This window comes from Mercenaria mercenaria, chromosome 8 (assembly GCF_021730395.1).
Source record: "Mercenaria mercenaria strain notata chromosome 8, MADL_Memer_1, whole genome shotgun sequence".
Taxonomy (NCBI): Eukaryota; Metazoa; Mollusca; class Bivalvia; order Venerida; family Veneridae; genus Mercenaria; species Mercenaria mercenaria.
This window is the reverse complement of record NC_069368.1, coordinates 75998539-76062192: the sequence shown is the minus strand read 5'-3', so window position 1 is coordinate 76062192 and position 63654 is coordinate 75998539. Positions and strand designations below refer to the sequence as shown.

Genomic DNA, 63654 nt, shown 5'->3' with positions numbered 1-63654 from the left:
TTAATAATTAAAACAACAAGCACATGCGTTTGTGTATCGCACGAATGGGAACGTAAATTATTATAAAATGAAATATTTCATTTCATTCATACAATCTACAAATGAATAAATGCATTGTATCGTCGTGATACAGTGAACTTGCGAAATCTACAGTTTATCTGGTTCCAATCAGTTAATAATACAAAAACGTCTTTTGGCTATGAGGCATAATGTAACAGATTTGAGTATATAAAAATGTTGAACCAGTTCTAATTAGTAGTGTAGGTTGGTCGTATATATATAACAGGAAGACAGTCTAAATAGTTCGCGGATATGATTTGTAATATGCACACACGTCTATCCTGCTAGACACTCTGACGTAATTGGTCCGATGTACTGTGGCAATAATGTGTTCATATAAATAGTCTCCGTCTGTAATAATATCTATTTCGAACTTTCTGATGGAGCTAGGTTTTAGAATTCAACTATTTCTTTATAATCCCCTATCTTTATCAAGTCATACTCTCCTCGTGTTACAATTATCGTTCACAGAGTGAGAAAATGTACAGCTTTTATTTCCAAACCCAAAGCTGTAGTACAGGTCGGGCGTGTTAATGAAGCAGAATTGAATCCAACCTCACTGAATCGATATGTGGATTTGTTAAGCAATGTACACTTGTGTCATTATTGCAAATGTTTGCTGTATTTGGTCTAGTCTTTTGTGTTGGTGATTTGTTGGTATTTGTTCTTTTTTCTGTCTGTGATAATGCATACTAGGAACTTGTATCCTGGCGGCTCTGACGTATATCAAAGTCCACTTTGCATACAGACAGAGAATATATAGTTGATCGAGTCCCAATTAGTTAAAGTAATAAATAATATCACTGCTGACAAATGAGACATGATAACATAGATTTTAGTTCATATGCAAATATTTAACAAGTACCAATGTTTAGTACAGTACGAGTGTGTATAAAAGGCAGCACTGAAACAAACTTTTCTGTTTCTTTCTTAACCTTATCAGTGCTCCTGGATTCTGGTAATTTTCAATACAAACCTATTTTCCGCAAGGTACTGTCAATTCCATACATGAATCAGAGGTGAAGGACGAATGATTTCAAACAGAATGTTATCAAATAGTCACGGAGAATTTACGCCTCGCTCACATATCGACATCACGACCCGAAGTTCCATAAATCATTTGCACTCTTCCCATTGAGCTAATCGGGAGGGTTCAAACTTTATTTAGTTAGTGAATTTGTTGTGGAGTATGCGCACTTGTCCGTACTGAATATAAGTTTGTCATTATTAACATTTCTCATAATTTTACTCAAACTGTTACTTCAGCGATAATTTTTTTCGGAATTTTGCCCTTTATATGTCTGTAGTCCCCCAGAACTTTATGCCACAACATGCGTCAGATTGCACCATTTTTGTCTTTGTCTCCACAATTTATCGGGGAGCCTTACAGCGGATTAAATTTTCTAAATATTGACCTTTTAAATGTCCGAAATCCCCTTGAATTATATGTCACAAAATGCGTCAGAATTCACCATTTTTATCTAAGTCTCCAAAAGTTCGCCAACCCCCAACGGATGTTTTTTTTACATGTGATAACTGCATTCCTCGAATGTTTTCAGACAAAATGACTTGGACTGTCATTGGAGACTTTTTTTGTGATAATTATCACCTCTCAAATATCGACAATACACTGAGTTTTGATTTAGTCTTAACAGACTGAAGTACATATGTATTGCTCAAGCATTATGGCTAATCAGCTGATATCAAGAGTGCAAGACTCTCACAAAATACGCCCGTCATCGAACCTGGCCTAATTTAAGAGTGCTTTGAGCTATTTGTGTGGTTATCGTACTTGGCCGAGATATTATGCGCATAAACATTGTGAGCAAGTTTGGTGAACATTGGGTGAAAACTCGTTGACCTTGAGTGCGGACAAGGCTAAATTTAAAGTTTTTTTAGTTATTCTAGGATCATAATCTAAGATTGCCTTGGGCAATTTGGCTGGTTATCGAACTTGGCCGAAATTTAATGCCAACAAACATAGACAACAGGTTTGGTAAGATCCAATGAAAAATGTTTGACTAAGAGAGCAAACGTGCATTGGACTCCGCCCGCCCGCCGCCACGGGTGTTTACTCAATACGCCCCGCTCTTTCAGAGACGGGCGTATAAAAATGAAAGAGTTATCTTTAAAGCAGCCCATCTTCGCACGTCAGCGTGTCATTGGTATTGTAAACAAGGCAGTCTGAAGCTTTCAACGACAGCTATATCCTCCGCTACTGTTATTGATAGTGAAAGGAGTAGCGGTACTAGGTGGAAGCATTGACGTTGTTCAGTATATTCAATAGTCCCGTACAACGACATCAATGAATTTGTTCCCAGCGATATGCTGAGATCACAAAAATAAGCTTAATATATTTTCGGTTGCTCTGCATTTTAATATGATAAATTTACAACAATGCTGCCTAAGTACTTGAAGTTGATTTTGTAGAAATAAAGAAATCAGACAAATAAAAAAGTGCCAGACTGTCACAAAATACGTTCTTCATAGAACTTGGTCTAATTCATGGGCAATAATAAAAGAGTGCCTTGGACTTTTTTGCTGGTTATCAAACTTGGCCGAGATATCATCCCCACAGACATTGTCAGCAAGTTTGTTGAAGATCGCATAAAAACTGCTTGACTTAGAAAGCAGACAAATCTAGATTTTGCAGTTTTTCGAGTAATTCAAGGACCGTAATCCAAGAGTGTCTTGGACGATTTGAGGGGTTATCGAACCTGACCGAGATATTATGCCCACAAACATGTCAGTAGGTTTTGTGAAGGTCAGATAAAAACTGTTCAACTTAAAGAGCGGACAACTCTAAAATCGTAGATTTTGAGTAATTCAAGGGTCATAATCCAAGAGTGCCTGGGCCAATTTAACTCGTTATCGAACTTAGCCGAGATATAATGCCAAAAAACATTGTCAGCAAGTTTGGCGAAGATCAAAACTGTTTGACTTAGATTGCGGATAAGCTTAAATTCGTAGGTTTTCGAGTAATTAAAGGGCGATAATCCAAAAGTGCCTTGGGCGATTTGGCTGTTCATCAAACTTAGCCGATATATTATGCCTGCAAACATTGTTAGCAAGTTTGGTGAAGATAGGATGAAAACTGTTTGACTAAAAGTGGGGACATGCTTTGAACGCCGACCGCCCTCCGTCACGAGTGTTCATATAATACGCCCCGCACTTTCAGAGACTGGTGTATAATAATAGCTCTTTTTTTTCAATCTTTTTACGCAATCATCTCCCTTACCTATAGGTAGAGATTTCTGAAGTTGAAGAGAAGCAACTCCTGCGTGCAGTTTGACTTTTCTAGACTGCCTCAATGAAAATAAGAAAGGTCATATTTTGAATGTTATTATTTTGTACTAGTAACAGGGAGAGTTTCGTATATTGGGTTTAAAGCTAAAAGTTACTTCACCCTTTTTACACCAACATCTATTTCAGCTGGATTTTTACTTGAAAAAATGCGTATAATTCCCAGTAAACACTGAACTTTCAGGGCTAACTCCTTAATGAACTAGAACTATCACTAAAGGTAATTAATAGCCCCACACAAAAAGTTAAGCTATTTTTGATGTCTAAGTGTTTTACTGTTCCGGGTCATTGTAACCTTGACCTTTGACCTTCTGACCTTAAAGTTGAACTTGACCTGTATTTTATGATGTTACACCTGTGTACCAAAATTTATGATTCTAGGCCCAAGCATTCTAAAGTTATCATCCGTTAACTGTGTAACTGTCCCTGGTCATTGTGACCTTGACATTTAACCAACTGACTTTAAAGTCGAAATTACCCTATATTTTGTAATGTTACACCTGTGTATCAAACATGATTTAAATATGTTAAGCCTTTCATGAGTTATTGTCCGGAAACCATGAAAACCAATAGAACGACAGACTGACCAACAAGCTTACTCATATATACAACCCCCAACCCAAACTTCATTTTGTGGTGGCATAATGATGCCATAATTGTATAACACATGTCCCCTGAAAATGCTTGGCAGAGTTAAAAATAAAGTCCACAACAGTGCTATAACTACAGAAACAAGAGGGACAGCAGTTGTTTACACGGTGTTCTGATATAGATATAAAGTTTCAAAGTCCGAAAGATAGGCCTTAACTCCAGAAAAATAATTGGACAGTATGCACATACACTTTAGGAGTCGACTACACATTAATGTTTGAGAGACAGACAGTTCAATCACTATATGTATCCCAGTTTGTTGACATCCTGAATTAAAATGGATTTTACCCTAAGTGACCTTGACTTTTACCCTGTGACCCAGAATTATTAAAGGTCATCTTCTCAAGGAGACCGGGTAAATCAGTTTTGCTGATAATGGTCTATAAAGGATTTGATGCTAAGTGACCTTGACCTTTCACATAGTGATCTGATATTGATGAAGGTTATCTACTAAAGGAGACCAATGAACCTATGAAATCTATAGTAGTATGTAGGCCAAACAGATCTTAAGCTATTGGTTTAAAATGGATTTGACCCTAAATGACCTTGATCTTATGACCTGGAAATGATTACGAGACTAAACATCCAATAAAATGAAGGCTCACGGTCGATAAGTTATCTCGAGGTAATAATCAGAAATGAATTTAACCAATCAGGACGTTGTGACCTTGACTTTTGACCAATAGTCCCAAAAAATCAATAGAGGTCGTCTATTGTGTGAGATATGACAGCTCTGAGAATAGTATATATTAAGATATTTAGCAAAATCGGGTTTCCTGTATAAGGCAAATGTGACCTTGACCTTTGGCCCAGTGAACTAAAAATCAATAGGGATCATCTGCCAGTGTATGAAATATGAAACTCGTAGGCCCAATCATACTAGAGATATCATCCATAAACATATTTCCTATATAAGGCCCCTGTAACATTGGCCTCTTGCCAAGTTATCTGAAAACAAAAGGGGTCATCTGCCGGTGATAACCAACCTTCATATTAAATTTGAACATCATAGGCCTAAGTTTTCGTCTGGAAAGTGTTTAACTGTTCTGGGTTACTGTGACCTTGACCTTTGGTCTACTACTATCAAAATCATTAGGGATCATCTGCTGGTCATGGTCAATCTCCCTGTTATGTTTTGTGATACTAGCCCCAAACATTCTCAAGTTATTGTCTAGAAACCGTTTAAGTATTCCTTGTCACCGTGACCTTGCCCTTTGACATACTGATCTCAAAATCTACAGGGGTCATATGCTTAGCTGGTGGCTTTCAGGTAGTAAGTGTGGTCTTTCTTTATCAATTTTATAATCATGTTCTTGTTTTATTTAACAAATAATCAAGGCCTTCGGGTGGTTTATCGTACAGTTCACCATGGTTCAGAGTTCAGATGCGTAAGGATTGAACCAAGAGGGCGTTAGCTCGAGTGGTTAAATGCTGAAGCATCTGAACGATGAACCGTTGTAAATTAGATGATAAATTACAAGAAGGCATTGATTTTCATTCTGACATGCTCATTGATATATCTTAATAAATATCATGCTGGACTTCATTTACCTGAGGAGTAATATATGTTATGTCATTCGGCAATTCATAACGCTCTCTTACCGGTCCGGGCGTCAACCGTTGTTTATCACACAATATACAGAGGTTGATTTCCTTCTTTGTTAAACTGGAAATCAAATCGAGCCATGTTAGGCAATAGCTCATATGAAGCAGAGGTGGGAATAAACATGTACAATAATTACAAAAAGAATGTAAGTCTTTAACTGGGCATCCAGATTGACAGTCTTTGTGACAAGTGATTCTTACTTTAACTATATTATTATAGAGAAATAGACTTGAAAACATCTCTTAAGGAAAATAAACTGTTCACCAAAGAGATATGGAATCGATAAGAAACAGACCATGTTAACCTTTGACTTTTAAGTGTGACCTTTACGGATGGCAGCGTTACAGCCCGGACAAGAATTTATACAGACGCACAGACGGACAGTGTGATTTTAATATGCCTGTCCAAAATGCTTAATGAATGACCAACAGTGCAGATCATGATCAAACTGCACGGATGTGCAGGCTGATGATGATCTACACTTGTTTCAAAGGCAAAATCAATCGTGTCCAGCATGATATGGGTTAATAGAGAATATAAATGATACCAACTTCATTTACTAACCCATACTGCATTAAAAACTAACCTTTTTCAGATATGTTTATAGATTCTAAAAATCTTTAATACAAATCTCATTTTTTTAATATCTGGAGAACACCAAAACCCACAACACTTTTTCAAGATTTCATCAATTCACTTTACCTCTGGAAAGAACTTCTATCAGGAGTCTGCTGAAAATTGAGAAAATATTTAAGTAATATTTGTAGACTAGTTCTGTTATATGCATATGATGAAAAAACTACTATATATTAGTATACATTTTGAAGAAATTTTAACATTATAAAAATATGCTTTAAAAGTCAAAAACAAATTTTAAGAATGTTACCTTGTACACAGGCACAAGAATAAGAAATGATTCGGCACAACATTCAAAGAGAATTCTGTTTTTATGCCTTGAAATGGAATATAGTGTCTGTTTAAATATATAGCACTATCCGGCTTATATTTTTAAACTTGCATATATCTATGAAGGACAATCAAGCAAGCTAATCATATTTTCTAATCGTGAAAAGAACGAACGGGCGTGAAGTGACTCAACTGGAATCAAAGAATTGAAGATGAAAGTCAACGACGTTGACGAAAACGGAGCTGCCTTTCTGCTCGTGAAAAAAAGAAAACTATGGGGAAGAAACTGGACAAAGTTTTACACGGTGTCACATTTACTTCTCGGATAGATGTACCAGTAGCTTGGCTGCTACTGCTTGTTTCATAGTGATGAGCAATGAAAGGCATGGCTATTGTTGATTCTTTTCAGACTCGACGATGAATAAACTGTTCCATAATGATCCAACATTATGGGAACTAACTCACGCCTTTGAGCATGCATGATTTCTGGAATGAAATGTTTTGCGTATTATGAAAATATAAAATACGTGATATGAAGCTTAAGCGTGACATAGAGTTCAAGAATGGGTCAACCCATGTGTGAATAAGAGAAATTAATGCGAAAATAAGAGACTTGGATCATGATAAATGGACGTACATCGACTCATGTTTTGATGGACACGTCATCAAATTGTTGCATCGAAATAGGATAGGAAAAGTGAATATTATGCGTTGCCGATGTGTTTGATTTTATTTTAAAAAATGAAAATAGTTATAACATACATATAGAATTATATGCGTAGCCTTGTTTATTTTGCGCTGACATCCGTCTTGAACACACGTGAAATATGTGGTACAAAATTCCTGTCTTGCGTAACTCTAGCAGCGATACACTGGAAACAACAGCCCGATCTTCACTTGAACGTTATGTTGCATATACATGCACAGAAGGACACGACCTGAATCTTTTGAAAGTCGAGTTTAATATGGTAATTGTTTCATTAGAGAGCAAGTGTCGTAAGGCTACTGTTACGGATATACGAAAAATCTTAGAAAATGACACAGCTGGTTAAGTGTTGCATCATGATAACAAAGTTATATTGCTGATGCTCAAGGTATTGGAAAAATTCTAAGCATACAATGTGCTGACCTTCTTGAGACTTAAAGGAGAAAATGGATCGTAACTGGTAAATATAAGCGTCAAATGTTGAAAATGTTACCATTCATCAAAGACTTTCGAGAATGTTGCTTTCTACTTCCCGATGAAGTGAAACAACCTATTGCAATTCAAGACGAACACCAAAGCGATGATGATTTTTATGAGGTTTTCAATATGCCCATCAATTATCTGAGACACGAGCAAGAGATAGACTTGAAGAGAAGCTTGAGGAAAGAAGCACATTAAATACTATCTGCCTCGACTATTGGATCCTTTGTCATGTTCAGGGTTGGAGATAAAAGTGATCACTTCAAGTACACAGTAATCTTAAGATTACCTACAACAAAGTTCAATGTGTTTATTTACCATGCTTTGAACTGTATATTTTCAATGGTTATGATATCTACACTTTTTTAACAAAATGTTACACCTTAAGCGGATTATCATCAGAGTAACAATAAACAAGACATTGTATCCTGACAAATCATCTGATATCGACAAGCTATTACTACCAGTTCTTCTAAAGGATTACCTGGAGGACTATTTCAGCCCAATCTAGGTTATGATTTGTCTGATCAGTCAATCAATAAAGAATTAAACTAAAATCAATTTTTATGCATGTGTTTATTTGACATGTCTAGGACCGACATTCTTTGATACGAACTTTCACTAATACACTACATATTGGGCACGTTCGTTATGTGTCCACATCTTACGTTTGGACTACAAGACGTCCAAACACTACATTTGATGTGATACACAACTATGTAGAACAACGGATACAGGTTTGAAGTTCGAACTCTACCGCCCCATCGACAACACACGGTCTTGCACCATTGTCTAATTTATAAATAATGTTAGGAGGCATCCAAAATGATATCGGCTCTTTGTGTGTCTGGTCCTTGAGTATGCACTAGGAGAAGTTGTTCGAGATCAATTTTGTCTAAATGGATAGGCGGTCTTATTTTCCTTAAATATATGTGATGATGATCTGTCACAATTTCATACGGCTAAACACTAACTGGTTTATCTCTCTAAACTAGCATATATCTGTAAAAGAAAAGTCAAGCAAGCAAATCATCTTCTCTTATTGAAAAGAGCCCTTCTTAGTGACCAGAATTAGAAAGGGCGATCCTCTTCTCTTATGTAAAAGGAACGAACAGGCATAAAGTGTCTCAATTGAACAAGATCAGACGTTCTTTTCAAATAAATCAAATTGAACAAGATAGATCGGACGTTCATTCAAAGCACATGTAGTGTCTCATATATCTCAGTCAAGGAAGCACATCATCTTAGCATGAAGTGTCTCAATTGTTCAAGATTGCACGATCGTTCAAATCACATTTATTGACTCATATATCTCAGTCAATCAAGCACATCATCTTAGAATGAACAGGCATGAAGTGTCTCAATTGTACAAGATCGCACGGTCGTTTAAATCACATTTAGTGACGGATATATCTCAGTCAAGTAAATCTCTCTCATGCAATCTACATATGATATCGTCCTCACTGATAAACTGACCAATGGCCTGCTATATGTCTTCTCCACATCTTAAACCTAGGTCAGACAAACTGTTCTACAATCCTCCTAACCGAGAATTGTCTCCACATCGTCTACATAATCGATATTGAGTAGACAGGATAGGAAATTCAGGCAGTTGCTGTTGCATGTTTATATATCTGGACAGAACAGTTTAAGTACTATATACTGAGTCTCTAATTGTAAAAGGAACGAACTGGCATGGACTGTCTCAAATGAACAAGATAGGACGTTCTTTCAAATCACGTGTAGTATCTTATACTCAAGGAAGGCTTTAATCTTCTATAATAATAAAAAGTTCAAACAGGCATGAAATGTCTCAATGACACCATTGCACAAGATCAAGCTTCCATTCAACCTTCATCAAGTGTCTAATATATCTCAGTCAAGCAAGCACTTCATTTTAGCAGGAAGTTTGTCAATTGTACAAGATCGGATTTTCGTTCAAAGCTCATTTAATGACTCATATATCTCAGTCAAGCAATCACATCATCTTAGAACGAACAGGCATGAAGTGTCTCAATTGAACAAGATTTGACGTTCGATCAAATCACATGTAGCGTCTCATATAGATTTAAACGACAAGGCAAGCAAACCGCCTTTTCCAGCAATGGCACTTCGTGTCATACTTTGCCCGAAAAGACTGGAAGAAAATGGAAAATGAGCTTTTAGTTTTTCATTAGAGATAATTTTTAAATCTAAAAAGGGAGCAAGGAATGTACTGCTGTTGTGTGTAATCTGTTAATCTGCTCAAAGAAACACAGAATTGCGCCTTGTGGACACAACTTTTGTAAAGACTGTGTCGATAAGATTAAAACAAAGGGCACGATGTAGTGTGAAAATGAGACTTACTGACTACAGTACTGACTAATGTTATTTCTATTGACATATTTTGATGACAATGCAATGCTAACACAATACTCTGCTTTTTTTTTGTTTATTGGTCTTATGTTCGGCCTCAAGTCCAAACACTTATTAATATGATACAAACTAAGACTGAACAATACATTGCTAATAGGCAATTCAATACGGCAAATCAATACTTCAGTATCCTTCTTCTACACTAGCGTAAACAAAAAAACAACCAGGGTTTGAACACTAGAACATAGCTGAATGGCTTTGAGTTTACAACGTGATACATTGGAGAACTCAACCTGGTGACTCATGAATTTGACACAAGAGTTGTCAATTGACCATCGGCTCGAAACACAAATGTGTTTATCCACTTCCATTAAGAGTATACGAGCATTTAGCAAACAAACACCACGATTTTACTCTTCAATAACTAGTGAAAATAGCAGTATGAAAAACCAATTGCAATTATCAGTTCATGATAGAATTTGTATGCTTAAACCATAGACCTCGTTGGTACATAATCGCTGTTTCGTCAAGAATAGATGACGAACCTTGTACACGAAAACTTTCAAAAGTGAGCATTGCTTTTGCTTTACAACTAAAATACAAAGACAAATATCAAACTGGAATGCCACGTAACAAAAACGCAGCCTCCACAATAAAAACAACAGCACGCAGACGCGCACATCACTCATAAACACACACACACACTCGCACACAGGATAAAAAGAACACACAAAGGAACACAGTGGGGCAGCGCCTTGGAATGGTCATTGACAAAAACACCACTGGGGATATTAAACCTGTTTATGGTGCGCCCCAACCTCACTCTTACCCCCACCATGTTCCAAAGATACGGGACAGTGTAAATAAAAGTAATCCCCGCCAGGTGAATCTCTAACACACGTAATGAAAACAAAAAGGCATGGCATGTAAAACACAACAATGCTCGTGTATATATGTATATATATAAATATAAAGCAAATATTAAGAAGCAAAAATGTATGTTCTCAATATCTTTTCAGAACACAGAGCAACAAAAGAAACACCCTTATGGTCCCGACGAAACCGACCAGATATAAAAACAGTTCAGGTCTGGTAGGATTTAAGAACTGCTTATCATAGAGTCCCCCCACTCCCCTCTTCCGTCAGACACAATTAAAGAGGGAAGCGTAGTGTCCAACTGTAAACGGGTTGAACACTAAACATGTTGTCTCAAAACAATTATGTCGTAACCTCTTTTTTCAAAACGTTTTATAATTTTACCAAATACAGTAAAAAAACTGTTGAAAATTACCATGACCCAAGATCTTACGAGGTTTGTAAACCACATCCCCATAAAAAACGGGTTTAGATACCTTCTCGCAGAAGTGTCTTTAAATTACTATTGAGTTTCAAAACTAAATCAGAATTACGATAGTAAAATTTAGCAAAATATTTACCGAATTTGTAATAAAGGTAGCTTTCCTGAAGAAGTTTATTTGTAATATATTTATTGCATTCATTGAAATTCTTGACAGGACCACACTCTCCAGCAAACCGAATTAATTGAGAAAAATATACCCCATATGATGTAGCCTGAGGTATTCCCCATCCAAATTGGGAAAATTAACAATACTGAAATTAGAATCATCCCTCTTCTCATCAATTTTGATATGTATAATATTGTCATAAAAAGAGTGATGTAAATCTACAAATGAAGCATCAGTATCCGAATTATTGGTTTTAATTAACTGAAGCTCCCTAGGATAAATAGTACCTATATCCGGATAGCGTGATGTATTATTAAAATCAGTTATAATATCTGCCTGCGTACCTGGAGAAAGGCTCAACATTAAGTCTCTTTCATAACAATATCAAAACAAATCTGCGACAAGGGGTGCACAATTTGTTCCCATGGGAATACCAATTACTTGTCTGAAAACTGCATTCCCAAACCTGATGTAAATATTATTCAATAAAAATGAAAGGGCTTTACAGACATTAAATCGAATCTATAATGAAATGGTTGGCTTAGGTCAGCATCTATGCCATTCGGTGTGTAAGAATATCGTGTTAAAATTACCAGCATGAAGTGACATTTCGTATTTCAATAAAATAGTAAGCTAGAGAGACATCGGTTAGAAGTAAGAGCCGACGTATTTCTTTGACTTTGTAGTATCTGTTCCAAAAAATTAACTGCAATTTATGAGACAAGAGAGATGCAAGTCACAAATGAGCTGTACCAAATTTCTTCGACTCTGCGTTTGTCCATACTTTTAACTGACATGTTTCGAGACCACTGGCATCTGAGAATCCAAATGTGTTTTCATAGAAACTCTAAATCACAGGGCCTCATGGTCGCACCAGAAGAAATTTGGGATAGTGTGCTAAATGATAGAAGAGACATAGAGTAGAAGTAGAAGCCAAACTCACTTTCCATTGACATTGTCACTTTCAGATTTTCATGCCAATACCCGATACCTGCCGCAATGCTTGGGTGACAAGGCTGTTCGAAGGTATAGCAAACATCATGGAGAAGCATTGTTTTTCCTACGAACATGGTTTTGTCATGTTAGATCTTGTAGACAATCATCGCGATGACGGGTGAATTAATTCCCCATACCGGTTTCGTACTCCACCAAATGCAGAGTCGGGCGTTAGCCAACATTGACAGTCTAACCGCGCCGATCTATGAAAGTTGAAATGAAATATCGGTTGCGGTTCGGTCCGTTAACGTTTTTGGTTTTGATGAAAATAAAACAAAATGTGTTTGCCAGTCTTCAATTTCAATGTCACTTACACCAGAGTCGGGCGTTTTGGTTTTTTTTACTCAGATGAAGCTACATGCTAGTCGTAAGTAAGCACTTGTTGGTATACAGAGCTGGTTTGCATACCCTGTTTAGTAATCAATAGCGGACAAAGAAAGACAACACCCTGTCACTAAACGGGGATATTCCTACTTTTCCATTACGACACCTCTATACTTCTAGCTGTCCTTTTTCCCTAAACTTCAGCCCGACCACAGCAATATCGGTTGCCATTCAGTCCATAAGAATTAGTAATTTTGGTTTTTTGAAGAGAGTAAGAGAAGAGAGAAAGGGTTGAATCGTGTTGTGTACAGATGTTACATGCCAAATAAACATTGAATTTTAAACTTTGATCTTTCAAATACAAGTAAGAGCTTGTGTTTGCCAAAGTTCTGAAATTTTGATGTCATTTACCTTATCATTTAGCAGTTAGAGCAAGCCAAGAGTCGTTTTTCTAAATAAAACTAAACAAGTAAGGATACGAAAACGCCCCTTGCCGTACTCAACCACCAATGATAAAAGTGACCAAGTCCTGTGGAGAGAGAAATACTTTCAACAGCAAAATAAGTTGTGCACAATTTGTCTTAACAAGTAACAATTAAGACCCAACTGTTTTGAGACATACCGCATGTTTAGTGTTCAACCCGTTTACAGTTGGACACTACGCTTCCCTCTTTTATTGCGTCTGACGGAAGAGGGGGATGACTCTATGATAAGCAGTTTTTAAATCTTACCAGGACTGAACTGTTTTGATATTTGTCTTCTGGCCTGTTTCGTCGGGCCCTTAACGGTGTTTCTCTTGTTGCTCTGTCTTCTGAAAAGGCATTGAGTACATAAGTTTTTGGTTTTTAAGGTTTGTTTTTTGTATAATTATACACGAGCATTTTTGTGTTTTACATGCCATGCCTTTTTGTTTTCATTACGTGTGTAAGAGATTCACCTGGAGGGGATTACTTTTATTTACACTGTCCCATGTCTTTGGAACATGGTGGGGGTAAGAGTGAGGTTAGGTGCACCATAAACCGGTTTAAGCTCCCCAGTGGTGTTTTTGCCACTGACCGTTCCAAGGCGGTGCCCCACGGTGTTCCTTTGTTTGTTCGTTTCGTCTTATGTGTTGGCTTTGTGTGCGTGTGTGTTGTTCGTTTTGTCCTTATGTGTTGGCTTTGGGTGTGTGTGTGTGTGTGTGTGTGTGGTGCACGCGTCTGCGTGCTGGGGGTTTCGTTTTGAGGAGGCTACATTTTTGGTGCGTGGCATTCCCTGTTTGATATTTTTCTTTGTTTTTTTTAGATTGCAAAGTACGTTTTCAAATTCCAGAAATGTTTGCAAATTTGTCCATGCATACAAGGATAGCAATGCTTTGATGTTCCTTATACTGGCTAAACATACTATTATCATGTTGCATTAGGAGAATTTTCTCCCACATTGGACAAATTGCTACCAGACCAAACATGGATTCGTTACTTCAACTTAGCTCAACAGTAAGACACAATGTTCAACGCATTAGGAGAAAAGTTCAACATCATTTTAGCATAATGTTGTTTTTCAACTGATACGAATAGGGAGAAAAAGCATAGTAGCAAGAGAAAATTTCAAATATGACCTTTTGCATTCAGAGCAATTTCACAGATGCCTAGAGGTAAAATGCTTCATAGTAGGAGAAGGACAAGATTTCAACATCATGTTTTATATATATATAGTCGTGTCTCGAAAAACGGGAAAATAGGTCGGGAGAACGAGACAGGAACACAGTAAGATAGAGTACGGCGCCCCGCTTTGAAAGTCAGACCAAACATGTATGTATGCTACGTTCAACATTACAACTTGAAACAAACAACAGTAGAACGGTTACATCCCATATGATATTTCCACATACTCAGAATGCTGTCTCTGTCGAGTCACTTCGAGTTATGTTCATATTGCAGAACTGTGCAGATCTCTTTCGATGTTTCTAACTCAAAGTCCATGTTATCGGAAATATTGGAGTCTGTCTTCATTGGGCTTGAACGCGAATTTTTTCATTAGTTGACTCACTCATCACGTGTTTTGATTGCCAGGAGTAATATACGACGAACTTGTTGAAGTACCTATCCTTTTTCTTCTTTCTTTCGTCATCTGTTAAGTTATGTGCAACTTGGATTTGAGAATATCATCAAATTTTTATACAGGTGTGGAATCTCCCACCTCAAGTCGTTTACATCTGCGGTCTCATCGTGTTCATACAATTGCGCATCTATCGACATACATAATGCTACGTGTAAAACTTTTGATACTCGTTCATCGTCCAACGGAATGATGTGAAAACGGTCGAATAACAGTTTCGAGATATACCATTGCATTGAGCGTCTTTTCGTTTTTAGATCGTAGAGACTTCTAAGCAACACCACTGAACGACTTTCCAAATGTCTTCTTGTCCCCAGCAAATGCAGATGCAATTCCACTCGTAAATTGCCTCAACTGGGCAAATGATATGTGTGTAGAATGCTCAAATTCGTCCAAGAGCAAAAAGTGCGCATTGGAATTCACATCGGAAAAGTTTTTTCAAATCCGTGACTTGTCAAGCATTAAAACCCTCTGTCACCGTTGTTTTGAAGAAACTCTTGCCATAGCCTGGCCTAACAGAATAAAGGTTATTGTGTTTCTTCTTTATAAAGATGACCTGTCTCATTCTATTTTCAATGTTGTGTTCCGTGTTGCATATATACAGGACGTAAAGGATTTTCGAGTTTTTCCTCCATCTGTGTCATTTTCGTTGGTTTTTCATCAGCCTTGAAAAACACGATTTTAATCATTTTTCCCGTTTCATCGACATGAAATGTTATCGAATGACCGCGAGGCAAGTCAAGTTACGATCTCTCCGTGCTACTTACCATGTCATTTAGCATTTCGAGCGCGGCTTTCGAGGCAACAAATTGACTTGCTGGAATGTCTCCATCGCGGAAACACGCAAGTGCACCCTTATCATTCAATTTAGTCACTGTGATTTTGTTTCGTTTGGTCTTGAAGAGTTCTCTCGTTTAATATTTGAGCGTCTCTCTTGTCATCATTCCATACAGCTTTACAACATGTCATTGTCAATCATAGATTTAGTCAGTGTTTTGTAAAATGATGTAGGTAACGGATAATCGGTCAGCAATCGAACGGGTTGAGTAGACAGTTTCAGTTTCTTTTGAAGATTCTGCATTCCTTTGTGAAGCGTAAACGTTGTTCTCCCGGTAATCAAAAGTTTGTCCATAACCAAAACTCCGCTCTCGAATGGGAGGAATTCAAGCTGAGAAAGTTTTGCCCTTTGCTCCTCGCTCAGCTGAACGAGAAAGTGGCGTTTCTTCAAAGACCTTTCCTGGTTTGCCATGTTCGAATGTTATGTAAAGGACACGTGCGGAGTGCTCTTATATACCCGTCTTGATTGGAATTTTGTCAAACAAATATAAAATGACATAAGTCATACAAACCAATGAGGAACGTGTATACGTGACCACTACACATCTGCTAAATGCTACTATGTTACCGAAATATCCAAACGGGACTCCATGCACAAATACCTCTCTTTTACTGTATTCTCGCCTCGTGTTCCCGTCCCTTTTTCCCATTTTCGAGACACGATTATATATATAAAGTATAGTCTAGTTTAAAAAATAACGGGAAAACGGAATGGGAACGACTACAGTAGAGGCGTATGTGTACAGCACCCCGTTTTTACAAATAGACTCACACGCCTACGTTCAAACATGAGTATCTGTTGTCTATTGATATTATAGAGGATTGGTTCGCATTATATGAACTTGTACGTTGATTATTTTACTTCAAGCATATACTGATCATTTGATTTCAGAACACAAAGATGGACACATCTGAGTCGATTATGTTGTATATGCATTGAAGGAATACTCTCTGACTTGCTCAGAAGATGAGGGAATCAAAAAATTGGAGATAAAATTCAACGTCGTTGACGAAAACGGAGCTAACTTTCTGCTCGTGAAAGAAGAAAATTATGATGAAGGAACTGGACATTTTCTTTAGATTTTTGTTGCTGTTGTGTGTTTGTTTAATTTGTAATTTATGCAACATTTTGTTTATTTTTTACACTTTGATTAATCTGACCTATTAGATACTGGAACGTAGTAATTTATCAGACTGAAATGAAATTAAAGATATAATTACGTCATGAGTTGGACTTATATAGGACGTGGAATGTTTTCTTAACGTTGTAATGGAAAGAATCGCGTGACGTCCATGGCGTCCACGCGCACGTTGCGACAACAAGTTGACGTCATTTTCGCGGAAAATATTAATGCGCATCAATTTGAATTGTTTATTGCGTTTTGGAGATTTTTTTTTCCGTATTTTTTCCCGTCTTTCGTGACAGAACGATAATTTAGATATAAATTAATCATTTGATAGTGGATATGTAATAAAAGGCGAACACCAAAACTCGTTCTTTCGCGGACAATTTTGCGCTCCTAAAGTCGCGCAATATTACCGCTGCAGAACTCGTGCATATACCCACATACAAAGTTAATAACCTATAATGATCATATCAACGTGATAATGACACTCTGTATGACTCTGTATAATGCCAAACTCTCAGACAGCACAATATGATTTTAATATACTATTTTATAAGTAAAGCATCTGCGGATCCAGGAATTTTGGTTAAAGGGACACCAACATTAAAGAGGGGGTCACCCATTTCGGGGGGGGGCGGGGGGGGGGGGGTTGGGGGAGGGGGGAAGTTGGGTAGGGGTAGGGTAGGGTCACACCGGGTTTCAAGACCGACTTTCTTTGTAAAATGTAAGAATCAAAGAGGGAATTAACACACAATGTCCCTCTGCCAGGCTCTGGTTCCGTGCATTTAAAGAATGGAGTTATCCCATACGGCTAACAGGAAACGTCTCTCATCATGATATCATAGATCTGAAATTGTCTGATACTTCAGAAGAATTTTCCGTCTTCCTAATACCTTTTTAATGTTTATAATTAAAACGCAATTGTCGTATTAAGTGTCCGACAGAAACAAATTGATTTTATTTGAATGTGAAAATAAAATGTTCCACCAAATGATAATCGCGCATAATTATTTATTTTCAAGTAAAATGACTGTCATGCCATGTGCCTCCATCCAGATTTCAGTCCTTAATGCCGAGTATATGGACAGAGTAGATGTAAAAATGAAGTTTCGACTTTCGTGATATCACATCTTTGGACGTTCAAAACTTCACTTCATACGACAAAAAGGCCCAATTGGTAAAATCGATACCGCCTGGGGTCACAAATATGCCGTAGAAGTTAAAGTTTGAACAAAATCTCAAAGTTTCTCAAAATCAGTTGATAACTTCATACTTCCAGGTTCAATTCAATGTATTTAGTTAAAATCATTAGCCATACAAAACTTCATTATTCTTATACCTATTGATAGTGTTTCGAATCAAATTTAGTCTAATTATATATATGGATAATCAAATAACTTAATAAGCAGAAATCCTAATACTAAGCTTTTTATTTCGCATAGTAATAAAGAGAAGTCTTAGGCTTACGTTATATTACATGGAAAACTTTAGTAGCAACGTGTGATATAAATAAAATACACGCATATCGGTGACGTTTTACCCAAAATGTATACGAGAGACGTTGAAGGGGAAGGCGAAGTTTGAAATCTCAAACTCTCTATTATCTGCCTCGATTAATGGATCCTTTGTCATATTCAGGGCTGGAGATACATGCGATCACTTCAAGTACACATTAATCTTAAAATAACATACAGCAAAGTTCAATGTGTTTATCCACCATGTATTCGACTGTATGTTTTCAAGGGTTATGATATCTACACTTTTTGAACAAACTGTTACACCCTATGCGGACTATCATCAGTGTAAGAATAAATACGTTCTTGTATCCTGATAAATCATCTGATATCGACAATCTACTACTACCAGATCTTCTAAAGGACTACCTGGAAGACTATTTCAGCCCAATCTAGGTTCTGATTTGTTTAATCAGTCAATCAATAAAGAATTAAAACCAAAATCATTTTGTGTGCATGTCTCTAGGACTGACATACTTTGATACGACCTTTAAGTAATACACTACATATTGGATACTTTCGTCATGTGTCCGCATCTTACTTTTGGACTACAAGACGTCCAACACTACATTTGATTATATATGTAGAACAATGGATACAGTTTTGAAGTTCGAACTCGTCCGCCCCATCGCCAACACACGGTCTTGCACCAGAGACTAATTTATAAACAATGTTAGGAGGCATCCAAAATGATATCGGTTCTGTGTGTCTGGTCCTTGGGTATGTCCTAGAAGAAGTTGTTCGAGATCGATTTGTCTAATGGGATAAGTTGGTCTTATTTTCCTTAAAGATATGTGATGATGATCTGTCACAATTTTATACGGTTAAGAAATAACCGGCTTATAAATCTAAACTGGTATATTTCTCTAAAAGACAAGTAAGAATAAGAAAGCAAATCATCTTCTCTTATTGTAAAGAGCCCTTCTTGGTGACAAGAATGAAAAAGGGCGATCCCTTTCACTTCTGTACAAAGATCGAACAGGCATGAAGTGCCTAAATTATAGCATTGAACAAGGTCTGACGTTCGTTTAAATCACGTCTAGTGTCGCATATAGAACACGACAAGTCAAGCAGGTCGCATTTTTCGGACCATAGCCTTGCGAAGGCAGTCATCTTCTCTAATTGTAAAAAAGAAAAAACGAACAGCCATCATGTGTCTCAAATAAACAAGACCGGACGTTCGTTCAAATCACATGAAATGTATAATATATATCAGTCAAGCAAGCACATCATCTTAGCATTGAACATGATAGATCGGACGTTCATTCACAGCGCATGTAGTGTCTCATATATCTTAATCAAGCAAGCACACAATCTTCTCTAATTGTAATGAGAACGAACAGGCATGAAGTGTCTCAGTTGAACAAGATAGATCGAACGTTCATTCAAAGCACATGTAGTGTCTCATTTATCTCAGTCAAGCATGCACATCATCTTAGCATGAAGTCTCTCAATTGTACAAGATCGAAAGTTCGTTCAAATCATATTTAGTGACTCATATATCTCAATCAAGCAAGCACATCATCTTCGAACGAAAAGGCGTGAAGTGTCTCAATTGTGTTGGTTCAAATCACTTGTAGTGTCTCATAATCAAGCAAGCACACCATCTTTAATTGTAAAAAGAACGAACAGACATGAAATGTCTCAATGACACCATTGAACAAGATAGATCGGACGTTTGTTCCAAGCACCTGTAGTGTCACATATATCTCAGTCAAGCAAGCAAATCATCTAAGCATGAAGTTTCTTCATGTCACTATTGAACAAGATTGATCGGATGTTCATTCAAAGCATATGTAGTGTCTCATATATCTAAAACGAGAGAGCAAGATCATCTTAGGATGAAGTGTCTCATTTGTACAAGATCGGACGTTCGTTCAGATCACATTTAGTACTCCTATATCTCAGTCAAGCAAGCTCTTCATCTTAGCAGAAAGTTTCTCAATTGTACAAGGTCGAACTTTCGTTCAAAGCACTTTTAATGACTCATATATTTCAGTCAAGCTATCAAATCATCTTAGAACGAAAATGCATGAAGTGTCTCAATTAAACAAGGTCAGATGTTTGTTCATATCACCTGTAAAATGAACGAACAGGCATGAAGTGTCTCAACTGAACAAGATTGGACATCCGTTCAAATTACATGTAGTGTCTTATAGTCAAGCAAGTACATCATCATCTCTTATTGTAAAAAGAACGAACAGGCAGAAAGCGTCTCAACTGAACAAGTTTTGACGTTTGTTCAAATCACATGTAGTGTCTCATATAGATTTAAACGACAAGTTAAGGAAACCGCCTTCACCAGCACTTGCACTTCGTGTCATATATTGCCCGAAATAGACTGGGAGAAAAGGGAAAATGAGCGTTTACACTTTCATTAGATAGAAGTTGAAAATCTAAGGAGGAATTAAGGAATGTACTGCTGTTGTGTATAATCTGTTAGTACGCTCAAACGGAACACACACTTGTGCCTTTTGTAAAGACTGTGTCGATAAGATTAAAGCAAAGGACCTTTTGTCTTTCGCATGACAAAAGTAGGATCTAGTGTGAGAATGAGATTTAATGACTGAAGTACTGACTGATGTTATTTCTATTGACATGTTATGATGACAATGTAATGCTAAGACAATACTCTGCTGCGTTTTGTTTATTGGTCTTATGTTCGACCAAAAGTCCAAACACTTATTATGATACAAACTAAGACCGAATTACAGAAATTTTGATAAGTGCCAAAACGATAGAAGAAAAGAAGTAGAGAAGTACATTGAATTTTAAACGATAAGTATCTCTGCCAGACAATAGAGAGTTTGAGATTTCAAACTTCGCCTTATCCTTCAACGTCTCTCATATATTTTGGTAAAACGTCACCGATATGCGTGTATTTCATTTATATCACACGTTGCTACTAAAGTTTTCCATGTAATATCACGTAAGCCTAAGACTTCCCTTTATTACTATGCGAAATAAAAAGCTTAGTTTCAGGATTTCTGCTTATTAAGTTATTTGGTCATCCATATATATAATTAGACTAAATTTGATGCGAAACACTATCAATAGGTATAAGAATAATGAAGTTTTGTATGGCTAATGATTTTAACTAAATACATTGAATTAAACCTGGAAGTATGAAGTTATCAACTGATTTTGAGGAACTTTGAGATTTTGTTCAAACTTTAACTTCTACGGCATATTTGTGTCCCCAGGCGGTATCGATTATACCAGATGGGCCTTTTTGTTGTATGAAGTGAAGTTTTGAACGTCCGAAGATGTGATATCACGAAAGTCGAAACTTCATTCTTTTTACATCTACTCTGTCCACATACTCGGCACCAAAGACTGAAATCTGGATGGAGGCACATGGCATGACAGTCATTTTACTTGAAAAATAAATAATTACGCGCGATTATCATTTGGTGGAACATTTTATTTTCACATCCAAATAAAATCAATCTGTTTCTGTCGGACACTTAATACGACAATTGCGTTTTAATCATAAACATAAAATGGTACTAGTAAGACGGAAATTCTTTTGAAGTATCAGACAATTTCAAATAAATGATATCATGATAAGAGACGTTTAATGTTAGCCGTATGGGATAACTCCATTCTTTAAATGCACGAAACCAGAGCCTTGCAGAGGGACATTGTGGGTTAATTCCCCCTTTGTTTCTTACATTTTACAAAGAAAGTAGGTCTTGAAACTCGGTGTGACTCTACCCTACCCCTCCCTCCTCACCTCCCTGAAATGGGTGACCCCCTCTTTAATGTTGGTGTCCCTCTAACCAAAATTCCTGGATCCGCAGATGCTTTACTTATAAAATAGTATATTAAAATCATATTGTGCTCTCTGAGAGTTTGGCGTTATACAGAGTCATACAGAGTGTCATTATCACTTTGATATGATCATAATAGGTTATCAACTTTGTATGTGGATATATGCACGAGTTCTGCAGCGGTAATATTGCGCAACTTAGGAGCGCAATATTGTCTGCGAAAGAACGAGTGCATATATCCACATACAAAGATGATAACCTTTTTATTACATATCCACTATCAAATGATTAATTTATATCTAAATTATCGTTCTGTCACGAAAGACAGGAAAAAATACGGTAAAAAATTCTTCGAAAACGCAATTAACAAATCAAACTGACGCGCATTAATATTTTCCGCGAAAATAACGTCAACTTTTTGTCGCAACGTGCGCGTGGACGCCATGGACGTCACGCGATTCTTTCCATTACAACGTTAAGAAACCATTCCATATTAGTCCAACTCATGACGTAATTATAACATTCATTTCATTTCAGTCTGATAAATTACTACATGCCAGTATCTAATAGGTCAGATTAATCAAAGTGTAAAAGTAAACAAAATGTTGCATAAATTACAAATTAAACAAACACACAATAGCAACAAAAAATCTAAAGAAACGAGATCCGCAATGGACGCACAGTCAGGGGAGATAACTAGAGTCACGGATTGGGACTAGTCCGATATGAAAGCGGTCAATCTCATGATATGGAAAAATATTGCACGATCGCGGTCCATTGAAACCCAATGGAAAATAATTTTAGGTATGTAATAATCATTTTTATTTTCTCGCATGTATGATTTACAATCGTGCATTGTATACTGACTATACTGACATAATTTTATATAAAAACTAAATGTTTGGAGCAACACTAACGATTTTTTACATTGTTCACATTGTTTTATCGTCTGATTTCTTTTTCTTTTTGGTAATCGCTCTAATATCCATGCGATGATTATATTAATTGAAATGTTTTTTTTTTATTTAATTTTCATTTTTTCAATTCTAAAGCCGCATGTAAAATTCCTGCCCTTTCGGACAATTGGTATCAAAATGCACGAAAAAAAAAACGATCATAATTACGGATAAATTGAATGGGCGGATTAAAAGAAGTAAGGTTCATTCTAATGTTTGAAATCTCAAGGAATTTTAATCGAACTTCAACTTTATACGTTAACTTCGCAAGAGACGTTGCAGGGGAAGGCGAAGGTTGAAATCTCAAACTCTCTAATGTCATGCTTGTCCCCGAACACCTGCCGCTACACTTAGACGACAGGACAGTTCAAAGGTAATAGGGGGTGTCTCAATAAAGAGGTGTATCTCTTCCAAAGAGCGTGGTACAATAATCTTATATCTGGCAGGCAATCCTAGCAATGATGGGACAAGGTAATTCCCCGTACTAGCGTCATTGCCTACTGAGCACAGAGTCGGGCTTTAGCCATAATTAACGCTTGACAATCGCCCTATCGTTTCAATGCCAAATAGTCATCATTTTCGGTGAGTGTGTGAAAAATGAAGAAATATGAAGAGAGACAAGCCAAATTCATATATCTCGACAAGACTTTGTCACGTCAATCCCCGATACTTGCCGCAGTGCCTGGGCAACAAGGCTGTTCAAAGGTAGTAGCGAACATCTCAGTTGAGAAGCATTGATTTCCTAGGAACGTGGTTTTGGCATGTTATATATTGCGGACAATCATTGCAATGAAGGGCAAACTAATTTCCCGCACCGGTTTCATTGCCTACCTGATGCAGAGTCGGGCCGAAGCCAGCATTGAGAATTTGCCCGCGCGAACTATGAAAGTCAATTTGAATGAGAACATTCGGTTGACGTTCGGACCATTACTGTTTTTATTTTTTTATGTTTTTATTTTTTATTTATTTTATTTTAAAGAGAGAAAGAGATTGTGTTTGCCAATGTTTTGAAATTTTGATGTGACTTACACAAAAGTCGAGCGTTTTTGTTTTTGTACTAGGATAACGATGCAGGCTTGTCGTATGTAGGCACCCTTAAGGCATACAGAACTGGTATGTATACCAAATCTAGCAATCTTAGCGGATATAACAAGGCCAAGTCCTGTCACTAGACAGATAATCTCTTACTTTTCCAAGCCTGTAATGTTTGGTCATGGCCAGAAGCTGTTCCTAAATACTATTATGCATCACCCCACTATAGCATTAAGCTGGTCTAACGACACCTCCATACTTCTTGCTGTCCTTATTCCCTAAACTTGAACCCGATCCCAGCAATATCGGATACCATTCGGTCCAATTTACAGAGAGAAAGAAAAGTGTTTTGCACAGCTGTTCAAATCCAAATTAACTGTACACTAAATGCAAGTTTTGAAATTTTGATGTGACTTACACAAGAGTCGAGCGTTTTTGCTTTTGTATTAGGAAACTGATGCAGGTTTGTCGTAAGAAGGCACCCTTAAGGCATACAGAGTTGGTATGTATACCCGATCTAGCAATCTTAGTGGACATAAAATGGCCAGATCATGTCACAAGACGGAGAATCCCATACTTAAGAAAGCCTTAAGGTTTCAGAAAATGGCCAGATGTTGTTTTTATGCTACTGTGCATCACCTCACTATACCATTAATCTGGTCTAAGGACACCTCCATACTTCTAGCTGTCCTTATTCCCTAAACTTCAACCCGACCTTTGAACATTTTTCAAACACTAAATCTAAAATAAACTGACAGGGAAACGCCTTGAAATTCTCATGGTGAAAGCCGCCCGACTGAACAGCTCTTTTCTACTATTTGAAAACATATTTGGTCAGAAAGGATAAATGACTGTATGTGATTCTGTATAATGTGGGAGAGACAAATCTGCTAAGATGGTCCATACTCATTGTTTTATATTATTAATGAAAAACTTGGCAATTGGAATTTCAAGTATTAAGCACATAACTGTGGGACCTAAATGTGCAAGATCGAGCAATTTCATGTTTTCACAAATTTAGCAAGAGCACTGCAAAAACGCATCCGCTCTCTACGGCTGCACAATTGGTCATGTGACCACTTACAACTTGAGGAAAAAATGCTCGAGGCTGACTGGTCAGTTACTTTCTGTGTAGTCCTTTCCTCTGGGGCGAAATCACGTTGAAAGCTATCAGCAATTCAAAACATTTTGTGACGTCATGCAGTTTGTCATTGTTTCGGCAGGCCTATAAAAGCAGCTGCACAGGCTCAGTTGTTCAGTTTGTCGGCTTTCACCATGAACATTTCAAGGTGTTTCCGCGTCAGTTTGTTTATTTTTTTCTTGTCTGTATGGATTAAATTCGTGGTAACAAGAGTACAAGACAGAAGAAGAATGCCTTTGGTGAGTACTCGGCAAAGTCGCGACGCTCTTGAAAAGCACATGTTAGGGTTTGGTTAGACTGGCAACGTGCATTAGCATCACGATGCCAATTCTTGTTTCGATTAGAACATGATCCGGGTTTTCGATCAATTGAGAATGTCCCATGTTCAGCTTAGTTGGGTTAGGGCAAGAAGATTCGGTATACCGAAAATGATAAGACGGTTAAGCTTCTGCCCGTGTCATCCCGACCCATATCTTTCCAGCCTAAAATAGACGGAGTTCTTCTTTGATTGAAATGACACTCGAGATGTGAGACGTACTCTCGAGGTCGTCTGAATGTCTACTGTTTGCGTCTTGCATCAACTTGATTCTGCTTTCCGATAATGACGGTAGACATGGACACCCGATGATCGTTCAATGCTTTTGCAGATTACAAGAAAATACAATAGCCAATTAACGAACCACATTTTTTGTCATCTTTTTTTGCATGTTAAGAGCAATGACGAGTTGTTTGAAATGAGCGCGACAGGACGTTTGCAACGTTAGTTTGTATAAGGTGTTTAGACCATAGTGATACATATATATGCTAGTTAATTGTTAGTTGTTAAGACAAGTTGTGCACAACTTATTTAGCTGTTGAATGTATTTCTCTCTCCACAGGACTTGGTCACTTTTATTATTGGTGGTGGAGTACGGCAAGGGCCGTTTTCGTATGCTTACTTGTTTAGTTTTATTGAGGAAAACGACTCTTGGCTTGCTCTATATGCTACATGACAGTGTAAGCGACATGAAAATTTCAGAACTTTGGTCACCCCAAGCTCTTACTTGTATTTGAAAGATCAAAGTATAAAATTTAATGTTGCATGTAACAGCTGTACACAACACGGTGCAATGTTTTCTCTCTTCTCTTCTCTCTAATATACTAATGCTAATGGACTGAATGGCAACCGACTTTGCTGTGGTCGGGCTGAAGTTTAGGAAAAAAAGACAGCTAGAAGTATGGAGGTGTCGTTCGACCAGCTTTATGCTATAGTGAGGTAATGCACAGTAGCATAAGGAACCGCTTCTTGCCATCACGAGTCGTTATATGCTTGGAGGAATTTCCCCCTTTAATGACAGGATCTGGTATTTTTATGTCCGTTATTGATTATTAAAGAGGGTATGCAAACCAGCTTTGTAGGCTAAAGGGTGCCGACTTACGACAGCCTTGTTGCTTCATCTGAGTACAAAAACAAAACGCTTGACTCTGGTGTAAGTGACATTGAAATTTCAAGACTTTGGCAAATACTATCTCTCACTATTTTCATAAAAACCGAAAACACTAATGGACCGAACGGCAACCGATAGTTCTTTTCAACTTGACTTTCCTAGATCGGCGCCAGTAAACTGCCAATGCTGGCTCACGCCCGACTCTTCACTTGCTAGGCGACGAAACCGGTATAGAGGGGTAGTTTGGCCATCATCGCGATGATTGTCCACAAGATAAAGAATGACAAAACAACGTTCCTAGGGAGAACAATGCTTCTTAATTTAGATGTTCGCTACTACTTCGAACAGCTTTGTCGCCAAAGCATTGCGGCAGGTATCGGGGATTGGCATGACAATGTCTTGTGGAGATACTCAATTTGAAGGGGACTTTGGCTTCTACTTCTACTCTCTGTCTCTTCTATCATTTGGCACACTATGCCAAATTTCTTCTAATGCGATCACGTTTCGAGGCCTTGTGATCATGGGTTTCTATGAAAACACATTTGTATTCTCAGATGACAATGGCCTGGAAACATGCCAGTGACAATTCTTGACAAACTCAGAGTCAAAGAAATTTGGTACAGTTCATTTGTGACTTGTAGCTCTCTTGTCTCATATGTTGCAGTTGATGTTTTCGAACAGATATTACAATGTCGAAGGAATACATCGGCTCTTACTTCTAGCCGATATCTCACTAGCTGCTTACTATTTTATTGAAATACGAAATGTCAATTCATGCTGGTAATATGGACACGATTATTTTACATACCGAAGGGCATAGATGCTAACTCCAGGCCAACTATTTCGTTATGGACTCGATTTAGTTGTAAAGTAAAAGCCATAATCACTTTCGAAAGTTTTCATGTAAAAGGTTTGTCTTCTATTCTTGACGAAACAGCGACTTTATACAAACGTGTCATATGGTGTAACCATACAAATATCCAGCATGAACTGATAATTGCAATTGGTTTCTCATACTGTATGATTTTACTAGTTATTTAGGAATAAAATCATAGGTTTTGTTTCCTAAATGCTCGTTTACTGTTAATGAAAGTGGATGAACACATTTGTGTTCTGAGCCGATCAATTCTTGTTTCAAATTGATGAGTCATCAGGTTGAGTTCACAAGTGTATCAAGTTGTATATTCAAAGCCATTTAGCTATGTTCTGGTGTTTAAACCATGGTTGTTGTTTACGCTAGATTAAAAGAAGGATACTGAAGTATTTATTTGCCTTATTGGTTTGCCTATTAGAAATGTATTGTTCGGTCATAGTTTGAATCATAATAAGTGTTGGGACTTGTGGCCGAACATAAGACCAATAAACAAAACAAAGCTGAGTATTGTGTTAGCAGTGTATTGTCATCATAATATGTCAATAGAAATAACATTCAGTCAGTAAGTCTCATTCTCACACTTTATCGGGAAGTAGAAAGTAACATTCACAAAAGTCTTTGATGACTGGTAATATTTTCAAAATTTGACGCTTATATTTACAAGTTAGGATCCACCTTTCTCCTTTACGTCTCAAGAAGGGCAGCACATTATTTGCTTAGAGTTTTTCTAATACTTTGGGCATCAGCAATATAACTTTGTAAACATGATGCAACACTCTACCAGTTGTGTCATCTTCTATTAAGATCTTTAATCCATCCGTGACAGTGGCCTTAGGACACTTGCTCTCTTATGTAAAAAGTACCATATTAAATCCGGCTTTCAAAATATTCAGGTCGTGTCCTTCTGTGCATGTATATGCAACATAACGTTCAAGTGAAGATCAGGCTGTTGTTTCCAGTGTATCACTGCTAGAGTTACGAATGACAGGTATTTAATACCACATATTTCATGTGTGTTCAAGACGGATGTCAGTACAAAATAAACAATGCTACAACTAAAACAATAAATCTATATGTATGTTATAACTATTTTCATTTTTTAATAAAATCAAACACATCGGCAAAGCATAATATTCAATTTTCCTCTACCATTTCGATACAACGATTTGATGACGTGTCCATCAAAACATGAGTCGATGTACCTCCGTTCATCATAATACAGCTCTCTTATTTTCGCATTCATTTTTCTTATGCAAACATGTGTTGACCCATTCTTGAACTCTATGTCACGTTCAATCTTCATATCACGTATTTTGGATTTTCTTAATACGCAAAGCTTATCCTTTCAGAAACCATGCAAGATCAGAGGCGTGAGTTTCTTTCAATAACGTTGGATAATTATGGAACACAGCTTATTCACCGTTGAGTCTGAAAAGAAACAACAATAGTCATGCGTTTCATAGTCATCTCTATAAAACAAGCAGTAGCAGCCATATTACTGGTACATCTATCCGAGAAGAAAATGTGACACCGTGTAAAACTTTGTCCAGTTTCTTCATCACAATTTTCTTCTTTCACGAACAGAAAGTCTGCTCCGTTTTCGTCAACGTCGTTGAATTTCATCTCAAATTCTTTGATTCCCTCGTCTTCTGAGCAAGTCAGAGAGTATTCCTTTAATGCATATACAACATAATCGACTCAGATGTGTCCATCTTTGTGTTCTGAAATCAAATGACCAGTATATGCTTGAAGTAAAATAGTCAACGTACAAGTTCATATAATGCGAACCAATCCTCTATAAGACCAATAGACAACAGATACTCATGTTTGAACGTAGGCGTGTGAGTCTATTTGCTAACACATACACCTCTACTGTAGTCGTTCCTATCCCGTTATTCCTTTTTTTATACTAGACTTTACCTTATATATATATATAATCGTGTCTCGAAAAATGGGAAAAAGAGAAGGGAAAACGAGGCCTGAAGACAGTAAAAGAGAGGTAATTGTGCATTGAGTCCCGTTTGGATAATTTGATAACATAGTAGCATTTAGCAGATGTGTAGTGGTCACGTATACCTCATTGGTTTGTATGACTTATGTCTTATTATATTTTTTTGACAAATTTCCAATCAAGACGGTAATATAAGAGCATTCCTCACGTTTCCTTTACACAGCATTCGAACATGGCAAACCAGGAAAGGTCTTTGAAAAAACGCCACTTGCTCGTTCAGCTGAGCGAGGAGCAAAGGGCAAAACTTTCTCAGCTTGAATTCCTCCCATTTGAGAGCGGAGTTTTGGTTATGGACAAACTCTTGTTAACCGGGAGAACAACGTTTACGTTTCACGGAATGCAGAGCCTTCAAAAGAAAGTAAAACTGTCTATGACTGATGACCGTATGTCCGATACCTGCATCATTTTGCAAAACACTGACGGAATCTATGATGTGTGTATATTTTCTACACGATATTTCTTGAGAGGAAAATATATCAGTTATTCATTTTACAACTACTTTGCAGATATCTTGAATTTCAACAGCATTATGTTATTTCAGCTTCACATGCTTGCATTGCATAAATACTTTAGATATGGCCTATTCACGTTCATTTAGAAAATTTGAAATGCTTTTCAGTCTTATATTTTTTCATTCCAGGCAGCTAGAGCAAATGACTTCAAAGTGATGGGTGCATCTTAAATGAACAGAGACAGAATTGTTTTCACCATTCAAAATTACAGACGCTTATTTAGTCAATATGTATATGTATTGTTTGTCATTATGATATCTACACACAGAAGAGGCATCTGCCCGTATAAGAGTCACTATTGCTTATTGTGTTTGTTGTATTTTCATATGAAAGTTAGTAGCAGTCTCTGAGATAACGTTTTGTGCTAATTTATCTGTTTGGTAAGTCTATATCATGTCCCGTACGTCCGCAATTTATGCTATGCCAAGTACGCTGTCCTAATGAAATAATGAGACAAAGGTATTCACTTATATGAATAAACAATTTCACTCATGCGGATTATGTCTTTGTTTATTTAGTGCACTCGGCAGACAAGTTTGATCTATCATCAAGGATCTTTTCCATGTAATAATGTAATAACATGATGCTGTTTATACTGAGCATTCTGTCGCATTAAAGGTCATAAACAGTAAGATGTTAACATGATGCTAGAATTTTGTCCTTTCTCCTACTATGGAGTATTTTCTTCCATTACGAATCTGTGAAATTGCTATCAATGCATAAGGTCATAATTATATTTTTTTTCCTCCCACTATCTGTCACCCCCCAACTCCTATTAGAAACAAACAACATGAGGTTTTCTCCTTATGCCTTGAGCTACGTTGTATGATGTGATAGATCTGGTAGAAACTTCTACTACAACATGATGATAGCATGTTTTGCCAGTAGTAAAGCTGTTAGCAATGTCAAAGCATTGTATCCTTTGTATGCCGATTCAGTTCACTGTCATAGTTATTGAATATTGATAGCATTTCTAGTATTTGAAAACATACTTTACAATCCAACAGCTGTGATCCTGTCTAACGTGGGTGGGACAAGTCTGCTAAGGTGGTCGACATTCATAGTTTCACACTGTTAATAGAAAACTTGGCAATGGGCATTTAAAGTTCTTAGAACATATTTTGGGATTCTGTTCGTCTTTGCCAGATCAAGCCTTTTCATGTTTTCACACATTTAGCTGAGAGCACTTAAAACACGTTCGCTGTCTTCGGCTGCACAATTGGTCATGTGACCACTTACAACTTGAGGAAATAATGTTTGATTTTGAATAGTCGGTTACTTTCAGTGTAGACTCGCCCTCTTGGACAAAACCAAATTTAAAGCCATCAACGAATCTAAACGTTTCGTGTCGTCACAGAGTTTTATTATTTTTGGCAGGCCTATTAAAGCAGCTGCACAAGCTCAGTTGTTTAGTCGGGCGGCTTTCACCATGAGAATTCAAGATGTTTCTGCGTCAGGGCCTTTTTTAGATTTAGTGTTTGAAAAATGTTCAAGGGTCGGATTGAAGTTTAGGAAATAAGGACAGCTAGAAGTATGGAGGTGTCGTGAGACCAGCGTAAAGCTCTAGTTGGGTGATGCAGCCTTAGGAAAAGCTTCTGGCCATCATGAAACGTTACAGGCTTGGTAAAGTAGGAGATTCTACGTCAGGTGGCAGGATCTGCCCTTGTTATGTCCGCTAGGATTGCTAGTTTGGGTATACATGCCAGGTCTGTATGCCTTATGGGGGCCTTCTTAAGACAAGCCTTCATCGTTATCCTAGTACAAAAACGAAAACCCTGGACTCTTGTGTAAGTCACATCAAAATTTCAAAACTTCCATTTAGTGAACAGCTAATTTGTATTTGAACAGCTGTGCACGACATTTATATTTCTCTCTTCAAAAATGGATCGAATGGCAAGCGATATTGCTTGGGTCGGGTTCAAGTTTAGGGAATAAGAATAGCTAGAAGTATGGAAGTGTCGTTAGACTAGCTTAATGCCATAGTGTGGTGATGCACAGTAGCATCTCGAATCGTTACAGGCTTGGTAAAGTAGGAGATTCTCCGTCTAGTGACAGGCTCTGGCCTTGTTATGTCCGCTAAAGTTGCTAGATCGTGTATACAAACCAGCTCTGTATGCCTTAATGGTGCCTACTTACGACAAGCCTGCATCGTTATCCTAGTCCAAAAAAAAATCGCTCGACTCATGTCAATATAATCTGGAAAGCAGGTTCCTCTGAAGCACCGAGTACAATGCAAACAGAGAAAATTGCAGACTCGATTTGATAAAGTCTGTTCATGAGTAGTAATGGAAAAGGCAACACTGCCCACTCCCCCTAGCACCGGCTTAAGTGGTATTCAATTTTCAAATCTAAATGAGTTGGAATCAATATAATAACACTAAGATGACGTCGGGCGACTGTTTAAGGCCGCCACACAGCAAATAACACCCGCTGTTTTGATGTGAATATAATCTGGGAAGTATATCCCTCGGAAGCACCGAGAAGAATGCAAACAGTAAAAAATGCAGACTCGGTTTGATTGAGTCTGTTCACATCAATATTTCCAAACTTGAATTTAGTGTACAGCTAATTTGGATTTGAACAGCTGTGCACGGCACTTCTTTTTTTTCTTCAAAAATGGACCGAATGTCAACTGATATTGCTGGGGTCGGGTTCAGGTTTAGGTCATAATGACAGCAAGAAGTACGGATGTCTCGTCAGACCAGCTTAATGCTATAGTTTGGTGATGCACAGCAGAATTAGGAACCGCTATTGGCCATCACGAAACGTTACAGGCTTGTAAAGTAGGAGATTCTACGTCTAGTGACAGGATCTGGTCTTGTTGTGTCCGCTAGGATTGCTAGATCTGGTATACATACTCTGCTCTGTTTGGATTTGAACAGCTTTGCAGGACACTACTCTTTCTCTCTTCAAAAATGGACCGATTGACAGAACGGCAACCGATATTGCTGGGGTCGTGTTCAAATTTAGGGAATAAGGACAGCTAGAAGTATGGAGGTGTCGTTAGACCAGCTAAGTTCTATAGTAGGATGATGCACAGTAGCACCTTTATCGTAGTACAAAAACAAAAAAGCTCGACACTTGTGTAAGTCATTTTTGTAAACACAATCTATTTCTGTCTTCAAAAAGAAAATTAAAATCTCTAATGGACCAAATGGCAAGCGAAAGTTCTCATTCAGTTTGACTTTCATGGATCGGCGCGGGCAAACTGTCAATACTGGTTTCGGCTAGACCTATTTGATAGGCTATGAAGCCGTTGAGGGAAATGAGTTTGCCCGACATTTGGCTTCTCTTTCTTCTTCTTTCTTCATCTTTCACACACTCACCGAAAATAGTGATTATTTGGCATTCAAACGATTAGCGTGGGTCAAGCGTTAATGATGTCTTAAGCCAAACTCTGTGCTCAGTAGGCACTGACGCTATTACTTGTTCAATCATTGCTAAGATGTCTGCCAGATATAACATGATTGCACCACGTTCTTTGGAAGACTTACACTTCTCTTTTGAGACGATCGCTATTACCTTTGAACAGCCCTGTCGTCAAAGAGTAGCGGCAGGTGTTCGGGGACAAGCATGACAATGTCTGGAAGAGATATCGATCGTTTGTACATGGACTTCTCTGATGATGATACTTGGAAACATGAAGGTGACAAAATGGACCGATGGACCGGACGGCAACCGATATTGCTGGGGTCGAGTTCAAGTTTAGGAAATAAGGACAGCTAGAAGTATGGAGGTGTCGTTAGAGCAGCTAAATTCTATAGTGGGGTGATGCACAGTAGCATCGTTATCCTCTTACAAAAACAAAGTCGCTTGACATTTGTGTAAGTCATTTTGGTAAACACAATCTCTTCAAAGAGAAAATTAAAACTCTAATGGACCAAATGGCAACCGAAAGTTCTCAGTCAGTTTGACTTTCATAGATTGGCGCGGGCAAACTGTAAATGATGGCTTCGACCGGACTCATCTGGTAGGCAATGAAGCCGTTGCGGGCAATTAGTTTGCCCGACATTGGGCTTCTCTTTCTTTTTCTTTCTTCATCTTTCACACACTCTCCGAAAATAGTGATTATTTGGCATTCAAACAATCAGCGTGGGTCAAGCATTAATGTTGGCATACGCCAAACTCTGTGCTAAGTAGGCAATGACGCTAGTACTTCTCCCATCATTGCTAAGACGTCTGCCAGATACAACATGATGACACCACGTTTTTTTGGAAGACTTACACTTTTCTTTTGAGACGCTCGCTTTTACCTTTGAACTGCCCTGTCGTCCAAGTGTATCGGCAGATGTTCGGGAACAAGCATGACAATATCTGGAAGAGATATTGATGGTTTGAAATTCAAAGTATTTCTCTTCTTCTTTTCTTCTATCGTTTGGGCACTTATCAAAATTTCTGTAATGCAGCCATTGTACAGTATAAGCATCGGTGAATCTCATTGTACATGGACTTCTCTGATGATGATACTTGGAAACATGAAGGTGACAAGCCTGTTAAAAACAGAGCCACAGGAATTTTCTTGAAACATGACTGTAAACTGTACTGCTTGTGTTTACCGACTTGTAGCAACTGTTTAACTGCTATGCTGGTTCGTATCACGAACCAGTATATCTCTTGCACTGAATAATGAAATGTCAGTTCACAGCAGAGAGCATATCGTGATATTTTCACATGAAGTAGCACACCTTAGCGACTATAAGTTTAACAAATTATCTAAGATTTTGATTCAATAGTTCTATTAAATAAGTCATTGTTTTTGTATGAAATAATCACACTTGCTTCTTTTTTTTTTTTTTTTTTTTTTTCGATAATGAAATGTCAGTTCACAGTAGAGAGCATAACGTGATATTTTCACATGAAGTAGCACACCTTAGCGACTATAAGTTTAACAATTTGTATAAGATTTTGATTTAACAGTTCTATTAAATAAGTCATTGTTTTTGTATGAAATAAGCATACTTGCTTGTTGTTTGTTTTTTATGTTTTGTTTCGTTTCTTTTGTTGTTTTTTGTTGCTTTGATAATAATCGATTGAGTACCTACAGGTCTAATGATTTATGTATAATGTTTTCTAGTATGAACACACAACTACAGCTGATATTTCCTTATGTATGTTATCGCCAGTCATTAAAGAATGACATTACAAGGAATCTTGTCTATACGATCACATACGTGTAATGAAAAAGGGTGAACCTGTTGATGTTTTGGGCTGATGTCAAATTCAATAATCACCATGTTGAGTTCACAAATGTAGCAATACCCTGGTGTTCAAACAATGGTTATTGTTTACGCTAGATTAGAAGTAGAATACGGAAGTATTGATTTGTCTATTAGAAATATATTGTTCGGTCTTATTTTCTCTTATAATAATTGTTGGGACTTGTGACCGAACATAAGAACAATAAACAAAACAAGCAGAGTTTTGTGTTAGCATTGCATTATCATCATGATATGTCAATAGAAATAGCATAAGTCTGTAGTTCAGTCAGTAAGTCTCATTCTCTCTAATGCAAAAACTAAAAGCTCATCATCCCTTCCCTCCTAGTCTATTCGGACAATGAATGACACTCAGTGAAGGCGGTTTGCATGTCTTGTCATTTGAATCCATATAAGACACTACATTTGATTTGAACGAACGTCCAATCTTGTTCAATTGAGACACTTCATGCCTGTTCTTTCATTTTACAATAAGAGAAGATGATGTTCTTGCTTGACTATAAGGCACTAGATGTGATTTGAACGTACGTCCAATCTTGTTCAATTGAGACACATTATTCCTGTTTGTTCTAAAATGATGTGCTAGCTTGACTAAGATATATGAATCACTTCATGTGCTTGGAACAAAAGTCCGGTCTTGTGCAATGGTATCATTGAGACACTTCATGCTTGTTCGTTCCTTTTACAATCAGAGAAGATGATGTGCTTGCTTGACTATGATACACTACATGTAATTTGATCGGACGCCCGATCTTGTTTAATAGAGACAATTCTTGCCTGTTAGTTCTTTTCACTCTTACAGACTCAGTATATATACACCCGGAAAGAAATAAAGCACCCCCTTATAGTTTGGTCTGCTCTACACTAGAAATCAACGCGTCTAAAATTTCATTTTTTTAGTTGGCACGAATAATATTCCGTTGATAGAACGAAAGCTTTGACCCACAGTGGCAATAATTGTACACCTAGATATAGGCGAGAATGTCGTGCACTCCGTGTACTTTTCGCAAAAAGCAGTATTCTTATGCAACATATTCGCAAATATGAAATGAATATTTCCTAGCTATTTCGCATAATTCAGACATAGTAACGTAAATATGGCCAGAAGACGACTATCGGAAGCGGAAAGATGGCAAATTGTCGGGATGCATTCGACGGGAATGTCTTTCAAAGCAATAGGGCGTCAACTAGGCTGCCACTACATTGTTGTCAGCAGGTTGATATGAAACCATTGTCAGACTAATGATGTCAAGGATCTGCCAAATTCATGAAGACCTCGTGTAACGTCGCAACTAGAGGATCGAGCCCTGGTCGGGTTAGTGCGATGACAACCCTTTTCTAAGAGTACACGTCTTAAGCCTAAGTTGCTACCTTACCGACGCCTGTCTTTAAAAACGGTTCGAAAGGGCGGCTGGACTAGGCTCCCGAAGAGTTATAAAGTGTCATCTGCTAACAGATTAGCATCAAAGTACGCGTTTGCGATGGAGTATGGCGAGTCGAGGCTGGAATCTGAGGACCTGGCGGCGATTCCACTGGTCGGATGAAAGCAGGGTTTTGCTGCATGTTACAGATGACCATTTGGCGATACAAAAAAATCACGGTTTACACACCAAGAAACATCAAGCCAACGGTTCCTTAAGGCGGTGGTTCTGTAATTGTATGGGGATGCGTATCGCATGATGACACGTTTGACTTCTTGACCATACAGGACATACTGACAGGTGAACGTTAGATTGAAGACGTCCTCGAGCCGGCGGTTGTGCCTCATTTTGAGAACCATCCACTTGCCTGTAGGCATGTGTACATGGATGAGAACGCTAGACCCCACCGTTCAAGGGCAATGACGGCCTATCTCGAACGTAATGAGAATTTGCCCTGATCAGCTAGAAGCCCTGATTTGAATCAACTGGAGCATATCTGGAATATTCTTTGGCGTCGGATACAGAAAACGAACCCTCTTGCAGATAATTTTGACGAACTGTAAGCAGCTTTGCATCGCGAGTGGCGACAGCTGACACTTCATCAAATTCGACCGGAGGGTTGAGACGAAGGGTTGATGCAACCATCCATGCACGTGGAGAGATGACCCCCTATTGAACAAATAAGTTAAAAGCTTTATCCAGACACTTCATTTGACGTTTTCACCAAGAAACTGTAACAAACAAAGGACTGATGCCACCTGCAGCTCCACACACCGACGTCTGTTAAACGATACGTCTTGAATACTTAACATTTTTGGTATTAAAGATTAAATATTGTGGTCAGTTATTGCTTTGTTATGTTAGCCACAGTGTTGATATTGCATAGTTTACCATTTTCAGTGATTTTAGTATCAAAGTTTACATCAGAAAGTTTGAAACTGAAACCACTGTAATAAATGTAGGGGTTGTTTAACTTTTTTCCAGGTGTATAGTAATTAAACTGTTCTGTCCAAATAAACATGCAACATGAACTTTTTATTTTGTCTACTCAATATCGATTATAAAGACGATGGAGAGTCAACTCCTGGTTAGAAAGATTGTAATTTATTCGTGATCGTAGAAAAAAAAAGTAATCTCATTAAATAGTTTAGACAATTGTCATTGTTGTGTCGAATTGTGAACTTCATATCTTGTTAAGCTTTTTGCAAAAAAATCGCCCAAACATACACCTTTGTTGTAACGGCGCGGTTATTTTGTTGTTTACTGTGGATGGTCATTTTTGAGCAATAAATCATGTCCTTCCCCAATTTGTTAATTGTGACAAATTAACCATAAAACAAGAAAGGGTTTGCCTACAGAATGACACCAAGAACATGAATTTCTGTTCAGAATTGAATGAGATATTTGCATTTAAAAAAGGGGCTCATTATCGTATCTATTTGGACGAACCCCGTCATTCCGTCATTTATTTCAAAGGAAAAATCTGCTAAACGAAATGTTCCAGAACAAAATCTTTGCATGCAATTATTAGTCTCAGTAACTGGTTTTCTAATTCTAACGCAGATATTTTCCCATTCATCATTAAAAAACTACAACATTGCACAATGGCGCACACTGTTATGTTGACCAATACAGTATGTCACTTCTGAGCTAAAAATCGTATATTTCTCACTTTTGTAAATTATGGAAAATTAACATCAAAACAAGTAAGGGTTTAGGTAGCCCTACAACACGAATTTCCTTTGAGAATTGAATAAGATATTCACGTTTCAACATCACTTATTTTCGGGAGCATTTCACATGAATTTGGACAATGTTCATGGTGAACAAATATACATAACCAAATGTTTCATGATGAAAACTTTGCATGCATTTGTAACGCTAGGGATCTGGCTTTCCTGTCCTCAAAGAGATACTGTTTCCATCCATGCGTTAGCACATTATAAGGTTTTAAAGTTTGACAGAAATGGCGTCATTTCTGCACACATGCTGTTGCGTGAAAAGTAAAAATAAAGTGTTTATTTCCACTACAAACTGATCAAACTGAAACTTGTGGTATTTGCTACCACAAAATACACTTACCTTTTCATTTTGATAATTCCAAGTCCTGTAAACAATTCGATAATGCTCCAAAAAACCAAAAGAACGTTTCACTTTCATTTTGTTTAATGCACAGTTGTGACTGTACTATCTGTACGTTGGGCGCGGTGAATTGATTCTGAATGTTATAGTTGTTTCGCAGACTACTCTAATTACTGTCATTATGGTGTTTAATGTCTTGCACACACTAAATCAATGAAGCATTGTGTAATTTTACAGAATTTTGAACATGTGCATTTAGTGAAATATGTTGTTTTGCATCACATATGGGCACAACGCTTTAGATCAGAATGCAACAGTGCATGTTTCTGAGAATATTCTGTTTGATCGACAGTCAATTATTTGTTTACGCCTTGTACATATCTAGCCAAAGATGTGTCATGAAACTGATAAAGTTTTGAACGTGTACTGTTACTGAAAAATGTTGCTTCGCGTCAAAATTGTGCGCAATGCTGACAATCTGTGCACCTCTATGAGTTGTTTTTAAATAAGAAAGGAGGCAGTTATTGTACTACATTTCGTGTTACAAAGACAGATCCAACATTTCTTAGTTTAAATTAAATGTTTCAATCTTAATGGTCATTGTGACGAAGGAAAATTCATTGTTGTTAATGTTCAAAGTTGAAGGTCGAAATGGACACCGCTGCCAATGTGTATCAACGTCTTAGAACTTCTTATTTATGTTTTCTGGATAGTGTTACAAGAAACAAGCATTCCTTATGTGTTAGTTTATTACCCAAATGCGAAATGTTGAATGCCATTAATATCCGATTTCTATCGAAGTCCACCGTTTTGCGTCAAAATTGAGCACAATGTTGAACATCTATGTAGCTATAGGATTTGCTTGTAAATCATAAAAGAAGCAGTTCTGCTTTTACATTTTTGTAACAAAGACAGATCAAAAATTGCTTTGTCTGAATTAAATGTTCAAATCGTAATTGGTCATGGAGACAAAGGAAAATTCATTGTTAATACAGTACACATGTGTGCGTGGAAACGGGCACCGCTCTAACTGTGTATGCAAGTCTAAGAACATATAACGGATCTTCTAAATTTACTTTTAATGTTTTAGGGATAGTGTTACCAGAAACAAAAATTCGTGTTCGTGTTTATTGCTCAGTGCTAAACATAGTTAACAATCATACATCGATCAATGATTGTTATGCGTTGGTAATTCAGTACGATAATAGAAATGCATTCATTTCACGTTGAAAACATTCATTTATCCCTTTATTTACTGTACATTCAAGCTACAGCGGGACATTAGTGCATATTACTACTGGTGAAGTTTTTTTTTTTTCGACAACAAGTACAAAAATCAATCAGAACTACCAGACCTACAATGTAACCAACGGTCGGCAAAGGCTGATCACGACTTTTTCCGAAAAGAGAACGAACAAAAGGAGCACAGTGGGATATCACCTTGAAATGAAGTCACAATACACGACTGCGTCTTTTCATTGTAGATGTCAACAAAGGCGACGCCCCATTATGTTCTGTAGATAGTAATTAAGTACATTTCCATGTTTCCACATCAGCTTTGCACTGCAATTCTATTGATGCCGTATTCTTACCTCTGCTGTTACTGTGCTGATGTGATCAATACGAACATATTGCCACTGGGGAAGGTTTCTTTCTTCAACAACCACAACAGCAACATCAAGTAAGAATACCAATCAGAGTCACCACTCATTGTCTTACTGCATCATTTTCATTTTGTTTGTTTCGAAGTACGGGCATTTGTATTCTAGCCTGCTTCACTTCTTCCCCAATGTTCTTACTATTGTCATGAAGGTCATATCCATATCTTCTTCAAGTGTCATAAGTGTGCATAAAATTGACAAACACCCAAAAAAATAGCCCCGATTTTATAGGGGCGGGATCTTTTTCCAGTCCATTTTTCCTCTTTTCCCGCATAAAAATATCTTTTCAACAAGTTCCCACATTCATTAACAAAATTACCTTTTAATTAACATTGAATCTAAAACCCATTTTGGTTTGCTCAAACGTGAGCTTTTTCTTCTGCTTGGTCCCATGACCAATGAATATTTTGACGAGTTTATAAAACTTTTGATTTAACACAACTTTAGCTATTAATAATTAGAGAGGAAATGTAACCCCCTGCAGTATCCTTCAAATGAACGAAACAAAGTCAATAGGGGGGGGGGGGGATGACAGACGCTTTGCAATAGTATCTTTGGGGTCACATTGAATTCAAGAAGTGTAAGCCCAATAGTGCAAAGCATACATGAAGTTGTCAGGACTAGACAGTGATTAAAATTGATGCGAAGGTATTTCTTGAGATTAATAAGGAATTAACGTTTGTTTTCCTTATTTTTACTGATGCATTTACGTTGCATGTGTCAATTGCTTTTCAAGAACAGTCCAAACTTGCATGTATGTGCCGTTCGTGTCTACGTTTTGCTTGAGAAATACACGCACATTTGACGATATACTACTGTTTCAAGGTATGATCTATTTTAAGAAACTGGGTCTCAGATACACACCCCTCTCCTTTACTCGTTAACGTTCCGTTTTCAAGTCCCATTTTCCCGTTTTTCCATACTACACCCTACCTTATTGTATATATATAAATGGACTATAATCGTTTCTTGACAAACGGGAAAACGGGATGGGAAAACGGGACGGAACACTGTAAGAGAGAGTGGCATATGTACGAAGCCCCGTTTTGAAAGTCAGACCTAACATGCGTGTATGCGACGTTCGTCTCTACGTTTTGCTTGAGAAGTACTCGCGCAGTTGAAGATATACTTCTGTTTCAATGGAAGATCTATTCTTAGAAACGGGGTCACAGATACATACCCCTTTCCTTTAGTCTTTTCTGTCCCGTTTTCCAGTGTTATTTTCCCGTTTTTCGATACTACACTCTACCTTATTATTATATATATACCTTATTATATATATATATACAAATAGACTATAATCGTGTCTCGAAAATCGCGACGTTCGTCTCTACCTTTTGCTTGAGAAGTACACGCGCAGTTGAATGTCTCAGTTAATTCTTTGAAATAAAGGAAATTGGCTGACTAATTGGATCTACATTCTAATGTCTACACTACAAAGAGACACATGTTTATGTTTTCTTTGCTTTATTGACAATTGAACATTACAACTTAAAACAAACAAAAGAAGAACGGTTACATCCAATATGATGTTTCTGCATACTCAGCATTCTGTCTCTGTCGAGTCACTTCGAGTTATTTTTTTACATCCGTTCTAGCATTTCGTTCCTTTCATCACTCTCTTCTATGCATGATGGTCCTTTGCTATGCACAAAATTGAAATATCCTTCTTCAAGTTGCACAGCCCTGCAGTTTTGTTTCGATGTGTCTAACTCAAAGTCCATTTTGTTGTTAGTAATATAGTCTGTCTTCGTAGAGTTTGAACGCGCATTTTCATTAGTTGACTCACTCATTACGTGCTTTGATTGCCAGGAGTAATATCTGACGAGATTATTGAAGTACCTATCCTTCAGTTTTTCTCTTTCTTCATCTGTTAAGGTTACGGGCAACTTGGATTCAAGAATATGATTGTATTTTTGATAAATGTGTGGAATCTCCGAACGAAAGTCGTTAACATTTGCGGTGTTATCTTGTTCATAGAATTGGTTATGTACCGACATACATGAAGCTCCGTCTAAAATTTCTGGTACTCGTTCATTGTCCAACCGAATGATGTGAAAACGGTTGAATAGCTGTTTCGCGTTATACCATGGCGTTATACCATGGCATTGAGCGTCTTCTCGTTTTTGGATCGTAGTGACTTCCAACGCACTCAAAAAGATGTCTGTTAGACATAATGATGAGCTGCGCGTCATGTCTTGGCTTGAACGACTTTCCAAATTTTAGTTTCTTGTGAAGATTCTGCATTCCTTTGTGCAGTTTAAACGTTTTTCTACCGGTAATCGAGAGTTTGTCCAGTACCAAAACTCCGCTCTCAAACGGAAAAAATTCAAGCTGAGAAAGTTATAAAGTGACATCAGTCAGGCAAACCAATCACATCTGCTAAACGTTACTATGTTTGAAATAGCAAAACGGGGTCCCATGCAAACACCACTCTCTCTTACTGTGTTCCCCGTTTTTGCGTCCCGTTTTTTCATATTTCGAGACACGATTATAGTATATAGTATCAAAAAACAAAACAAAAAAAAACAGGCAGACGGGACGGGAAAGACTAAAGGAGAGGGGTGTATATAGCCCCGTTTTCTTCAAATAGACTCTCACGCCTACGTTCTAACAGGAGTAACTGTTGTCTATTGATCGTATAGTTGATTTGTTCGCATTATATGAACTTGTACGTTAACTATTTTACTTCAAGCATAATAATGCTGATCATTTGATCTCAGAACACAAAGATGGACATATCTGATCAACTGAATAATATCAAATGCAGTGATGAATTTAGTGTTTTACCCTATGACGATTTGCTTTCAGAAAAGACCAATAATCAATTGTTGGGAAAATTCATCAATGAGAATACTGAACTGTCTAAACACTTCATTCTTATCACAAGTGATGATCGTGCAACGCCTATCGATTATGTTGTGCATGCATTGAAGGATCATCTCTGACTTGCTCAGAAGATGAGCGAATCAGAGAATTGAAGATGTAATTCATCGAAAACGGAGCTGACTTTCTACTCGTGTAAGAAGAAAAATCTGACGACGAAACTGGACAAAGTTTTACATGGTGTCATATTTTCTTCTTGGATAGATGCACCAGTGACCTGGCTGCTACTGCTTGTTTCATAGTGATGAGCTATGAAAGGCATGACTAGTGTTGTTTCTTTTCGCACTCAACGTTGAATATGCTGTGTTCAACAACGATCCAACGTTATGGAAAGAAACTCACGCCTTTGAGTTTGCATGATTTCTGGAATAAAAAGCTTTGCGTATTACGAGCATCCAAAATACATGATATGAAGCTTGAACGTCACAAAGAGTTCAGGAATTGGTCAATAAGAGAAATGTATGCGAAAATAGGGGAAGTGTATCATGAAGAATGGACGTACATCGACTCCTGATTTGATGGACACGTCATCAAATTGTGGTATCGAAATAGGATCGGAAATATTGAATATTATGCTTTGCCGATGTAATTGAATTTCTTCAAAGAAAATGTAAATAGTTATAACATACATATAGAATAATATGTGTAGCATTGATTATTCTTGAACTGACAGCCGTGTTGAACACACGTGAAATATGTGATACAAAATTCCCGTCTTTCATAACTCTAGCAGCGATAAACTGGAAACAACAGCCCGATCTTCACTTGAACGTTATGTTGCATATACATCCAAAGAAAGACACGACCTGAATCTTTTGAAAGCCGGATTTTATATGGTACTTGTTTCAATCCAGTGCAACTGCCGTAAGACCACTGTTACGGATAGGCGAAAAATCTTAGAAATTGACACAGCTGGTATAGTGTTGCATCATGATAACAAAAGTTATATTGCTGATGCTCAAGGTAGTAGAAAAACTCGAAGCATAATTATAATATGCTGCATTTCTTGAGGCTTAAAGGAGAAAGGTGGATCGTAACTGGTAAATATAAGCGTCAAATGATGAAAATATTACAAATCATCAAAGAGTTTCGTTGATGTTGCTTTAAATTTCCCGATAAAGTGAAACAACCTATTGTAATTCAAAACGAACAACAACGTGATGATGACTTTTATGAGTTTTTCAATACGCCCATCGATTATATGAGACACGAGCAAAAGATAGCCATGAAGAGAAGATTGAGGAAAGAAGCACATGAAATAATATCTGCCTCGACTATTGGATCCTTTGTCATGTTCGGGGTTGGAGATGAACCCAGCCAGCATTCTATATCGGCCCGATATCGAACCAACGTCGTTTTCTATAACGGCAAGATATCGGCTTCAATTTCGGCTGAAAATAGGAATGATGTCGGCCCGACGTCGGCAGCCGGTATCGGGCTAACGTCATAAGGACATTGGCCCGATATTGGAAAACGATATTTGGCCAACATAAAAATGATATCGGCAGTTCATATCGTGGTCGTGAAATAGTGTGACACGCAGTGCTTTATCAGATTTTTCTTTAAATATACACTTTACAAATTCTCAGAGTAATTTTCTTGAAAACTGATGTGTCTCGCATCATGTGCATGGTGCTTATTTGATTTTATTGATATGATATTTTTCACAACTATATACAGCTTGTTTTATACAGTTACGTAAGGTTTTTGTATATTCTTAACACTTTTAAAAGTGTTCAGTTAGAATTTTAAACCTGTTTATATTTTCAATATTTTTGCAAATATAAATATTTTTACGGTGGCATTTTACATAAAAATTTTAATTCATCTTAATTATTACCTCCCTTTATTACATGTAAAATTTTGTTAAATACCGTCTTCAATTTTGTTTGGAACCTAGTTTGATTACTTCTGGCATGCATCATATTTGCTTAATAAATTAGCACATATAAACAATTAGATTACTTTTCACATTTATCAATAATATTATGAAAAATATAGTTATATTAGAGAATCCAATATCGGCCCGATTTCTATCCGACGTACGAAATGTTACACTGATTGATGTCGATCTACCGATTTCAATATTTTGCGGGACTACAATGGCCCGACGTCGGCCCTACATCGGCACATTTTACCGACATTCAGACATTATACCTATATCGGGCCGATATAGTCATGCTTGCTGGGAAAACAATCACTTCAAGTACACAGTTATCTTAAAATCACCCACAACAAATTTCAATGTTTCTATTCACAATGGTTTCGAAGGTTATGATATCTACACTTTGTTACATTCTTAGCGGATTATCATCAGTGTTACCATAAACAAGTCATTGTATCCTGATAAATCATCTGATATCGGCAAGCTACCACAACCAAATCTTCTAAAGGACTACCTGAAGGACTATTTCAGCCCAATCTAGGTTCTGATTTGTCTGATTAGTTAATCAATAAATAACTAAAACCAAAATCATGTTGTGTGCATGTGTTTATTTGACATATCTAGGACCGACATGTTTTGACACGACCTCTCCTTATACTCAACATATTGGGCACTTTCGTTATGTGTCCACATCTTACATATATATCTAAAGGACAAGTCAAGCAAGCAAATAATCTTTTCTTATTGTAAAGAGCCCTTCTTAGTGCCAAGACTGAGAAAGGGCTATCCCCATCTCTTATGTAAAAAGAACAAACAGGCATGAAGTGTCTCAATGATCTCATTGGAAAGGGTCGGACGTTCGTTTAATTCACATCTAGTGTCTCATAAAGATGAACACGACAAGTCAGGCAGGTCGCCCTTTTCGAGCCACAGCTTTGCAAAGGTGCTCTTCTTCTGTAATTATAAAAAGAATGAACAGGCATGATGTGTCTCAATTGAACAAGATCGGACGTTCGTTCAAATCGCATGTAGGGTCTGATATATCTCAGTCAAGCATGTACATCATCTTAAAATTAAGTGTCTCAATAAAACCATTGAACAAGATAGATCGGACGTTCATTCAAAGGCAATGTAGTATCTAAAATATCTCGGCCAAGCAAGCATTTCATCTTAGCATGAAGTGTCTCATTTGTACTAGACCGGACGTTCGTTCAGATCACATTTAGTGACTTATATATCTGAGTCAAGGAAGCACATCAGCTTATGATGAACAGGCACGAAGTGTCTCAATTTAACGAGATCGGATGTTCGTTCAAATCACATGTAGTGTCTCATATATCTCAGCCAAGCAAGCACATCACCTTAGAACGAACCAATCTGACTTATGTAAATCTCCTATTACACTAAGCTTAAGATCTAAAGACGAAATATTGATAGCCTCGTTCTGACGACCCTTCCGCTAGCCAATCAAAGGCTTACTTCCAACATTTTGCAAGCTTAAAAAACCTATATTTAGCCTAGGTTTTTGATAATAACAATTTTTATGTCGTAAAAGTTCAGATAGCCGGTTAGCTTAGACGGTAGGGCACTTGCTTAGTAAACGAGTGGTCCTGGGTTCGAGCACTGGACTGACTGCACATATGTCTTACTCTTTCACATTCAAACAAGTCGTCTGATTGGTTCAAATAAAACTAGATTTGCGAAAAGAAAAATAGCTTTATTGGAAATCCAAAACGACGAAGACGAATGTGAACTGGTCATCCTCAGATCTTCGTTTAGAAGATCAAGTACTTTGGTCAAATTGAAAACGAACAAGGATGAAGTGTCTCATTTGTTGTTCAAATCACTTGTAGTGTCTCATAGTCAAGCAAGCACATCATCTTTAATTGTCTCAAATCTAGGTCTGACACACTGTTCTACCATCTTCCTAACCAAGAGTTGTCTCCTCATCGTCTATATAATCGATATTGAGTATAGAGAATAGGAAATCGATGGACTTGATAGTACATGCTTATATATCTAGACAGAACAGTTTAATTACTATATACTCAGTCTTTAATTGTAAAAAGATCAAACAGGCATCAATTGCACCAACTGAACAACCTCGGATGATTGTTCAAATCATATGTAGTGTCTCACAGTCAAGCAAACACATAATCTTCTCTTATAGTAAGAATAGCAAACAGGCATAAAGTGTCTAAATGATACCATTGCACAATATTGGACTTTCGTTCAAAGCACATGTAGTGTCTCATATATCTCAATAAAGCAAGCACATCATCCTAGCAGAAAGTGTGTCAATTGTACAAGATCGGACGTTCGTTCAAATCACATGTAAAAAGAACGAACAGCATGAAATTTCTCAACACAATAAGATTGGACGTACGTTCAAATCACATGTAGTGTCTTATGGTCAAGCAAGCACAACATCTTCTCTTATTGTAAAAAGAACGAACAGGCATGAAGTGTCTCAATGGAACAAAATGTGTCATACATTGTCCGAAATACTCTGGAAGAAAAGGGAAAATTAACTTTTAGTTTCCCATTAGAGATATTTTATTTTTAATCTGAAAAATGGGCAAGGAATGTACTGTTGTTGTTTATAATCTGTTAGTCAGCTCGAAAAGAACACACACTTGTGCCTGGTGGATACACCTTTTGTAAATACTGTGTCGATAATTTTAAAGCAAAGGGCATTTTTTCTCCTTGCATAGCAAAAGTAGGATCTAGTGTGAGAATGAGATTTACCGACTGAAGAACTGACTGATGCTATTTCTATTGACATATTATGATGACAATGCAATGCTAACACAATACTCTGCTTTGTTTTGTCTATTGGTCTTATGTTTGGCCATAAGTCCAGACACTTATTATATGATACAAACTAAGAACGAACAATACATAATTTCTAATAAAAAAATCAATAAGGAAAATCATAATTTCGGTATCCTTCTTCTAATCAGCGTAAACAACAACCATTGTTTGAACACCAGAACATAGCTTAATGGCTTTGAGTATACAACGTGATACATTTGTGAACTCAACCTGGTAACTCATGAATTTGACACAAGTGTTGACAATTTACCATCGGCTCAAAACACATATGTGTTCAACCACTTTCATTAATAGTATAAAAACATTTAACAAACAAGAATATATGACAAACCATTTACATGAATTATTTCAAAAGTGATCATTGCTTTTGCTTTACAACTAAATGAATTCTATTGCAAAATGGTTGGCCTTATGTTAGCATCTATGCCATTCGGTATGTAAAAATATCGTGTTCAAATTACCAGCATGTAGTGACATTTCGTATTTCAATAAAATAGTAAGCTAGAGAGACATCGGCTAGATGTAAGAGCCGACGTATTCCTTCGACACTGTAATATCAGTTCGAAAACATTAACTGCAACATATGAGACAAGAGAGCTACAAATCGTAAGCAGTACTAAATTTCTGCGTTTTTGCGTTCGTCCAGAGTTGTCACGGGCATGTTTGGAGAGCATTGTCATCTTAGAATCCAAATGTATTTGCATAGAAACTCTATATGACAAGGCCTCGAAACATGGTCGCATTAAAAGAAATTTGTGATAGTGTGCAAAATGATAGAAGAGAGAGAGAGTGTGTGTAGAAGTAGAAGCCAAAGTCACTTTCAAATTTACAAGACATTGTCATACCAATCCTCGATACTTGCCGCAATGCTTGGGCGACAAAGCTGTTCGAAAGAGGTAGCGAATATGTCAATTGAGAAGCATTGTTTTTCCTAGGAACGTAGTCTTGTCATTTTACATCTTGTGGACAACCATTGCGGTGACGGGCAAACTAATTGGGCAACAAAGCTGTTCATATGTAGTAGCGAACATCTCAATTGAAAAAAAAACTGTGTTCTTCCTAGGAACGTGGATTTGTCATGTTATAGCTTGTGGACAATCATCGCGACGACGGGCAAACTTATTCCCCATACCGGTTTCGTCGCCTACCAAGTCCAGACTCGGGCTTGAGACACCATTGAGAGTTTACCCGCGCCGATCTACGAAAGTCAGGTTGAAGAAAACTTCCGGTTGCTGCTCGGTCTATTAATGGTTTTGAATTTTATGAAAAGAGAAAGAAATTATGTTTGCCAAAGTCTTGAAATTTCGATGTTACTTACACCAGAGACGGGCGCTTTTTGTACTCGGTTGACGCTAGAGGTTTGTGGTAGAGCTGATTTGCACACCCTGTTTAGTAATCGATAGCGGACATAAAATGCCAGATCCTGTCAATAAACGAGGAGATTCCTACTTTTCAAAGCATATAACGTCTCATGATGGTCAGAAGCGGTTCCTTATGCTTCTGTGCATTACCTCACTATAGCATAAAACTGGTGAAATGACATCTCCATACTTCTAGGTGTCCTTTCTTCTTAAACTTCAGCCCGACCCCAGTAATATCGGTTGCTATTCAGTCCATTAGCATTAGTATTCTTTTTCTTTTATTTGCCAAAGTTCTGAATTTTTTATGTCACTTTCACTATCATGTAGCAGTAAGAGCAAGCCAAGCGTCGTTTTCCTAAATAAAACTAAACAAGTAAGGATACGAAAACGCCGCTTGTCGTACTCCACCACCAATGATAAAAGTGACCAAGTCCTGTGGAGGGAGATTAGTTGCTAAATAAGTTGTGCATAACTTGTCTTAACAACTAGCAACTAAGACTTAACTAGCATATCTATGTATCTTAACGCTATAGTCTAAATACCTTATACAAACTAATGCTGCATAGGTCCCGTCGCTCACGTCCCAAACAACTCGTCATTGCTCCTAACATACAAAAAAGATGAAGAAAAAATGTGGTTCGTTAATTGGCCATCGCATATTCTGGCGATCTTAAAATGCATTGAACGATCATGACCATCAATGCCGGTGTGCAGCATCAAGTTGATGCAAGACGCAAACAGTAGACACTCAGACGACCTCGAGATTAAGTCTCGAGTGTCATTTCAATCAAAGGAGAACTCCGGCTATTTTAGGCTGGAAAGATATTGTTCGGAATGACTGGGACAGAAGGTCGGCGTCTTTCCATTTTCGATATATCGAATATTCTCGCCCTGACCGAAATACACCGAACATCGGACATTCTCAATTGATCGAAACCCCGGATCAAGTTCTAGCCGAACAAAGACTTGGCATCGCGATGCTATTGTACGTTCCCAGTCTTTTTGTCCTAACCTAATCCTAACAGCGACGCAACTTTGCCGAGTACTCACCAAAGGCATTTTTATTCTGTCTTGTACTCTTGTTACAACGAACTTAATCCAAACGCAAAAGAAACATTTTAAACAAACCGACGTGGAAACACCTTGAAATTGTCATGGTGAAAGCAACCATCAGAACAACTGAGCTAGTGCAGCTGCTTTTATAGGCCTGCCAAAATTAACAAACGCCGTGACTTCACAAAACGTATTGATTAGCTGATAGCTTCCAACGTCTTTTCGCCCCAGAGAACGAGTCTACACTGAATGTAACTGACCAGTCGGCATCAAGCATATTTTTTAAGTCGTAAATGGTCACATGAACGATTGTGCAGCCGTAGAGAGCGGACGGGTTTTTGCAGTGCTCTCGCAAAATGGGTGGAAACATGAAATGGCTCGATCTGGCATATTTAGGTCCCACTGATGTGTGCTTAATACTTGAAATGCCAATTGCCAAGTTTCCCATTAATACTACAAAACAATGAGTATGGACCACCTTAGCCGATTTGTCTCTCCCAAATTATACAGAATCACATACAGTCACTGATGCTTTCTGACCAAACATGTTTTCAAATATTAGAAATGCTGTTATTAATGAAAAACTATGCAAGTGAACTGTTTTGTCAAATTTGTCCAGGCATACATGAATAACAATGCTTTGACGTTCCTTATAGTTCTACTACTGGCTCAACAGATGTTTCTCCAACATTGAACAAATTGCTATCAGACCAAACATGAATTTGTTACTGCAACTTAGCCCAATGGTAAGACAATATTCAACGCATTTAAAGAAATTTTCAACATCATGTTGGCATCATGGTGTTTTTTTCTACTGATACGAATAGGGAGAAAAAGCATAGTAGTAAGACAAAATTAAAATCATGACCTTTTGCATTGATAGCAATTTCACAGATGCGTAGGAAGAAAATGCTCCATAAAAGGAGGAGGACAAAATTTCAACATCATGTTAACATCATGTTTTTTACCATAACCTTTTGTATTACAGATGCGTAATAAGTAAGAGGAGAAAACGCATCAAATGTAGTATGACATGATTTCAATGCGAGATCTGTATCATAGGCAGACATTCGATGCTTTTCCCCATACACTAACTGCGGCGTCCGGACATTTAGACAACCAAAGAGTGTGTTCGCACATCTCACTGGAGGGAACATCGTGCTTCCCTTTGCTGGAGCAAAAGCATCAAATCCCTGTCCATGAAATCTCGCAACGTCGGGCAAAATAATGCCCCATACCGGCTTCGCTGCCTCGCCAAATATAGAGTCGACCACCAGCATTAACGCTTTGCCCGTGCCAGTCAGAAAAAAACCAAACAAGGGAGGAGAAAAATGCTCAACGTTATGTAAGAACAAAGATAATATTCTAACCATCAAATTCCAACATCGTTCTATTACATCGAAAAGCATTCAATTTCAAACCTTTGAGTAACTTCTTCTATCTTATAAAGTTTGACAGGAGTTATCTCTTTATTCACGTGCATGTAGAGTTATCTCTTTATTTTCACATCCAGAAGATGAATTGTAAGGTATCAGAGGCTTTGAACTGATTGAATTTCGATGCAAAATCATGTTTGGATTATGCATAGGGCTCGGTGGCAAAGACAAAATGAGACGTTTGCGAAAAAGTGATCAATCAGAAGTCAGAATTTTGTTTTGCTAAGTGTTGAAGTTTTGAAAGTCTGTCTGCCCTGCACAATGTTCAGTGTAAAATGTGAGTGAAATGATGTTTTAAGATTGACTAAAGTAGTTTTTTTAAACGTCTCATGCTATATTTGCCAAAGACCCTTGCTTGATCTTATCATGTATCTCCGAGATGATAGACCAAATGTGTCTGTCAAGTACACTAGATATGCAAAAGGCACAACCAGCATGAGTGAACTTGTTCATTCACACAGGTAAATACCCGTATATCTTAATATGGCAAACCAGTCGGTATAGTATTAAATACGGAGAGGGGACATGATAAAGTCTTATGATACAGACAAACCATCACTAAACCTTCATCTCGGAGTACTTTTCTCTAGTGACTATTAGAATCATTGATAAATGAAGACAAACTCAACATGCAAAACTGTGCCTCTTTTACGGGCATTGACTCTTGTATGGGCAAATTTCAATTTCAAACAATACATGCAAATATGAAGTACATCACAGTCTATTATTACCTATTTTTCAAATGGTTAAAAAGTCTATATTTGTTCTGTAAATAAGCGCACAGCACTATCAACACAGTCTTCAGCATTCGGTCACTATTTAGGCAGCCTCTAATAGAAAATGAATATATGTGACACTGAAATGTATTTCAAATTTTTAAATGAAAGTGAATAAGTTTTGTATTTTTTTGAAAGTAATTCCATGTAAAAAAAAAAGTTTCTTGAAAATCAAGATATCTGCAAAGATGTTTGTGAAATAAATATCTGATTTCTTTTCAAGAAATATGCTGTCATACAGCTATAGATAAGTAGAACTTGAATATCTTGGCAGATTACCACTTCACAACAACCCACTGAAAAAATGAAATCAGTGTTCATATTTCAATGATTTCTGCATCACACAAAATCAAATGTAGCAAAGTCTCTACAACCTTACAGAATTTATCAAGCTGAAATGGCATTGTATCTGTTGGAATTCAATATATCTGCTCAGTATTTGTGAAATGAATACCTGATTTTATCTCCATAACACTGCTGTGGAAAGTTTGCATCACACCACCTCAATATGCTTGTAAAACTTGAACACCGTAGCCAGCACACATCACATCACATCACAGTGCTCTGAAGAAAAAGAAGCAAATCAGTGCGATTTGATAATTCATTCTGCCAAAGTAGTTATTCATGTTCACACACATTAAATAAGACAAAATCTGGTCTAAAATATTTCTATTATGTACAAGTGAACGTCTCAGAACGACTTGTTCAGCAGTTTAAATGACAATCAATGTGATGGGTGAAAACATGCATCCAGTGACTTTAAAACATTAAAATAATTCATCTTCAATCGTTCAAAATGCTTATATATTTTTTTCAAACAACAAATCATTGAAAATAAGGTAACTTGACATTAACAACCAAGATGGCGTCACAAAATTAGGGTTGGTCACATTATTTATCCCTATAGACAATATGCTGCTATAGAGGTCTAAAGATGCATTTTAATAATTTAACACACACATAAACAATTGTAAAAATGCATTTTATTTATAAAATTATAAAATCAAATGTTCTGAAACTCACCATGAAAACTAGTCAATTTTTGTAGAAAAGTTATGTATCCAAACTGAAAGAAATTTGTATCCTCATATCTTTGAATGTGTCCTTCAGGTGCTCCACCTATGAACAAAAGAACATATCCACTGAGTTTTATGCTATTTGCTCTGGAATTTCATCAGTAAATTATAAATTTCAATATTGTGTTGCAAATAAATTCAGTAACAAGGGGCTATGCAATTCCAAAAATATGTTTATTGTAAAACTCACCCAGTCCTATGAATGGAAAATTAACCTAAACATAGCTAATTTTGGGTATATTATATTATATTTTATTACCCTTTCATGTTCAAATGAAAAAAAATCCTTATCTAAACTGTCTCTGTACTTTTTGGAGGCAACAGAAAATCAAGAAAATGTACTTTATCAATTACATTAAACATACATTAATTTAGTATGGCCTAAGATCCACACTTTCCATGAGATTTCCATGCAAGTCAGTAAAGTTTTGACATTGAGGGTTATTCAAACAGTAGCAAACACATTTCAACTAGGACAAAGGTTGAAAAGATTGTAAACGTTTTATAAAATTTAAATACAAACAATGTAGAATTACTAAGAAATGAACACATCACTCAAAACTCTTTATATGTGAGGATGTAAAGTCTCAGAAATAAAGACAAAGTAAACTTACATCAATAACATGTACTTTGAATTTTTTAACGACCCTCATACTGCAAGCAGGTTTCAACATTTTAGGGTGTAAAATAAAGAAATTTATAATTTACTGATGCAATTCCAGAGCAAATAGCATAAAACTCAGTGGATAAGTTCTTTTGTCCATAGGTGGAGCACCTGAAGGACACATTCTAAGATATGAGGATATAATTTTTTTCCAGTTTGGATACATAACTTTTCTGCAAAATGCGCACAAAAATTGACTAGATTTCATGGTGAGTTTCAGAACATTTGATTATATATTTTTATAAGTTAAAAGCATTTTCACAAGTGTTCATGTGTGTGTTAAATGATTAAAATGCATCTTTAGACCCCTGTAGCAGCATATCGTCTATAAGAGTAAATAATGTGACCAACCCTAATTTCGTGACGCCATCTTGGTTTTCTCTGTCAAGTTACCATAAGTCTAGAAATTTCACCTAGCGGCATACCAAAACCTATTTCAAACGCCATCAATTCATCATCTAGCTTTGGCTGGCCGCCATTTTTAATTTTGCTACAGCTTGAAGACAATAATCACCGCAACATGTACTTGTATTTTAACGGCGCGGCCATTTTGTTGTTTCCTGTGGACTGTAATTTTTGAGCAAAAAATTACGTCCTTTCCCAATTTTGTTAATTGTGACAAATTAACCATAAAGCAAGAAAGGGTTTGCCTACAGAATGACACCAAGAACATAAATTTCTATTCAGAATTGAATGAGATAGGGAACTGGCTTTCTTTTCCTAGAAGTGATCTTTTTTCCATCCATGCGTTAGCAAAATATATGGTCTCAAACTTTGACAGAAATTGCGTCATTACTGCATACATGCCGTTGCGTGAAGAAAAAGTCAAGATAAAGTGTTTATTTCCACAACAAACTTATCAAAGCAAAACTAGTGGTATTCGCTACCACAAAATACACTTACGTTTTCATTTTAATAATTCCAAATCATTTAAAGAATTCGAAAAGGCGTCGAAAAATGAGGGAACTTTTTACTTTTATTTTGTTCAATGCACAGTTTTGACTGTACTGTCTGTACGTTGGACGCCGTGAATTGATTCTGGACGTCATAGTTGTTTCGCAGATTGCTCTAAATATTTTCATTATAGTTTAATGCCTTGCACATACTAAATCAACGAAGCCTTGTGTAATTTTACAGAATTTTGAAAACTTGCATTTATTGAAATAAGGCGGTTTGCATCACAAATGTTCACAACGCTTTAGATCAGAATGCAATAGTGTTTGGCTGGGAAAGTGCATGTTTCAGACAATATTCTGTTTTCTCAACAGTTAAGTGTTTGTTTACGCCTTGCACATACCTAATCAAAGATGCATCAAGTAACTGATAAAGCTTTGAACGTGTACTGTTAGAAATCGGTTGTTTAGCATCAAAATTGTGCGCATACTTTGAAAATCAGAAAAGAAGCTGTTTATTGTATTACATTTTGTGTTACAAAGACAGATCCATCATGTCTTTGATTGAATTAAATGTTTTAATCGTAATGGTCATTGTGACAATGGAAAAGTTGTGCGTCGAAACAAACACCGCTGCCTCTGTGTATCAAAGTCTTAGAACTTCTTATTTATGTTTTTTGGATAGTGTTAGCAGAAACAAGCGTTCCTTATGTGTTTGTTTACTGCCCAATGCTGAATGTTGAATGCATTTGATATCCGTTTTCTATGGAAGTCCACCGATTTGTGTCAACAATCAGCACACTGTTGAAAATCTATGAAGCTCTAGGTTTTGTTAATCATAAAAGAAGCAGTTCTCCTATCACATTTTGTGTTACAAAGACATCTCCAACATTTTTTTTTGTCTAAATTTAATTTTCGAATCAAAATTGGTCATTGAGACAAAGGAAAATGCATTGTTAATACAGTACAGAGGTGTGCGTCGAAACGGACACCGCTCTAATTGTGTATGAAAGTCTAAGAACATAAAACGGATCTTCTGAATTTACTTTTTATGTTTTAGGGATAGTGTTTACTGCTCAGTGCTAAACATAGTTTATAATCAAATAAGGAATGATTGTTATGCATTGGTAATTCAGTACGATAATAGATATATAGAAATACATTCATTTCACTTTAAAACATTCATTTATCCCTTAAATCACTGTACATTTAAGCTACACCGGGACGTCAGTGCATATTACTACTGGTGAAGGTTTCTTCCGACAACAAGTACAAATAATAATCAGAATTACCTGACCTACAATGCAACTAACGGTCGGCACACACTGATCACGACTTTGGGTGAAAAGAAAACGAACAAATAAAGGAACATAGTGAGACACCGCCTTGAAATAATAAGTCACAATGCACGACTGTATCCTTTCATTGTAGATGTCAACAAAGGCGACGCCCTACTCTGTTCTATAGATAGTTCTTCAGTACATTTCCTTGTTTTCACATCAATTTTGCACTCCAATTCTATTGATGCCGTTTCCGTTTCTCTGTCGTTACACTGCTGATGTAATGAATACGAGCATATTGCCGTTAGTGAAGGTTTCTTTCTGCAACAACCACAGCAGCAACATCAAGTACATATACCATTCAAAGTCACCACTCATTGTCTTACTGCGTCATTTTCATTCTGTTTGTTTTGAAGTACGAGCATTTCTATTCTAGACTGCCTCCCTTTATCCCCAATGTTCTTACTATTGTCATGGAAGTCATAGCGCTGTCCATATCTTCTTCAAGTGTCATTAGTGTGCATGAAATTGAACATACTCCTATAAAAATACCGCCCCACCCCCCACTATTCTTTTTCCAGTCCATTTCTCCTTTCACATTTAAGCTAAAACTTATTTTGGTATATTATATAGTTTTAGCAGTGATACATTGTCATAAAATTATAATGTGTCATTAAAATCGTGTCCGGACAAAACATTGGATGAAACACATTATAACCACTTCCAGACACATTAATATTTATTGATAATTATGAATGTAGCTAATTGACATATGTATTAAAAAGTAAGATATATAAGACCTATATAAAACTTAAACAGGCAGATTAAGCAATCTCCGTATTTACATGAAATGAAAAGTATCATATCATATATAATATTTACGTTGCGTTAAAAACAAGTATAGTTATTTTTACGTATGGAAGGTTCTTGTCAGGCCATTAACCTTTAGCAATCCTACCTTGGAGGCAAGTGCAATGACTTGGACTGTACTGTTCGCTATTCAGTTACTAATTTTTTGAAGAACGCCCCTTTGAATAATAAGTGGTACTTCGAAACTGAATGAGGGACCAGTCCATTTTAGAAATTGAGCAGGATAAAGGATAACGTCTATGTAGCAGAGTCTAGTTTCACTTTATTATTTAAATTGATGAAATAATTCAGTTATCATAAATTTAATTGTATATTCTTATATAGTCTTAAAGCAGTCGTATTAGTACTCCGTAGCTCGTTGTATAATGTCTGTACTATGTGTACCGTTGCACGGTATTGTACTCCGTGTCTGTATGATCATACCCAGTCCTGTGTCCACTCGTGCATATGAACTTGTTTTGTAAGATGTGAGAAGTTTTCATTAGTCAATTAAGCTTTTGCACGAATAACAACTTTTGGCGCGAACTAAAATCTACATGACCCTCTATACATAATTATTTAGAATCATTTGCTAATGAACGCAAGTTCCATAAGAACTACTTTTGTTTGTTTTTTTTTTTCTTTTTGGAATTGTTTCACAAACGTGGAACAACCCGTTTATTCTTTCATTTCAACATATACATTATAATAACATACATTGATATTTGAGTATGAGACAATATATGAGATATACATCTGAGCAATACTTTCTTGATTATATAGTAACTTGAATACACAATCACATATTCTTTAAAAAAAGCTTTCAAAGTATACGGATTAATATTCCTATTTTCATAATAGCTGATAAAAACTAAAATATCGTAATATAAAATGTTCCAAATATTTAAAACTTTTGTTCGTCTTTCGCTCATAAAATAAGTTTTGTATAAGCAATATGAAATACAATTTAGTAATAAATTTATATTGTCATATTCACGGAGTTCTATCTTGTATCCAATAATCAAACATTTCAGATTCCTAAATGATTTATTAAAACCACATCTATTAAATGTAACTTCAGTTTTTGACCAGAAGGTATCTAAATATTTACAACCAAGGAAAAAGTGATTAAAGTCTTCAAACTCATTACAATATTTACATAATGGACTATTTTCTATGTTCCACTTAAATAGATTAGCATTTGTTGCTATTATTCTATGTATTGTCTGATATTTAAATTGCTTTATTCGATTATCTACTACAACTTTATTTCATACATAGTAAAAGGATTCCAATTTGATATTATTTGAAAATAGCTCTTCCCAATATTTGTGAATGTACGGTTTGTTAAATTTGGCATCGAGAAAAGAATTGTATATGTCTTTGTTTACTGTATTTTCGATTAATTTGTGTTTGACGTACATATTAAAAGATGTTTTTACCTTCGATTTTATTGACTCCTCAGAAGTAAGAATTTCTTTCCAATGACCAGGAATTGATTTTTTGAGTATGCTAATCTCAGCAATCCAGTTGTGTTTGTTTATAAGTTTTCGATATATACTGTTTGTATTAATTTCACCATTGTCAAATATAATATCGTTTATAAATATTAAGCCAGAGTCAATCCATGATTGAAATAACAAACATTTTCCATTGTGTTTTAAATAACGATTCCCCCAAATGATTTGTTTCCTTATGTCATAAAATGTTTTTAGTGTTTTTGTATTTGCTTTGTCGGTTTGTTTTAATCCTATCCAAATTTCAATGAGGTTTTTGTAAAATGATGGAATAGACAAACTTGTTGTTGGTAAACTTTTAGAGGAATCAGTATTCATATTAAATACTAGGAAATTTTTACCATATTGGTTTAAGAAAAATTTGGGTATCAGTTTCCAATTTGCATTGTCTAATACTTTTAAGCTTTTAACCCATTTAACTGTTATTGATTTGTAATAGGAATAAATATCAATCATATCTAGTCCTCCTTCTAATTTATGACCGATTGTTGTTGTTCTTTTGATTTTGTCGTTTTTGCCTTTCCATAGAAACTTAAAAAATAACGAATTGAATTCATTCAAAACAGACTTTGGAGGGATTAGATTTTGCAGTAAATATGTAATTTTGGGTAATAAAATTGACTTGATGATTAAGATTTTACCGTACATCGTCAAATTTCTTTTGTTCCAAGCGTTAATAAGAGACTGGCACGCTGCTAACTTTTCATCCCAATTTAATTTATCACTTTCATTTTTGTCATTTCCAAAATAAATTCCTAAAGCTTTAACATGTAGATTTGCAATTTTTATTTGGTTCAAAGTCTTAATAATTTTCGTTTTTGACTTCCCTATCCATAGACCAATTGTTTTGTCTTTATTTAGTAGTAACCCAGAATGTTTTCCAAATTCATCAATTACTTGTAAAGCAACTGAGATATCATTTTCATGTTTGAGAAACAATGTAGTATCGTGTGCTAGTTGTGTTATTTTGATTTTTCTAACATTACCGTCATAATTTACAGAAATACCTTTAATGTTTTCACAATCACGTATTTTTATTGCAAGAATTTCCGCTATAATGATGAATAATAGGGTTGATAAGGGACAACCCTGACGAATCCCACGTGATATTTTAAAGAAATTTGATTTCCATCCATTATTTAAGACGCAACTTGAAATATTGGCATAAAGCACATGAACCCAGTGTAAAAAGGAATTTCCAAAGCCACAACGTTTTAAAATTTTAAACATCAAGCTCCATTCGACCGTGTCAAAGGCCTTTTTGAAATCTAAAAATAGAATAACTCCATCTATGTTTAATATTTCTGTGTAATCTATAATATCTTGAATTTGTCTAATGTTAAACCCTATGTATCTATTTTTTTATATAACCTTGTTGGTCTAAACTAACGATTGTTGGGAGAACATGTTGTAATCTCTTTGCTAAAATTCTTGCTGCTATTTTATAATCGACACAGAGAAGGGAAACAGGCTCCAATTTTCTAGATTTTCTGGATCACCTTTCTTGTAAATTAAGGAGAAAACACTTTGTCTTTGAGTATTAGATAGTCGCCCATTATCATATCCTTCGTTTAATGATTGAGTTACTAAATTTCCAATTAAGTGCCAAAATTTTAGATAGAATTCGACGGTTAACCCATCTAGACCTGGACTTTTGTTAAGTTTCATATCTTTTAAAGCGATATAGCATTCTTCGTGAGAAAATTTACCATCGCATATGTTAGCTTGTTCATCTTTTAAGACATTTTCAGGCATTGCGTTTTGCAAGTAAATATCAGTATCGTTATTTTCAGCACTTGTTTTAGATTCATATAATGATTTATAAAAGTTGACCTCTGCATTTAATATATCTTCTGTTTTTGTTATTGAATTATTATTAATTTTAAGTGATGTTATTACCTTTTTCGTTTGTCTGGATTTTTCTAAGCTATGGAAATATTTTGAATTTCGTTCACTTCAAGGAATTTTACTCTTGACCTTATCTGAGCACCCTGGGTTTTCAGGTTGTATAATGATTCAATCTCGATTTCTAGTTTATTGATTTTTCTCTTCGTATTTTCGTCTAGATTTGCATCAGGTATGGAAAGTAATATTTTTAGTTCTTTTTCTAGTTGTTGTAGTCTGTTGTTCCTTTGTCTAGCTTTTACCTTTGAGAATCTTATTGAGGAGTCGCGTATCTCTATTTTGCATAATTCCCATTTTGTTTGAAAGCTATTTATTGTTAAAGATTTTACAGAATTAATAATGTTAGTTATAATAGTTTCATACTCTGGATCATTTAAATGAGCATTATTTAATTTCCAAAAGCCTTTACCTCTTGTATTTGGAACTTTTAATTTTAAAGAAATTGCCATGTGATCAGTGTGCTGAATAAGAGCTGGACGAATATCGGTGCTGAAAATAAGAGGCATTAAGTTCTTTTCAACTAGCCAAAAATCAATTCTACTTTTTTCTACACTATTTTTCCTTCTCCAAGTAAATTGAGATTTATCATTATTTTTATATTTCCATATATCAAGTAAATTTTGAGATTTGATCATTTTTTTCAAATTTGTTACAGGAACATTCTTTGGTTTATTATTATTTGATTTATAAATACGATCATTATGAGATAAGACATCATTATGGTCGCCCCCTATGATTTTAACTCCTTGGCATGAATTAATCAGTAAATCGGTCATTTCTTTGTATAATGAATTTCTATTCTTTTTATCGTTTGGTGAATATATATTTAAAAGTGTAAAAACATTTTCATACAATTCAATATTTAACAAAACGTGTCTACCTTCAGTATCGTATATTTCATCTAATTTGTTGTAATCTAGCGACTTACTTATCAAAATTGTACAACCTCGACTGTTTGTATTACCAAAAGAATGATACAAATCCCAATTCTGAAATTCATTCCCAATGTCATTTTCTAAATCTTGCGAAAAATGAGTTTCTTGTAAAAAAACAATATTAGATTTTTGATGCTTAAGCCACTGTATCAATCTACCTCGTTTTAATTTGTCTCTAAGGCCTTGAGTGTTTAAAGAAATAAAATGGATAAAAGAAAAAATACTATTTTCTTTGGAGGTCATTGAAATGTATAGATTTTGCTATGTTATGTACGACTATATGTAATAATCAGACCATTCGATAAAATAAAAAGGCACACCCCATATATATAATATGAGTAAGAACAATATAAGTACAACTTGTACAACTTAATGTCACAGTAATAAGTACAATTTATACAACTTTATGTTATAGTAATAAGTACAATTTATACAACTTCATACAATAGTAATAATAGTTCACGTAAACCTCGTAAGTATCTTTAGATAAGTTCTCGAAGATACACTAAATAAAATTGTATCGTCTGTTGTGGTAGCGTACAAAAGTTGGTACACTTTAATATGTTAAAGTTTATTTTATGTTCGTATACGTATTAATAAATCAGATGGAGAATAAAAGTCGTAAACTTGGTAGCTATACACATCTTAAAACTAGCAAGCTAGAAGTACGTTGCGCAAATTTCACGAAACGAAATGAAATCTTGTGCGTGCATGTATTGCTTGCTTATAAGTTGTAAACAACACACGTCTATATATTCTTTTGATAAAAGAAAAGCAATATTACATGTATTTACGTTTACAACAGTATGAAATAATATATACAATCTAATAAGCATGTTATTCAGTATTATGACGTTTAACTTAACTTGTAAAACACTACTTATAGATATGCTACTTAATAATACGACCAGTAGTCTAAACATATTATTAAGTAATACGATTATTAGTCCATTAATGTATAAACATGTCATCTAATATAACAATCTCAGTAGTGCATATTCTGTATTTATAATACTCTAGCCATACGTCTGGTTTCCTTAAATTATGTACATGTAAATACATGTGCACTAAGTGTTTTTGTTTATATAAATATATAATCTATATTTTAACCTCAAAAGGTTACTTTTAATATTTATCATAATTTTCATATTTTCTATACTGTGATAGTTTAAAACCGGTAATCTGATTCATTGTCCGTGAAACATTTCGTTCTTTACACTTAAAACTCATAATATTTTAAAAAGTTATTTTTTCTTTTTATTTTGTTTCTTTTGTCTCTTTGACCCTGTTTCAGTTGAGTGCTTGTCTCGCAGTTCTTCAACTGGTGTTGGGGGTGATCTGTCAGTCACGTTCATCTGTCTTCCTTTGTTCGGGGTTATGTATTTATCCATTGACTGTTGTGTATTAGCCGAGAATGTTACTTTACCCGTGATTTTCGTGCTATCGCTAGCAGCTGTTGATATCGGAAAAGGACATTCCGATTTTGATGTTTGTTTTTCGGTATTTAGCAGCTGACTTTCGGCTTCGGGTGTTGACTCCGATTTCTCTGAATCCGTTTCCGAATCGCTGACAGGGCAGTCAGCTTTCTTGTGTCCACTTGTATTACACTGTGTACATATCCAATCGTTTGGGCACGCCGCGAACACATGTCCCTCCTGTAACCATTTTGTACATTTCTTTGGCCTATTGTCAGTTTTATTCTGGCCAAAATGTAGAACACGGCCATTGAATTTTCCAAATGACATAAAGGCAGGTAGGGGTTCCTTGAG

The 63654-nt window shown here is 36.4% G+C and overlaps 1 long non-coding RNA gene across 1 annotated transcript; it reads right to left on the bottom strand.

Annotated features, from left to right (window-relative positions):
• Positions 1-8271: 8271 nt before the first annotated feature.
• LOC123565602 (uncharacterized) lies at positions 8272-39562 on the bottom strand. The gene is made up of 2 exons (XR_006689140.2): positions 38874-39562; positions 8272-8714 (listed from the first exon to the last, which is right to left on the bottom strand). It is a non-coding gene; the product is annotated as an uncharacterized LOC123565602 (long non-coding RNA).
• Positions 39563-63654: the final 24092 nt, after the last annotated feature.